Source organism: Vipera ursinii (genome assembly GCF_947247035.1).
Source record: "Vipera ursinii genome assembly, chromosome: 3".
Classification (NCBI taxonomy): Eukaryota; Metazoa; Chordata; class Lepidosauria; order Squamata; family Viperidae; genus Vipera; species Vipera ursinii.
Window position 1 is genome coordinate 12,126,433 of NC_139516.1, and position 72,089 is coordinate 12,198,521.

Below are 72,089 nucleotides of genomic sequence, written 5' to 3' on the forward strand. Positions count from 1 at the left end.
TTAACTACCAAATATCATGTATTATTATATACATGCTTCCACCTCATTTATTTTAGCAGCATTTGGAGAGCCCCAGGCAGGGGAAAGAAAAGCTTGTAAACAACAATGTAAACCTTCGTAAGGTAGGACTTTAACTCAAGAGTCCTCCTCAGAAGGAAAGGGAGCCAGACACAGAAGACACTGCACTGGCAGCAGTGGTAAAATAGTAATTGGGACTAAATTTCCAGGGTCTAGGCCAGGGGTAGGCAACCTCAGCTCTTTTATGACTCATGGACGTCAACTCCCAGAATTCCTGAGCCAGCCATGCTGGCTCAGGAATTCTGGGAGTTGACGTCCATGAGTCATAAAAAAGCTGAGGTTGCCTACCCCTGGTCTAGGCATTTCAGCCCTGAACTGGAGGGTCCTCACCCAACCTACCGTAGGAAACACTGTCAGCCGAGGATCACAGAGCCAGGAGGCAAAGGTCAGCTCAGCTACACAAAGGGTCACTCACCCTACAAGAGTAGAAATCAGCATCAATCAATCAATCAATCAGTCAATCAAACAATTCTGCTCAGAGAGAAGCTGAGAGTTTGCTATATTTATGGTCCCATCTGAATGCCATTTAAAATTGGAACATCTCCCTAAGACAGCCCATCTTTCTGTATCTGAAACCCTGCTTTAAACCATGTTCTAGCTAAACCTTGTTCTCTTTGCTTGTTCAGCCATCTTCTACTCTAGTTTGGTCTGAACAAAGAATACAGTAGATAGGGGGTGGAGCCAGAATAGAAAAGAATTTTGACTTAATTACATTTAATTAAAATTGAATATTAGCGTGATTACCCTGCAGTCAGAGATTTAATAATTTTCTCTTTGTAAGCATTGAAAATTAAAAAAAAAGTTTGCAAGGAGTTTTAGAGGTCACATTGCTTTCAGAGGAAATAGGAATCACGTGCCTATTAAGGTTTCTTATACTTCTTTTAAAGGATTTGCCTGTCTACCCATCTCTAACTCTGTCTGTCTACAATATCTGTCTGTCTGTCCATTTGTCCGTCTGTCTATCACTACAATATGTATCTCTATCTATCTATCTATCTATCTATCTATCTATCTATCTATCTATCTATCTATCTATCTATCTATCTATCTATCATTAAATCTATCTATCTATCCATGACACATTTATGGATGAAAAATAGAAAATGTGTGAAACAGAGAAGGGCTGATATACTTTTAGAAAAGTATATGCAGCAAGTATTTAATGTCAATCCCTTGTAGTATTTTTGTCAGAGGTCCTTGCTTCATCCCTGCACCTCCAATAAGAAACAAGCCGTTGAGTTCACAGGTGGTGGGTTTATTTACGGTATGTTCTGCCATGCAAACAGCAAACAAAGTCAGCGCTGGGAGCAATCACCTCCCAGTGCTCTAAATAGACATCTCCCGGCCGGCCCCACCCCTCACCCATCTGGTATGACAGCAAGGCAAGGAGGCCAGGCAGGATTTCAGCTCCCCGCCATTTCTCTGTGCCGATCAGCTGCTCGGTGGGATGGCCTCACAGCTGCGTTTTTTGGGTCCCCACAGGTACAAGGAAGGGAAAGGCAGTCACTACCATCTCTGCTGCTGGTCCCTTCCACTGCCTCTGGATGCCTCCATCCGAGATCTTGTCCCCCCCCCTCGCCTCTCTCATTAATGGCAAGCCCAGAGGGGCTTGACAATTTTTAAATGATAGCATCCCAACGCCATAGCACACAGATCATCCAGTTTAGGAGGTACCACAAGGCACCGGCGTTCATTTTATTTTAAGTATTATTACTTCCTGTCTTCAAATAACTGGAAGATATTTTCATGCTAAATGATCTGGGATGATGCTATCGTTGATGATATATAAATCCATTTACAGCTGTAATCCGGGTAACAGAATGAGCACTCCATCACTGTACTATGAATAGTAAATTAACCCAGATAAAAGTGGTGAACATCCAATCAAAATAATTAGGAAGAGAAAGACTTAGAATGGTGGGGATTTGTCATTGGCAATTATAACTAATGAATGCATTAGCTTTAAGAGGTCCTGTACATGGTTAGCACTCTACTGTAAGAAAATAAAAATGAAAAAGAAGTGGGGAGACTATGTGGCACCATCTTCAAATAAATGAGAAATCCATTAATATGATTATTTTGCAAAATTTCCTTTCGAGGGTCTTCGATGAGGCATGAATAGAGTTGAAACTGCTTTTTCAGATAGGTGTACCACTGAATCAAGATTTGTTTAGCTTAACTATAGTTTGCCTATGCAAATTCACTCAGCCTATTAATAGGGTTTCTTTTGACCAATAAATCACAATCTGAAACTATACCAAAGTTCATGTATACATTGCGTCATGCACAAATCGATTTGTCATGATGCCTAAATCCATTCTGTTCTCATTTAATTAGACCAATCTGGTTACAAAAGCTAATTTGTTTTAAAACAACTAATTATTAAATAATGAGTCAAATCTAGCTGGATTTGTGATGACCTTAGTGATGACCTATTCGAAACTGGGCTGCACAAATGATGGGCCAGCACGCAAACATGTGCACACAGCTCAACTTGCATGAGCAGTGGGCCAGCGCACAACACATAGCCACCAACTTGCCATGGGACAACTTGCCACAGGACATCTCACTGCGAGATAACTTTAATATTATTACTAATAATATTAATAACTTTACTAATAATATAAAGAAAGGAATGGATCTAGAGTACTATTTCATATGTTAAGTTGTCCCACAGTGAGTTGGATATGCAAGTTGTCCTATGGCAAGTTGGTGGGAGTGAGCTGGCCATGGTGAGTGGTCCTAAACCCCTCTGTGTGTGCCACAAATTAGGATTACATTGCCAATATTGAAAAAAATGTGTTCAAGACATAGGTTCTCCTGCTTGAGCAGGGGGCTGGACTAGAAGACCTCCAAGGTCCCTTCCAGCTCTATTCTAGTTCCCAAGATTTAGTGACTCTGCTGAACTGGGATTATAAAAGCACAGATTTCATTTTCACAGTCTGCCCCAACTTTTACATGGATATCTGTCCCTTCATATATAAAGTTTGATGTTTTATGTGGGAGAACTTTTTGTCACTTAAAATACTCCCTAGCTGCTTCCACCAGTCTAAATAAGATCCCTAGGTAGAATTCCTTTGATGTGAGTGGCCAGGAGTCCATGTGCTACTGGAGAAATGACTGTACAGGTCAGTGATGGCAAACCGTTTAGAGACCAAGTGCCTAAACTGCAACCCCAAACCCACTTATTTATGGCAAAGTGCCAACATGGCAATTTAATCTGAATACTGAGGTTTTGCTTTAGAAAAAACAACTCATACATTAACATCTTTTGTCTTAAAAGAAAAACACAATAACAAAGCTTTCAATAATACAAACAACTTTTTACTGAAAGTTAAAAGTTTGCATTTGCCATGCTTTTGAACAATTCATGTGATTTTTGCTGTTGTATGCTTGCTGGTAATTTGTCTAACCTTGGCATATACTTCGTAAGTTTGAGAGCAACACATGCAGCACTCAGGTCTTCTGTTAGTCTGTTTCTGGTGTCAGATTTGATGTAATTATCTTATCTTATCTCGCAGCGATGAGGGTGGCGAGGTGCAATTACTTCTCCACCCTCATCGCGTCCGCAGATAATCGCCCGGCCGCCTTGTTTAGGGTGACTCGCTCACTTCTTAATCAGGAGGTGAGGGAGGATCCCTTGCAGGGTCGTGCCGAGGAATTTAGTCAACATCTGTCGGATAAAATCGCTCGGATTCGGACCGGTTTGGACTCCAGCTGGGCAGAGTCAGGCGATCAGGACACGGGCGGTCTTGTCAATGTTATCTGGGAAGAGTTTGATTCTGTGACCCCTGATGAAGTGGACAGGATTATGGGGAGGCTGAGCTCCTCCACATGTTTGTTGGACCCGTGCCCTTCCTGGCTGGTTTATGCAGCTAGGGAGAGGACACGAGGCTGGCTCCAGGCGGTTATATCTGCTTCTTTGAGTGAGGGTTATTTCCCCACCGTCTTGAAGGAGGTGGTGGTGAGACCTCTCCTCAAGAAGCCTGCCTTGGACCCAGCTGTTTTGAACAACTTTCATCCAGTCTCCAACCTTCGCTTTCTTGCGAAGGTTGTCGAGAGTGTGGTGGCGCATCAGTATGCCGATGATACCCAACTTTTCTTTTCGACCCCAAACCACCCCAGTGATGCCCTCGCTGTGATGTCCCGTTGCCTGGAGGCGGTTCGGGTCTGGATGGGGAGGAACAGACTTCAACTCAACCCTGACAAGACTGAGTGGCTGTACATTCCGGCATCCCGGGACATTCAAAATGTTCCATCTCTTTCTATGGGGGGTGAGCTCTTACCCCCCGTGGATAGGGCTCGCAACTTGGGAGTCCTCCTAGATTCACGGCTTACCCTGGAAGATCATATAGTGGCCGTGACTAGGGGGGCTTTCGCCCAGGTTCACCTGGTGCGCCAGTTGCGGCCCTATCTGAACCGGGATGCCCTGTGTACGGTCACTCATGCGCTCGTGACCTCTCGCCTTGACTACTGTAATGCTCTCTACATGGGGCTTCCCTTGAAGACCACTCGGAGGCTCCAACTGGTACAGAATGCGGCCGCGAGAGTTGTCTTGGGAGTTTCCCGGTACTCCCATGTTACACCTTTGCTCCACGAGCTGCATTGGTTACCAGTTGTCTTTCGGGTGAGGTTCAAGGTTTTGGTAACGATCTTTAAGTCCTTACATGGCATGGGTCCGGGATACCTCAGGGACCACCTGCTGCCGGCGTCAACTCCCCTCCGCCCTGTGCGTTCCCACAGAGAGGGCCTCCTCAGGGTGCCGCCAGTCAGGGAATGCCGACTGGTGGCCCCCAGGGGGAGGGCCTTCTCTGTGGGTGCTCCGGCATTATGGAACCAACTGCCGGTGGAGCTCCGGATGGCACCAGACCTCCGAACTTTCCGTCGTGACCTGAAGACCCACCTATTTGAAATAGCTGGTCTGGCCTGACGGGGATGGGTTTTAATAGTTGTTTTAGATTTGTTCACTGTTTTTAACTGGGCATGGGTTTAATCTTTTTTTAATTTTTGTATTGTCTTTTTTGTATATGCCCTGTGAACCGCCCTGAGTCCCCACCAAGGAGAAGGGCGGTATATAAATTAAATAAAACTATAAACTATAAACTATAATTCAAAGCTGAAAACAGTGCGCTCACTCTGGAGGCTTGATTTGGCTATGAAGGGGCTTGAGAAATGGCTTTTTCCTATGAAAACATAGCCAAAGAGTGAGGCATGTGTGCCCACAGAGAGGGCTCCAAGTGCTCCCTCTGGCACACGTGCCAGAGGTTGGCCACCACTGGTATAGGTGATCCTCAACTTACAATCATTCATTTAGTGGCTATTCGAAGTTACAATGGCACTGAAAAAAAATTACTTAGTCCTGGTCCTCAGACTTAAACTGTCCCACCAGCCTAACAATCATGGGATCAAAACTTAGGTGCTTGGAAACCACCATGTATTTATAACCATTACAGCATCTGATTGCCATCTGCAACCTTCCCAGCTAGCTTCCAATGAGCAAAATCAATCGGGGAAGCTGGATTTTCTAAATGACCACATGATTCACTTAAGAACTGCAGACATTAATTTAACAACCATGGCAAGAAAGGTCATAAAATCAGATGTTACTCACTTAACAACCAGCTTGTTTAGCAATTGAAATTCTGATTCCCAAATGTGGTTGTAAGTCAAGGGCTACTTTTATACCAAACTCCTTAGGAACACTCTAATGAAGGTAAATCTAAAATCCTGTTCTCCACTTATGAGAATTTCTCCATTTTTTACTGTTCTCTGAGAGGGGGAAAAAATCCCCCTTAGCAATTTATTTTCTGTCAGTCTGACCGAGAATGGCAGAAAGAACGTAAAGGAATAATTCTGACACAACAGACATAAAGATTGCTTCCTTGCCACTCAGATGACAATACTTGAGATGTTATTCAATCTTCCCTCCATTGGGCACTCTTTCCAACATTATTTTGTGGTTTTGCTACTTTCTATGTAAGGTTCATGCATATCATTTCACCTCCTCTGAGAAAAGAAAACAACGAAGATGCTTCAAACCTTCTATGGAGCTCAGACTTAGAGACATTGCAGGTGATATTCTCTCTGCATCTCTAGTTTTGATTTTCTTCCCAGAAAATAAACTAATCTTTTGGGCTCCTTGTTCGATGCACAGCTAGAGGTTCAGATGGAAGATTCCTAGTTTGGAAATAATTATTGGAGTCTGCAATACTTTGATTCAGTCACCAGAATAAGTTTTAGTTCATTTCCTCATTAGAGTTGGACTAGATCAGGGTTCTCCAAACTTGGCAACTTTAAGACTTGTGGACTTTAACTGATCGAATTCCCCAGCCAGTATGGCCAGCTGGGGAATTCTGGGAACTGAAATCCATAATTTTTAAAGTTGCCAAGTTTGGAGACTCCTGGACTAGATTAATAATAGACCAAGAATCAAACAGTAAATAATACCCCAATCATGGAACTACCAATTCAGACAGTCTACATTTCTCCAGCTCAGAAACCTATTCAGTGGATGACCACTTTGAAATAACTACAAGGTGATGGCCTTCAAATCAGGATTGAGGGACTTTCTAAAATCCTGGGGGGGAGGAAGAAGAGAAGTGTAGAGAATGAAAAATATAATGAAGATAGCAGAGAGGGTACACAGTAGAAACAAGGGTGATTTGCAAGGCTAAAAAGATATGGAAAAGTATAATGAATGGTGTGATCTAAATGAAGGTCAGCTATATCAGGGCTTTTCAGATAGGGGTATGTGTACGACCAGTGGTACTTTAGCACCTGGCAGGTGGTATGCGACCACTAGCCAAGTGTAGTGGGGGAGGGAACCAGCTAAATTGGTGCCGCACAGACCTGGAGGATATCAGCTGGAGCTGCAGGGATCTGCATGTGTGACTTCATGCTGATTGGAGCTTCTGGCACACCCAGAAGAGAAAAGGAGGAAGAGGAGGCAGAGAGAGGAGAAGCTATAAAAAGAACAAGTTTTGGCAGAAGAGAGGGGAAAAAACACGGAGAAAGAGAGAGGAGAGGAGAGGAGAGGAGAGGAGAGAAGAGAAGAGAAGAGAAGAGAAGAGAAGAGAAGAGAAGAGAAGAGAAGAGAAGAGAAGAGAAGAGAAGAGAAGAGAAGAGAAGAGAAGAGAAGAGGCTTTTGTTAGCGAAGTCGTGAGTAGCGAGTGAGCCACCTTTGCAAGTGAGTAAAAGAGCGAGCAAGGGGCTTGTGCGAGCAACAAGTGTGTGAATGAGAGCAAGAGAGAAGCTTTTGCAAGCAACGTGTGAGTGAATGGAGCAAGAGAGAAACTTGTGCAAGCAATGTGTGTGTGAATGAGAGCAAGAGAGAAGCTTTTGTGAGCAACGTGTGCATGAATGAGAGCAAGAGAGAGGCTTTTGCTAGCAAAGGGTGAGGGGGGTTGAAAGTGAAGGGAAAAGTGAGAGGGAGAAGGGAAAAATAAAAGAAAAGGCATTGACTTCCGAATTCCACTGTTGCAGTAGGAAGGAAGCATTAACATTGAACCTCAACTTTTTACTTTTCCATAATATTATAAACTAGCCATTTCTATAACAACAAATGAATCTAACCAGTAAAGCCCAAAATCCCCCCTTTTTTTCAGTCATCAAGTTTTTGACACTGTACTAACCACTGGCGGTACTCAAATATTGTCAGGTCCTAAAAGTGATACAATCTGTGAAAAGGTTGAAAAGTCCTGACCTATATTTCCTTTTCTTCTCAGGCCTTTTGTACTTTGACTTACTGATGCCTACTCCCTTGCTGCACTTTGCCTAATTTTGCTTGCCCCACAGTGGAATAGAGTGATGGCTTTGTATGCTACCCTCCTTCACCACTAGCTGTTTCCCATGGTCCATTAGTACCAGGACAAAGCCTTTATAAACTGAAAGTGCTTCACTTCTTAAACCTGACTGCTTCCATTGGTCACTTTGTTCCTAAATTAGTGCAAGTTTCAGCTAACACTGAACTATAAAGAAATCAATTTGGCTGGGTTCACGGACCCCACTAGGACTTGCTCTCCATCTACCCACAAAGTGTTGGAAAACAAGCTTTCCTAGAACTCTGTTGCTACATCTTTTACTGACCTCACTAAAGATCTTGTGAAAATGCATTTTCTCTCCAAATTCTATTGTGCTTCCAATAAGCAATTTTACCCCGATCTGTTCACTGAATTTTCCTTTTCTTTGCCACTCAACTCTTCATTATTGTTCTGCATATTACAGGTCGGTATAAACATTTGGGCAAATCAATGAGAATTGTAACATGAGTGAAAAATCAGAATGGGCCAGAGGTACCTTCCCAGAAATCAACACCCGGATGAGCAAGGATTAATACCAGACCAAACAATCAAGCAGTAAACAATACCCCAATCAAGGAACCACAAGTTCAAACTATCAAACAGTAAACAACAGCCTAATTAAGGAATTACCAAAAACAATCCCAACAACATTGAAAAGACAAATCACTTGTATATAAACAGAACTCAAATCCCATTTCCTTCTAGCACGGAAGTTGTCACCTGGTTAAGTAATGAAATGTCTGCAAGAAGACAACCAAGCTAAGAGAGCATCAAGGACCCCACAGTTCAACACTACAAATATTCGCTTCTATTGATACATCCCCATCTTCTACTTTCTCCATCTTTCTTTCTTTCTTTCTTTCTTTCTTTCTTTCTTTCTTTCTTTCTTTCTTTCTTTCTTTCTTTCTTCTCAACTACTCATTACCTTGTTGTCTGTGCATTCTACCTAGACTATAAAAAAAAGAGTTGTCTCCACCATAACCCTAATATTAATCCTTGTCTGAATGGACATGCAGCTCTCCATGAGACCTATGACCCTGATAAAGCAGAATCCAAAATCATGCAAAGACCTGGAGTCACATTTAAGCAAACTTCTTTGACTGCCATTCAGCTCTCCGTAGTCTTAAGGCCTTAAGAAAGCAGAACCCTATATCACACAAAGGCGTTCAAGGGAATGTCAGTAAAACTCCTTCATCCTCCTGATTGAATATGTGAACATCTCATCTTCCTCCCAATATGAAGTCTTCAAAATGAATGTTTAAAGAAAGCAACTATCAGAATCCTACTCTGAGTCATCTCCATTCTGGCTGAGGAATTCTGGGAGTTGAAGTCCACAAGTCATAAAAGGGCCAGGTTTGAAGACCCCTGTTGTAGATTATTAGAAAGATGGGTTTTTCCGTAATAGCTTCATTGTGGTCCAGGACAAGAAGCATTTGTGTATGTAACTCCTTGAATGAAAAATTGAAAGAACTTTCTTTTTTCAGCCTTTTCCTCTTATCAGAAACGCATCAATCTTTATCTCACTGAATATATATACAGTGATCTCCGCAACTCGTTAAAATAATAGAAAAGAAAGTGACTTTCCTATACAGCAGTTCCAACTTCTTCTATTTTGATTCCTTAACTAGATCACGCTGTCAGGGATTACTTTTACTATTGTGTTACTGTAAAAGGGACGCAGTGGCTCAGTGGGTTAGGACGCTGAGCTTGTTGATCAGATGGTCGGCAGTTTGGTGGGTCAAATCCCGAGTGCCGCGTAACAGAGTGAGCACCCGTTACTCGTCCCAGCTTCTGCCAACCTAGCAGTTTGAAAGCACATAAAAATGCAAGTAGAAAAATAAGGACCACTACGGTGGGAAGGTAACAGCGTTCCATGCACCTTTGGTGTCTAGTCATGCCGGCCACATGACCACGGAGACATCCTCGGACAAACTCTGGCTCTTCGGCTTTGAAACAGAGATGAGCACCGGCCTCTAGAGTTGGAAACGACTAGCACACATGTGCGGGGGAACCTTTACCTTTACCTACTGTAAAAGAAGAAACTATATTTTGGAGCAACAACCATTAAAAAAAATCTGATTTCAGTTGCTCAAACTGGACTCTGCTAAATTTAATATGTCAACAATTCCAGCTATTATTTATTCCTTGGAACAGATCATTAAGCATATGGGATAGTTTTATATTTCCTCTTTGATTCAATGCTGTGAGGCAGGCAGGGAGGGAGGGAGGGAGGAAGGGAGGGAGGGAGTAAAATAAAATATTCTAAAAACTCCCTGGGGAAAGAAATGTCACTGAGAAAGTGGGAAGTTGGTACTACTGGAAATTGAAAATAGGAAATTGGTTATTTATCCATCTAAGAAAACATCTTGCTTTCTTTATGATTCAGTCATATCTCATTTCCCCAAGGGATTGATTGAGATACAATACTGAAAGGTTAATCCTATTATGATACCTATGTCCACTAGCACTGAAAGAGCATCGGGATTAACAAGAGATTATACAGCTCTTTTAGAGCAGTCTGTAAAGGAAACTGAAAATCTCCACATTCTGATACAATTTGGTATGTCAGACCTACCATCTTTGGCTGGCTTGGTGCCTCACTGGTGTCCTACCTTCAAAAAACTAGGGTGGAATAATGGAAGGAGTGACAAATGGGTAATAAACCTATATGCATGTTGTGTGGGAATTCAGGAGAGGTGCAATGACAACTGAAGAAAAGCAGATCAACATGGAACCGATTTGTGTCAGGCATCTTCAAGGCCATTTACCATGAGTGTGGAAATCTATCTGCCCAAATACCTCAGTGTTCCCAAAACAATGGGATTGGTTGGATTTCAACTGGTCATGGGTGGAGGGATGGAAATAAAGGCAATAGTTTTGTATTAATGAGCGAGAAACTCAGATTCCTCCTGACTTAACTGCAACTGGCGGGCTCGGGACAGGGGTTGCTCCTCTGTCCTAGTTCTATTAGATCTCTCAGCGGCTTTTGATACCATCGACCATGGTATCCTATTGCAGGGGTTGGGAGTGGGAGGCACTGTCTTGCAGTGGTTCTCCTCCTATCTCCTGGGCCGCTCGCAATCGGTGTTGACGGGAGGGCAGAGGTCTGCCCCGAGGCCTCTCGTTGTGGAGTTCCTCAGGGGTCGGTTCTCTCTCCCCTCCTGTTCAACATCTATATGAAGTCACAAGGCGAGATCATTCGTGCCTTCGGGGTGGGGTATCATCAGTACGCTGATGATACCCAACTTTTTTTCTCCACCCCGAACCAACCCAGTGATGCTCTCACCGTGATGTCTCATTGCCTGGAGGCGGTCCAGATCTGGATGGAGAGAAACAGGCTTCGTCTCAATCCAGCCAAGACTGAGTGGCTGTGCATACCGGCATCTCGGACTAACCAGTCCATTCCATCTTTAATGATGGGGGGTGAGGTGTTACCCCCCGTTGATAGGGCTCGCAACTTGGGCGTCCTCCTGGATTCGCGGCTCAGTTTTGAAGACCATATAGGAGCCGTGACCAGGGGGGCCTTTGCCCAGGTTTGCCTGGTGCACCAGTTGCGTCCCTATCTGGACCGAGACGCCCTACGCAGATGCCCTTCTCTGTGGGTGCACCGGCCCTTTGGAACCAGCTACCTGTAGAGCTTAGGACTTCCCCTGACCTTCGCTCATTCCGCCGGGACCTGAAGACCTGGATCTTTGAGCTTTCTGGCCTGGACTGAGAATATTAACTGGGGTTTTAATTGTATTTTAATTGTTATTGGGGTTTTTAGTTTCAAGGTTAGTTTAATCATTTTAATTGTTTTTAATCTATGTAATCTGTTGGACTGTTTTAAAAACCTTGTGAACCGCCCAGAGTCCTACGGGAGAAAGGCGGTATATAAGTTTAATAAAAATAAAAAAAATAAATAAAACATTACTTAGTAAAAGTACCTTTCACTTCAACCAAATGGAGTCGAGGGTTTTTCTTCCCTAAAGGATCAGACTGGGGCAGGTTTGACAGTATATTCAAAAAGTCTTGTCAAGAAAAAAGATGAGAGACTCATTTGATAATGAAAAGAAGAACTAGGGGTGACATAATAGCAGTATTCCAGTATCTAAGGAGCTGCCACAAAGAAGAGGGGTCAAACTATTTTCCAAAGCACCAGAAGGCAAGACAAGAAACAATGGATGGAAACTAATCAAGGAGAGAAACACCTTAGAACTGAGGAGAAATTTCCTGTCAGTGAGAACAATTAAAGAGTGGAATGGCTTGCCTCCAAAAGTTGTGGGTGCTCCATCACTGGAGGTTTTTCAGAAGAGATTGGACAGTCATTTGTCGGAAATGGTAGGGTTTCCTGTTTGAGCAGGGGGTTGGACTAAAAGACCTCCAAGGGTCCTTCCAACTCTGTTATTCTTTTTTTTTCTGATATAATTTCATGAAATAGTTCCTGGTGCTCTGAGATTGCTCTCACTGCCATTATCCTTGAAACATTATGAATTGTTCAAGAGATGAATAGCATATCCTACATCCGACTAAAAAAGAACAAGGAAACTTTTTATCAATCCATGCCCTGTCCTCAAATTTCTTCTCTCAACTTCATGCTATGTTTGTTTTCACCATAATTAAAAATAACATGCTTGGTCATTCTGTGTGGAGGAGCAAAACCATCCAAAACATTTTTTTTAAAGTAAGGTAAAGGTAAAGGTTCCCCCGCACATGCGTGCTAGTCGTTTCCAACTCTAGGGGCCGGTGCTCATCTCCGTTTCAAAGCCAAAGAGCCAGTGCTTGTCCGAGGACGTCTCCATGGTCGTGTGGCCAGCATGACTAGACGCCAAAGGCGCACGGAACGCTGTTACCTTCCCACCGTAGTGGTCCCTATTTTTCTACTTGCATTTTTACGTGCTTTCGAACTGCTAGGTTGGCAGACGCTGGGACGAGTAACAGGCGCTCACTCTGTTACGCGGCACTCAGGATTTGACCCGCCAAACTGCCGACCTTCTGATCGACAAGCTCAGCGTCCTAACCCACTGAGCCACCACATAAATTAAATTACCATGACTTTAATCCCACCAAGGAAGAATTGACAAAGCATATGGTTTTAACAATAGGAAACCAGTAACCTCCAAATTAAAGCACTTGGCTACAATTCTGTCCTCCTGTTGACTTGAAATTTTGTTTGGTCCTGTTATTTGGTCGTCAGTGGCAACAACCTTTGTGGAGCAAAACTATTTATTGCAGGAGAAGCAAGGGTTATGCACACTCAAAAATGATCTAGTGAGTGTGGCACCTGTCTGATAGTCTCATGGTCCAATTCAGTGGTCCAACATTTTCAGGCTTCTACTACATACAACCTCAGTCCAAAGCACTTGGCCCACATCATTTTTCAATGATGTACAACCCTAATTAGGGATATCCTCAGGTAGTGTTTCAAAAAAAATCAGTTGGCAGTCACCATGATGTGTGCAAAGCTTTGTCTGTTTTTATGTGTAATATAAACATGTTGTGGCCCAGAGCCTAAGGGAAAAGCCAGGTCCTCAGTGCCTTCAGATGCCATAACTAAAGATGTAGCAGGCAATAAGAAGAAAGGGCAAAAATGCCAGGATTCTTTCTAAAACATCCCTTCAGGCAGATAATTAAGAAGGAAACAAGTTATTAGGGAAACAAAGGGGAAAAAATATCAATCGAACCAGACAAAAGAAGTTGGGTCTGAGCTCAAGAAAAATGCACCAATTCTAGCTGTCAACAAAGCATGGATTTTTAGGGATAAAAATGAATCCTGAAGCTCACTCTCTTCTTTGAATCCAGTCCTGGCAGCTTCCTTAGCTCTAGCTAGTGCGTGGCAGCCTACCTGAGAAAGACATGAGTAAGTGCAGTGGTGGTATTCAGATACCTGAACAACCAGTTTTGTGGGTGGATGCTTCTTCCAGTAGTCCATTCTGGGCCTGGGCAACAAAAAAATTAGCTACCGGTTCTGCCGAACTGGTGAAAATTGGCTGAATCGCACCACTGGGTAAGTGTGTTTGTGTGTGTGTGTGTGAGAGAGAGAGACAGAGAGACAGAGAGAGAGACAGAGGGAGATGGAAGGAGGGAGATTGGAGGGGAGAGAGAGACACTCAGACACACAGACAGACAGACACACAGACACACACACACACACACACACACACACACACAAACACACACACACACACACACAGAATATACATTGAAACCAGTAAAGTTTTTCTGTTACTTTAAATTCACCAGGCCTCCATTTACTTCAAAGAACTGGTTGTATCTTGTTGTTCAATTGAAAATGATTTGTGCCTGTCCCTAATTATTTCCTGGCTGTTGAGCAGGGTTGTGTGCCTTGTCTTCTCTAGCCACCCCTATCTGGAAAACCCAAGTAGATAGCAAGGGGGGAGGCTTGCAAGATCTATGTGCCTCAACAGGCTGTAAGTGTGTAAGTGAATGACCATAAGCTGCATCTGGGAGCGTGTGTAACACTTTCCAAAAGTGAAATATAGCATATGACTCAGGAAGCCAATAAGTGGCAGAACCAAGTTCAGCGTAATGCGATCGTTTGTACTTTCAGCTCATTCACCTGGATTGAAATTACTTTACTCCCACAGGGCAACGCTTCATTTTAAGTGCCCATTAACTGATCTTAAACAGCAGCAGGAAAAATCAAGGGAAGCGTTTGTGTCATCTCCATGAAAACCACAAAAACCATGTCAATGGCCGCTGAATACCAATTGAACACCATGATAAAAAAGACAGGTTGGTGGGTGGGGGGGAGGGAGGGAGGGAGGGAGGGAGGGAAGGATGGCAGGGAGAGAATTGTTGAAATAAATAGCTATTCATAAAGAATCAGTATTCTCTGGTGAAGAAAGCTTTTGATGCCAAGTCAAAAATTGCTCTATTTAAAAACCAGGCCTGCATTGCCATTTGAGCCCCTGTTCCCTATCCTCTTTTCCATCACTTTGTACAAATGAGAGTTCTTTTTGTATCCCTTCCTGCCCAGACGGGAAGATTGGCGTGCTTCATCAGATAGCTACTTTACTAAGACCAACTGGAGCCTACCTGTCTTCTCTGACCTGGCACCGACACTGTTAGTCTCCCACACGGAGAGCTTCAAGCTTGCTGATCTTCTAGAAGACAAAAAAAACTTGATTTCCCTCTCAGATATTAGAGAAAGGCTGCCTCTGGAACCCAACAGGCATATTTCTGAGAGAGAAGTTGCTTGTGAGATGCCTTAACTCTTGCCTTCTATTGTTACAGTCTTTATTTTCTATTCTGGGACCCAGTTTGGTGGAGTAATTAAGGCATCAGGCTGGAGACCAGGAGTTTTAGTCCTGCCTTAGAATAATGCTAACTGGATGACCTTGGGCCAATCATTCTTTCTCTCTCTCAAACCTAGGAAGAAGGCAATCAAATCACTTCTGAAATTTTGCTACGAAAACTACAGGGACTTGTCCAGGCAGTCACCAGGAGTCAAAAAGTGACTTGAAGACATTAAAACAAAAAACAAAAAAACCCAATGATTTTTACATGAGGTTTTGGGAGTTGCCACCCCCCCACACACACACACCTTGAGTTATTTAAATTGGGTGGCCATGTAGAATATTATAATAAATAAATGTGAATAAATAAAGCCAGGAGCTTTATTTATTTAATGCCAAGACCCCATTCAACAGACCATTGGATTTATGAGAGATTGGGAAATATCTAGGAAAAGAAGGGGGAAAAATCACATTGAGCTGCTCAGATGACAATAACACTTCTGTACCACTTCACAGTGCTTTACAGCCCTCTCTTTGTGGTTTACAGAGTCAGCCTATGACCCCCAGCAATCCGGGCCCTCATTTTACTGACCTCTGAAGGATGGAAGGCTGAATCAATCTTGAGCCAGCCAGGATTGAACTGCTGGCAGCTGGCAGTCAGCAGAAGTATCCTGCAGTACTGCATTCTAAACACTGCACCACCATTGCTCATAATGATAATCCTAGAGAGGAAAGATCTGGAAAAAAGCATTTCATAATATTCCAATCTACCTCAATTAGTTCATAGTAAATGAGGTTGGGAAGTTCTTGTTTCCTTGTGGGGTTTGACAGACTTTACTCCAACAATGACTATAGAGCTCTGAGACAATTGCCTAAGTAGGATAAGCAATGCGGCATATAAATATATATTTTTCCCCAACTGAGAAGAACAGAACTGAGATGAAATACTTGTGGGATCAAAAGATTAGGTGGTCCCCCTTATTGGTCCTTTGGCCAAAGAGTTTACCATTTTCATTGCTGGTCCTGAATGTGGGACCAGGCCAACATTTAGAATGTATTGCTTTGCTGTGCCCCTTGGGATCATTTAATTTCTTGGCCTATGCACTCACCATTCTCTTTTTGAATCTTCTCTTCTATCTTTTGTTTGGTGATCACCAGTTCTAATTTCTGTTCTCCCTTACTCTAGAGGTTAACCCTTTTCTAGCTAGTTCTCAACTACTTCCTTGTCTGCACGACTAGTAATGACGTGATCTTTCACAAGATAGCCACCAATTCCAATTTAAGAACTCTATTTTTTTTTTATCCTATGACAGAAGGCAAAATTATGAAATCCATTGGCATGATCTTACTAAGTGGTTGCTTTTTGATCATACCAAGTTTAATTATTTCTAATTTTAACTTAGTTCTAATCTTAACTTTTTCTGGAGTCTACCTATTTTTAAGATCTTTGTTCTATTATGCCTGATACAAGATCAGAGGTAACTTCAAGAAGAGACGTTCTTCAAATCTCACCTAGATCTCTCTCTCTCTCTCTCTCTCTCTCTCTCTCTCTCTCTCTCTCTCTCTCTCTCTCTCTCTCTCCCTCCCTCCCTCCCTCCCTCCCTTCTCTCTCTCTGCATTCATTCTCTAAGAAACTACAGATTTCACTGAGTAATCATGAAAAGAGGCATTGTTAGATCCATGCTCCATTTTTTTCTCAATTGCTTTAAAATAGTGACTAAACTCCATCACATACAGTGAGCATTCAAAGGGGTGCTTTGCACAAGGGGAGGACTTCGCTTCCAAGAATGAAAGCAACCTTGTCCTCTCAGCATGATTGCTTCAAAAGCTTTTGTTGGCCTCTCAGTTTCTTGATGCAACACTTCTGGTAGGACTCATAGAAATTCTATTGGGAGGAATATCACAGCTTTACTAAATATTTTGACAGTGTTGTAGGAATTATTTGTTAAGTAGTATGAGTTGTTAAGTAGTTTGTCCTTATGTCTAGTCATTCTGGTGTGCAATGCCCTAGAAAGAGAACTGTTATATATAAAAAAAAAGTTGCCCGTGTGATCAACAAACAAAGCCTGGTGTTTACTTGAAGCTTTGGGAGCTGAAATGAAGAACTAGAATGAAATGAAAAGATGCTTAACTTCCTCTCAATTATCTTTTCATTCCAAATCACATGCTGTGCCTCTAAACACAAACTTAACCCATTTTTGCATCTCATGGAGCTGCAATTGGGGGTCGGAAGGAAATTTTGCAAAGTTCAAACTTTGGTGAAAATATCTGTACTTTTTGAATCAATACATGGACCAGGGTGAATCTATTTTTTATTATTTGACTTATTTTTTTTTAAAAAAAGTTGCAGCTCTGTTTTCTGAAGAAATAAAGCAAAGGTGCAAAGAGAGGTGGAAGGGATTTTTGCACCATACTTTGTTGAGAACATGCATACTTCCTGAATCAATACATGAACCAGAGGGTATATGTTGTTTTATTATTTGACTTTCTAAAAAAAAGGAAAAGTTGCAGCTCAATTTTCTGAAGAAAGCAGACAAAATGCTTATATACTGCAAAATACAGAAAGATATACCTTTGGCCTTTCCTTCCTTCCTTCCTTCCTTCCTTCCTTCCTTCCTTCCTTCCTTCCTTCCTTCCTTCCTTCCTTCCTCCCTTCCTTCCTCTTTCTTTCTTTCTTTCTTTCTTTCTTTCTTTCTTTCTTTCTTTCTTTCTTTCTTTTTCTTTCTTTCTTTCTTTCTTTCTCTCTTTCTTCTTTCTTTCCTTTCTTTCTTTCTTAATTTTTATCTATTATTACTTTATAAGTAACTCAAGTGGAGAGCATACATAACACTCATTCCCATTTCCCTATTTTCCCCACAACAATAACCCTGTGGGGTGGGGTGGGCTGAAAGAGAGAGAGAGAGAGAGAGAGAGAGAGAGAGAGAGACAGAGAGACAGAGAGACAGAGAGACAGAGAGACAGACAGAGACAGAGAGACAGAGACAGAGACAGAGACAGAGACAGAGACAGAGACAGAGACTGGCCCAAAGTCACTCAGCCAACTTTCCTAAGGTGAGAATAAAGCTCACAGACTCTTCAGGGTTGGCCCAAAGTCACCCAGGTGGCTTTCATGCCTAAAGTGAGATTAGAACTCACAATCTCCTGATGATTGGCCCAAAGTCACCCAGTCGGCTTTCATGCCTAAGGCAGGATTGGAATTAACAGTTTCCTGGTTTTTAGACCAGCACCTTAACCACAACATTAAACTGGCTCTCCCACCCTGCTGGGAAAAGATTGTTTGTTCTTGCTTTATGCAAGGCATTGGGCTTTCAGCAAATATTGGGCCTTGTACAAAGCTTGTAAAGAAAGCCCTTCTTATGTTGCAAAGCTTGGGCTAATACTTGCTGACAAATTTAACAAGATTTTCTTTATACCATCTGGTATTCTCATATCCAGTGTAGGTGAAATCCATAAAGTAATCTTCCTTCCTTTTATTTTTTGTTTCTCCAGAATATTTTCCAATATAATGCAATTGTATCAAAGAAACAAGCACATGTCACAGCATGTTCAGATGGCTTTTCTTCACCTCTGGGGTACCAAGAAACACTTTTGCTAACTTCAGATTTTGTTAAGGTGGTACATATAGATAAGATAAGGAATTAATGGGGGATTTAGTGGAAAAAATGGAATACCTCTGATCATAGTAAAACAGAACAGTGATAAGCGCAAGGGGGAAATAATTAGAATTATGACAGCATTAGAGCAAAAGCTTAAATGAGATTCACTAAGACTCTAACATTTAAAAGGAAAATAACCAAGGGCCTTGGTGATCTCAGAGGTATTAAGAATGTTTTGCTCTTTTTAATTATTTCCAAGTATCTTTGGGCTCCGATTCCAGTTTTGCAGCTTTCCTCTTTAAATGCTTGGCATCTGATAATAATCCCCTTGTTCACATGACATCACCGGAATTGTCTTCCAAGTCATGAAGAATAGTCCTTGATAGGCTTTCTGACAATACTCCTCATGTGCCCATCAAGAAATCCACTAGAATCACAGCTGGCTCCATTTCTTTAGATGCAGAGATGGAATGCTTACTTTGAACCAAATAATATTCTATTAGCTAAAGAATGTTATCAGTTCATTTGTTGCTTTCTCGTATTTTCATCCCAATTGACATTTAGGAAATTTTGAGTTTGGATTGCTTTGTCAAATTTCCACCTATTGGCTTGTCTCTTAACTTTGTGCACTATAGAAAATAAATCCACACCATTTCCCCTATGGTAGGCCTTCATGTATTGGAGAACTAACTGTGAATGCTATTAAGCAGTAGAATATTGTCTCCTAGAATTGTGGATGTTGCAGAATGAGTTAATGGGCAAATATGAAGGATTGAAAATTTGAAAAGCTGCTCTCACTGGAAAACAAATCTGGAGTGTGAAAATAATGATTGTGCAAAAGTGTAACCAGAACAAGATCTTCCCAGCCAACACATGAAGGATAGTGAATGTTCAAATATTAATATTAATTAATAATACTGCGTACCATTTGCAATAGTGGCGAATATCTGTAGCTCGGTTATAGGATGAGGGTGAAGGTCCGTTCTCCAAGCTTGTGGGTTGGTTTCCAAACATTTTGTTACCAGGCTAGGTAACTTCTTAGGGGATGTCGGTGTCAATGTTCTTCTGTTTTATAAGGGCTTCAGGTGTGGGTGTGTCAAGTGAGGGTCTTGTGATGGGTCTTGTGATGGGTCAGGTGTGAGTTATCAGTGACTCTTGTGATGGGTCTTGTGATGGGGGAGTCTACATCAGGTCAGGGTCACTGGGAGATAAACTGCTGGTGGGAGGGAAGGTGGCGTGCATGGGTTGGTTGAGGGTCTGTGCTGTCCCTGGTTGGCTGTGTGATTGATTTGGATCCTGAGGGGTTCATAGGCTGAATGTAGGTCGATATGTCTGTGGATGGAATTGCTTGTGGAGTGCCAGATATCAATGAACTCATGAGCATGGTGGGTGGTAGCATGGCTGATTATTTCAGTGTTGCCCCAGTCCAGGGGTAGGCAACCTTGGCTCTTTTATGACTCGTGGACTTCAGCCCCCAGAATTCTGGGAGTTGAAATCCATGAGTCATAAAAGAAACAAGGTTGCCTACCCCTGCCCCAGTTGAACTGGTGCTGTTTGGTGTCCATGTGGGTAGAGATTAAGGATTTGGGATTGTGGTGTTTGACTGCTAGCCAGTATTCATGGATCCTGGTTTTTAATTGACATGATGTTGGTCCCATGTAGAATTGGTTGCAATTGTTACAGTTGATTTTGTAGAATACTTTGTTTCTTTCATCCTTCTCTGTCTTGTCTTTGGTTCTGGATAATTCCTGGTGGATGTGGCTATGGGTTTGTGGGCTATTGCTGTTTCTAGGGGTTGGAGAAATGACAACCAGAATTCTCTTCACCTGGGTGCTTCTGACTCAAGTGCAGAAAAAAATAATAATTATACATTATAATATTATTCTCCTCTTCCTGAAAAAGACTATGAATACTGAAAATATATAAGCAGTGCCTTCCCTTTCTCAGGGATATTTAATAGACATAAGGAGAAGGACTTTTTTTGGCATTTTTTTTAAACTTATCAATATACTGCCCCCAAGGATTTGTATATGATCTCCATTCTATCACTTTTATAAAGTGAACCAAGATGCATCTTTTTTCCCCAAACTTTTCATAGTTAATCATTTTAATATTGGTTTTAATCATTGTTTTTTTAAAAAAAAATAAAACAAAGGAGGAGGAGGAGGAGGAGGAGGAGGAGGGGGAAAAGGAGAAGGAGGAGGAGGAGAGTATATCATCTACAGTACAATGCTATTCTGTTCAATCAAACAGGAAGGGAGGAAGGAAGGAAGGAAGGAAGGAAGGAAGGAAGGAAGGAAGGAAGGAAGGAAGGAAGGAAGGAAGGAAGGAAGAGGGTTGGGGAGGGGGAGAGAAGGAGGGTCTGAGGGACTGAAATCAAGTATGAGAAATGGTTAAGGCCTTAAAAACATGGTTCTGCCTATGGTTATGAGGACCTGGGAGTATGATAGAGCCAATGCAGTGGCTATATTGATTATAACATATGGAGGTGATTACCCCAGCTATGAATTTAGTTGTATGTTATTACCTAGTTTTATATCACCTTTTAAACTGTTTTATTTATTGCACTGGTTTCTTGTTTTTACACTGTTTTATTTATTGTATTAGTTTGCAGTCTTTGCACTTTTTTATTTATTGTATTGGTTTGCTGTTTTTACACTATTTTTTTAACTGTTAGCAAACTGCCATGCAATAGCTTTGCATGAAGATGGGCAGCTATAAAATGTGATAAATATGTAGAGTATTTTTAGTCTACAGAATACTGAGGGAGAAATGGTAGCATCTTCAGACATCTAAAAATTATCTGAACTAGACTTGCTCTCCTCCTCAGAGGAGGGGACTTGTTCCCTGTTAGCCCAGAAGGCAGGTTAAGTACTGATGGACTGAGACCTCAAAGATATAGGTTCAAGTTAGACATCAGAGCAATTTTCTGATGATAAGAGCTGTCAACTACTGAAATAAGTTACTTTATGAAGTGGAATCTTCTCTTCACTAAAAATGTAAAGGTAAAGGTTCCCCCGCACATGCATGCTAGTCGTTTCCAACTCCGTTTCAAAGCCGAAGAGCCAGCGCTTGTCCGAGGACGTCTCTGTGGTCATGTGGCCAGCATGACTAGACACCAAAGGCGCACGGAACGCTGTTACCTTCCCACCGTAGTGGTCCCTATTTTTCTACTTGCATTTTTACGTGCTTTCGAACTGCTAGGTTGGCAGAAGCTGGGACGAGTAACAGGCTCTCACTCTGTTACGCGGCACTTGGAATTCGACCCACCAAACTGCCGACCATCTGATCGACAAGCTCAGCGTCCTAACCCACTGAGCCACCGCATCCCTTATTTATTTATATCCCACCTTTATTATTTTTTAAATAACTCAAGGCAGTGAAGATATCCAATGTTCCTTCCTGCTCCCATTTTCCTCACAAGAACAATTTGGAGATGTTCACATGTAAAATTGTTTAAAAACTTTTTTTGATTATATGATGCTGATGCTTAGTAAGCACATATATACCCTGTCAAGCATGTCCCAGTTTGCTCTCTCAGGAAAGTAGGACTCGTGACTCCATTTAATTGATTCATTGGTTGCAGCAAAGTCAGGCACAATCTGGTGTTCCCGTGCAAAATACAAAGCTATTCTTTCTAACTGCCAATCTCTCCCCCCATGACCAGTCCCCAGGCCAGCCACTGTGATGTTTTGAGAAACTCTGAGGTGCAAAACTGGTAATATTCCATTCTCAGGGCAAACAGCCTTGAAGATCCTGATACAAGCTGGTTTGATGATCTGGTCTTCTTCTATTATCACTTCCCCCTCCCCATTATCCCCACCACCACCTCCCTATTCCCCACCATTTGATAAACAGGTGTGGATTGCCCCAAACGCCTCCCCCCTCCATTTCCCTTTGATGGCAGGAACCCAGCAAGGCACCAGGTGGACAATGGAGATCCTGACATACCCCTTTTTTGGGATCAACTGTCTCTGACCTGTCCTGAAGTCTTCAATGGTGCACCTGCTATTGCTGTTGTCAAGTCCACTCAGCTTGGTCATTCTTCTTCCTTCCCTTTTCCCCAGAATGGTAGAGTTCTCAAGAGAGCTTAGTCTTTTCATAATTTGGCCAAAATACGATAATCTGTACCTATTTTTGAGGGGCCTCAGATGAGAATGTGGGTTGATTTGCTTGATGATCCATTAATTTGTCTTCTTGACTATTTATGGCATTTTGGGAGCTTTCTTTCCAACTCCAAAGAATCCATATTCTTTCTTTCTTGCTTCTTCAAAGCTCAGTTTTCACTTCCAAAGAGTGCCACAGGGAATACACGCTATTGCTATCTTCGTAGGTATAGACACAAAATGCATCTGAATAGCTTCTCCAAGGATATATACATATACATATACATATACATATACATATACATATACATATACATATACATATACATATACATATACATATACATATACATATACATATACATATACATATACATATACATATACATATACATATACATATACATATACATACATACATATACATACATCGGACAGACCAACAGAAGAATAAGTGCATGCATTGAAGAGCACAGGAACTCACTCAGAAAGGGAGAACAAACTTCATCCCTGGTCCAACACTTTGAAGCCACGGGACATGAAATTGATTTTAAAAAACCAGAACTATCGCCAAAATTGAACATTTTAACAACAGACTAATCAGAGATGCCATCGAGATAGAAAAATGCCCCCACAGCATGAACAAACGAGATGATACCTCTCGCCTACCAGCCATTTGGAAACCCGCCTTAATTGACAGACAAGTCCCAATCACCAAGAATGATACCAGACCCAAACTCATGATAACATCACATGACATCATCACCACACAACCATTCAAAAAGCAAATCCGAACCCACAACGATAATGACACACAACCACAAAACAGAAACCTAACTACAGCTGCAACATCAGCCACTTTAAACCCCTCCAAACCACACAATAAGCAAACTGACACCCACTATAAAAACATGGCACCACCACAAACACGGAGCCGAACAAAGGCAGCACAACTCACCAGTTCAGGTCTAAGGTTGGCAGCTGAGACCAGCCCATCCACTCAAAACACATCCCGACCCAATCAGAACACAGCTAAGCCCCCACCCAATCAGAGCACACCTCCACCCACAGAACACACCCCCTCTGGCAGTTTAAAAAGGAGGAAAAAACAGCCACTACCACACACTTCTCCCAGAACAACGAAGCTGAAGCCAGAGGATGACGGATGAGATTTTGTCGAAACGTTGCCCTGATACCTCCAATTCTACGTGGGTAAAACCCCGAATGACCAAAGATCTACTTACAAGCACCCACGAAAACCTCAGAAAACACATATATATCTCACATATGTGACATGATGGAGGGAATTGAACAAGCAAGCAATATATATATACATATACATATATTCTTTAGCAGCTGGAAAAAAAATCTGAAATTTTGAGAGGTCCTTTCAGGCGTTAAGATCCTATACTGTACTTTGCTTAGCTTATGCCCAAATCCAACTCTGAGATCAATCTTTCTACTTCAGATTATTATCAATAGCAGAATGTTTAGAAACTGTGCACCTGGCAAAAGAGTGTACTTAACTGTTCTTATCAGCTGGATAGAGATGATAATAAATTGTTGGAGGGCAAGTAAGAGGAGCAAACAAGAGACAGAAAATAGGATTACATGAATCTTAAAGGACAAAAAGGAATAAAGGCAGAAAGGATTAGGGACTGGGCAGGCACTGAATTGTCCAAAGAAAGAATAAAGCACAGAAAAGTGCTGGAGGCTCAGGTATTCAAACCATAGTTTGATCCTTTCCATAAGTTAATTACAGTAGGGTTGAAATGGGTTCTTTTTGTATTGTGTGGTCAATATCTAGTACAGTGATTCTCAACCTTTTCTTCACTGCAGACCCCCTTTAAATACATTTTGTGGCCACAGATCATGGACGTGGACTTCCAAGACCTAATTCAACATTTAAATCATAACTTTTATTCAAGGCTTCATGGCCCCCAGGGGTCCCTGGACCACAAGTTGAGAACCACTGGTCTAGTATATTCTAAGTCAAAAACATCTAATTTGTGACCTGCTAGCTATAAATTTTCAGAAGCAAAATATGACACCTCCAGCAGACTTAAAACACTTATTTTAATTATCTCTGCAAACTCCTAAAAATCCCCTCAGAATTGGCTTAAATTGTTGGTCCTCATTCCTATTAGGAAACCAGCTCTTCCCATTCAGAATAAGAAGAGGGAATTAATAACCGTTCTGTCAGAATGCTTTGAGAATTCTCAAAGTAAGGATAAAATTAATGAATTAGTTAATTTTGGGCAAGCCATAGGAGCTGGGCAATAAGATAAACTAGTTGGAAGTATGCCTTATATGTAATCCAGGATTTTGGATGCACCATAGAATCATAGAGTTGGAAATGACTTATCTGTGGTGTAGTTCAATCCTCTGTTCAGTGCAAAATCCATGAAAGTATTTTAGATTGATGGTTATTTACTATATGTTTGAGGACTTCTAGTGAAGGGACACGGTGGCTCAGTGGATTAAGACGCTGAGCTTGTCGATCAGATGGTCGGCAGTTTGGCGGGTCGAATTCCAAATGCCGTGTAACAGAGTGAGAGCCTGTTACTCGTCCCAGCTTCTGCTAACCTAGCAGTTTGAAAGCACATAAAAATGCAAGTAGAAAAATAGGGACCACTACGGTGGGAAGGTAACAGCGTTCCGTGCGCCTTTGGTGTCTAGTCATGCTGGCCACATGACCACGGAGACATACGCAGGCAAGCACTGGCTCTTCGGCTTTGAAACGGAGTTGGAAACGACTAGCACACATGTGCGGGGGAACCTTTACCTTTACCATTTTAGTGAAGAGAAGATTCCACTTCATAAAGTAACTTATTTCAGTAGTTGACAGCTCTTATCATCAGAAAATTGCTCTGATGTCTAACTTGAACCTATATCTTTGAGGTCTCAGTCCATCGGTACTTAACCTGCCTTCTGGGCTAACAGGGAACAAGTCCCCTCCTCTGAGGAGGAGATCAAGTCCAGTTCAGATAATTTTTAGATGTCTGAAAAAGTTTTTAAACAATTTTACATGTGAACATCTCCAAATTGTTCTTGTGAGGAAAATGGGAGCAGGAAGGAACATTGGATATCTTCACTGCCTTGAGTTATTTATAAAAATAATAAAGGTGGGATATAAATAAATAAGGGACGCGGTGGCTCAGTGGGTTAGGACGCTGAGCTTGTCGATCAGATGGTCGGCAGTTTGGCGGGTCAAATCCCGAGTGCCGCGTAACAGAGTGAGTGCCTGTTACTCGTCCCAGCTTCTGCCAACCTAGCAGTTCGAAAGCACGTAAAAATGCAAGTAGAAAATTAGGGACCACTATGGTGGGAAGGTAACAGCATTCCATGCACCTTTGGTGTCTAGTCATGCCGGCCACATGACCACGGAGACATCCTTGGACAAGCGCTGGCTCTTCGGATTTGAAACGGAGATGAGCACCGGCCCCTAGAGTCAGAAACGACTAGCACGCATGTGCGGGGGAACCTTTACCTTTACCTTATAAATAAATACTAAAATAAAAAATACATGCAGCCCTGCTGTATGGCTCACAAACCCCTTATTAATTGAATAAGATATGCTTTGTTTCTGCATGCTTTAACCTCTTCATTCAAACCCCATCACATCTTGGTGGTATTCTTGCTACATTCAGTTTTTACATAGCTTTATCCTCTGTTAGAACTTGCCAAACAGATTTAGTCAAACTATCTGGGTGTGCATGGAAATTGCAGCTTGACAAACATCACTAGGTCAGATCAGCTTGAAAAAAAGTGGGCATTCTGTAATTTAATCATAGAACACAGCTTCATTCATTTTTCCTTGTTCTAAATGAGGTGTGGTGGCTAATACCATTATAACAAACTTTTTCAGAACTACTTTATGCCACTCATATAGAACCAGCAATTCTGTGCAAACACACTAGCAAGACAATTTATTATTGACTTAATTCATTAATGCTGCTTTTATGAACAGTAGCTGAGATTTCAGCCTTGGTAAATTCCCTTAAGCAAATTCTGAACTTCTGCACTTTGTTGGACAAGTATATAGATCACAATCTAATTTCATACTTCACATGAGGGATTGGAATGCAAACACTGCAATGGGTTTCAATGATTTGGAACTAAATTCAGATTCTTTGGGAAATAAACATTTCAATCAACATTAAAATTGTGCTCAGCTACGCATCTTGAAACCATTTTATTTTTCTCAGTTCAAAATTTAATGTGGAATTGAAATTATGGCTAAAATTCATAAACATATATTTCATCATGTTCTATATCCAGCCAAACTTTTGCAATTACTTGTGTTTTTATATTTTCCAGAAATTATTTTGTCGGGATGGGGATGGGGTGGGGATGGGGATGGGGATGGGGAAGGAGAGGAGGAAAGGGGAGGGAAAGGGATGGGGATGCAGAAGGGAGGGGAGATGAGGGAGGGGAGGGGAAGGGAAGGAAAGGAAAGGAAAGGAAGGGGTGTGGAGGGGAGGGGAGAGGAGGGGAGGGGAGAGAAGAGAAGAGAAAAGAAGGGAAGGGAGGGGAAGGGAAGGGAGAGGAGAGAAGAGAAGAGAAGAGAAGAGAAGAGAAGAGAAGAGAAGAGAAGAGGAGGGGAGGGGAGGGGAGGGGAGGGGAGGGAAGAGAAGAGAAGAGAAGAGAAGAGAAGAGAAGAGAAGAGAAGAGAAGAGAAGAGAAGAGAAGAGAAGAGAAGAGAAGAGAAGAGAAGAGAAGATTGACTCAGTTATTGCCTAGGTCAGATTGAGCAATGATTGAGTGAAACCCATCTTTGCAATAGATAAACTTGCAAAGTTGTAGAAAATTAGCTGTTGTCACATCAGATACTGGAGTGGATACTCTTATCTAAGAATTATAGACCTATAGCTGAAAACAGGTGAATATTTTTAGTTATATGTCATTTGGGGAACAGAGCTAAAAACGCTGCATTATAGAAGCAAAATGGGCTCGTGATATATATATATTAAAAATAGACATATGATAACTGAGAAGGACTAGATCAGAGGTCTCAGATTAAGGAAGATTAGTCCATAGACACAATGCTAAAGTCTTCTCATACAAAAACTGTAAAGAATAAAAAAAGATTTTAAAAGGCTTCATAGTATGCTGCTTTTTTTGCAAAAAAAAAACCCTATTTCACTGGGACAACTTAGCAGGAAGCATTTTCATTAACTGAAACATGAAAACTTAGTTTATATTATTGGGTTGATATGTCACACTTTTCATATGATTTTCATGTCATATAAATTGAGAAAACTCATCCAATTAAGAGATGCTTGTTTTCTTTCTTCCTGCCTACTTTTCTTCACCTAACCAGTTCTTGCATCTTGCTCCACTTTCCACTCCATTTCTGGCAGAGAGATCTTTCTGGTGGGACAGATGGGCAGGGCTGCCTCCTAAGCATAGAGCAGAAGACCAGCAGAAGACTTCCAGAAGAGCAGAGTTTCTCTACATAAGATACCTTAGATGACAACTGTTGTGGTTCCGACAGACAGAGACAAATAAAACAGATCTCCAAGGCTTGGAAATTCCTCAAATAATATTTTATTAGTTACAAAGTATCGGCATGGTCAAAAGTGAAACCAAGTCTGAATTTCCCACTAACAACTTCCCAGTTACAAAGTATAATGTCCCACCTGCAAAACTATGACATCACTATGTTCTCCAATATATTCATTTGGCGGACTTTCTTATACAATGTCTAGTCCCTAATTGTAGGAGCAGTAGATGACCTTGTTTCCCATGGGACAGAAGATTGTTTTGACTAGTGAAGCACCTGGGCAAGCCCCCCCCGTCCATTCTATATGGAAACCTAGAATGAAGAGAAAGATGGCTGTAGCTCATTGTAGAGTTGACAACAACTATGTGGCCTGACCACTATGCCTACTGATGATGGGTCATCTCTGGATATGGCCAAGCACAGACCTCCTTCCTGATGTATTTCTCATGGTCCAGCCTGAGCATCTGTACCATGCTGGCCACCTTGGATGTGTTGGGCAGCATTCTCTCTTTTTTTAAAAAAATTTTTATTGAATAAACATTTAAAACAGGTTGAACACAGTGTGACTTTTCTGGGTGTTATTTTACCATACATACTATACCATATACCATATATCTCCCTAGTCATTGATCTTTTATACCATTTACATATTGCATTTTATACTATTTACATATTTATATATTTACATACATATTTATGTCTATTTACAACATAACTTCCATTTCCATTCTTATTTCATATTCTTTCTGATCTCTATCTTATGCTCACTTTGGGGTTGAAAGTCTGCACTTTCTCTCTACTGAACGAGCTTTCTTTGTTCTGACTTTTTCTCCTCAAGTCTAACCAATAATACATCTTATCTGAAACTTTGTAAAACTCTGCTTCATCCTTGTCTTTAATTTCTAATGTTTGTCTATCCATCTCTGTACATATCAAAAACAATTTTTAATTAATTCACTCTCCAACAGGGTATTTCTATTTTTCCAGTTCTGGGCATACACCAACCTTGCTGCTGTTACGATATGCAACACTAGATATGTCTCTCCTTTGTTAAACTTCCCATCTATCATTCCCAGTAAAACAATTCTCGTCTGAGATCTATCTTCAGTTCCAACATTTCCTCCAACCAAGTCTTTATTAACCACTAAAATTCTTTTGCTTTGGAACATGTCCACCACATATGATAATAAGTCCCTAACACTTTCTTGCACTTCCAACCTTGTGGTGATGTATCTTTTCTCATCTTTGCCAGTCTTGTTGGGGAGAAGTGCCACCTGTAAAACATTTTGTACAGATTCTCTTTATATGAGGTAGCCAAAGGTTAGCTTTCTATTTCTTTCCCATAGTGTTTGCCATTTGTCTAAATCAATATTATATCCGAAATTTTGGACCAATGTTATCATCACTTCTTTTACCTGCTCTTCTTCCATTATATATTCCAATAAATATTTATATGTTCTTTTGATTGCTTTCTCTTCCGTTCCTAATAGTATTTTATCTAGTGTTGTCAAATCTCTCCATATACCCCATTCCTTTTAGTCTTTCTTATAACGTGACTGGATTTGCAGGTACAGCCACCATTCCAATTGTACCCCATTTTTTTTATTCTTGTCTAGATTTAAGCTTCCCTTGTTCATTTAAAATATCTCTGTACGTAATTACTTTTCCCAAGTTCATGAAATTTGGATGCACTAGCACTTCCAATGTTGAGAGCCATAATGGTGTTTCTATATAGTTCTGTTGTTTAACTTTAATCCACACATTAAGTAATGCTGCTCTGATATAATGCCTCTGGAAGTATTGGTGAACGTTGTATCTCTCATCCCACAAAAATGTGTGCCATCCAGATTGTAAATCATTACCCTGGAGAGTTAATAGCCTTCTATCTGTTAAATTTATCCAGTCCCACACCCTGGTTAGTACTGCAGCTTGGTAGTACAGCTCCCAGTGAGGTAGTCCGAATCCCCCTCTCTCTTTGGCTTCTTGTACCAGTTTTAATTCAATTCTAGGTTTCTTCCCCTGCCAAATAAATTTCAATATTGTTTTATTCAAATTTACAAAATATTTTTTTCTCTAATTTTATGGGGACATTCTGAAATAAAAAGAGTAATTTAGGTAAAATGTTCATCTTTACTCCTGCAATTCTCCCCATGAAGGAGAATTGAAATTTTTTCCATCTTTCTAAATCTTTCTCTATCTAATTGTTTAAATTAATATTTGTTGTTAGCTGCGAAGTTGTGTCTGACCCATCGCAACCCCATGGACAATGTTCCTCCAGGCCTTCCTGTCCTCTTCCATCTTCTGGAGTCCATTTAAGCTCACGCCTACTGCTTCAGTGACTCCATCCAGCCACCTCATTCTCTGTCATCCCTTTCTTCTCTTGCCCTCAACCTTTCCCAGCATTAGGCTCTTCTCAGTGAGTCCTTCCTCCTCATTAGGTGGCCAAAGTATTTGAGTTTTAGCTTCAGGATCTGGCCTTCTAAAGAGCAGTCGGGGTTGATCTCCTCTAGGACTGACTGGTTTGATCACCTTGCAGTCCAAGGGACTCGCAGGAGTCTTCTCCAGCACCATAGTTCAAAGGCCACAATTCTTTGGTGCTCAGCCTTTCTTATGGTCCAACTTTCACTGCCATACACTGCAACTGGGAAGACCATAGCCTTGACTATACGCACTTTTGTTGACAGGGTGATGTCTCTGCTTTTTAGTGTGCTGTCTAGAGTTGCCATGGCCTTCCTCCCCAGGAACAAGTGTCTTTTAATTTCTTGGCTGCAGTCCCCATCTGCAGTGATCTTAGAGCCCAGGAAAATAAAATCTGTCACTACCTCTATTTTTCCCCATCTATTTGCCAGGAATTGAGAGGGCCGGATGCCATGATCTTGGTTTTCTTAATGTTAAGTTTCAACCCAAATTTTGCACTCTCCTTCTTCACCTGCAACAAGAGGCTCTTTAGTTCTTCTTCACTTTCTGCCATTAGAGTGGTATCATCTGCATATGTTAGGTTGTTGATATTTCTCCAAGCAATCTTAGTTCCAAGTTTTGATTCATCTAGCCCTGCCTTTCTCATGATGTTCTCTGCATATAAGTTAAATAGGCAGGGCGACAGTATACAGTATACAGTATACAGTATACAGCCATTCCCAATTTTGAACCAATCAGTGGTTCCGTGTCCACTTCCCACTGCTGCTTCTTGATTGGCATAAAGGTTTCTCAAGAGACAAATAAGATGGTCTGGTACTCACATCTCTAAGAACTTGTCACAGTTTGTTGTGATCCACACAATCAAAGGCTTTAGCATAGTCAATGAAGCAGAAGTAGATGTTTTTCTGGAACTCCCTAGCTTTTTCCATGATCCAGCGTATGTTGGCAATTTGATCTCTAGTTCCTCTGCCTCTTCAAAATCCTGCCTGTACTTCTGATAGTTCTTGATCCACATATTGCTGGAGTGTAGCTTGTAGGATTTTTTTGGTGTTAGTTCTATAAGGTGCTGCAGGGCTTCATAGAACTGGTCAATTTCATCCTCATCAGCACTGGTGGTTGGGGCATAGACTGGGACTACTGTGATATTGAATGGTTTGCCTTGGATTCGAACTGAGATGATTCTGTCATTTTGGGGATTGTATCCCAGTATTGCTTTTCCTACTCTTTTATTGACTATGAAGGCTACTCCATTTCTTCTGAGGGATTCTTGTCCACACTAGTATACGTGATGGTCATCTGAATTAAATTCACCCATTCCTGTCAATTTTAGTTCGCTGATACCTAAGATGTTGATGTTCAGTCTTGTCATCTCTTGTTTGACTACATCCAGCTTTCCTTGATTCATGGATCTTACATTCCAGGTTCCTATGGAGAAAAAATCTTTACAGCATCGGACTTTCCTTTCACCACCAGACATATCCACAGCTGAGCATCCTTTCGGCTTTGGCCCAGTCACTTCATTCTTTCTGGCGCTACTAGTACTAGCCCTTTGCTCTTCCCCAGTAGCATATTGGATGCCTTCCGACCTGAGGGGCTCATTTTCCAGTGTCATATCATTTTGCCTTTTGGTACTGTCCGTAGGGTTTTCATGGCAAAGATACTGGAGTGGGTTGCCATTTCCTTCTCTCATTTTGTCAGAACAATCTGCTATTTAAGATTGTTTAAGATGGCGGACGTGCTTGTTCGAGCTCCGTGAGCTCCGTGAGTTCCAGTTACGAGGCGTCCCTTTGGAGCCCCTCAGGAGCCTTTGGGCTGTCTGGGATGTCGATTGGGGGACGGGCAGCTAATGGCTGACGAGAACGGGCGGAGAACAGCCGGTAGCCTGCGAGCCCTTCCATCTGTTCGCCTTTGTTGCCTTCTGCCTTCTGCCTTCTGCCTTCTGCCGCTTGCCGCTTGCCGCTTGCCGCTTGCCTTTTTCGGGCCGCCCTCAGCTGTTCGTGGCCGCCTGCTCCGGACCGCCCTCAGCTGTTCGTGGCTGCCTCTGGCGTTCCCTATTGTTTCCTGCTATCAGCTGTTCGTGGCTGCCTCCGGCGTTCCCTATTGTTTCCTGCTGTTCCGGACCGGTTGGACTGCTTGGTGCTTTCGGGCTGTTCCTGGTCGGCGAGGAGGACGAGAAGGACGCCTGCGGGTTCGTTTGGGTGGCGGTGATGGCGGCAGCGGCGTGGGCGGCGGCCTCGGCGCTGGCGGCAGTTTCTCGGGCCGCGCTCGGTGGCGGCGTTTTTTGCTTCCCCGGGCCGTTTCGGGCCGCCTTTAACATCTTTGGGCTGCCTCTGGTTGCTGAGAGAGACGCCTGTGGGTCCGACTTGGCGGCGGCGATAGCGGCGGCAGTTTCTCGGGCCGCACTCGGTGGCGGCGTTTCTTGCTTCCCCGGGCCGTTTCGGGCCGCCTTTAACATCTTTGGGCTGCCTCTGGTTGCTGAGAGAGACGCCTGTAGGTCCGACTTGGCGGCGGCGATGGCGGTGGCGATGGCGGCGAAGGCGTGGGCGTTGGCGTTGCCGCTGGTAGCGGCGTCCCATGGGGCCGCATTCGACGGCGGAGATGGCCTGCATCCGGCGATGACGACGACGGCAGCAGTTGGCTCTGGCCATTCTCAACGACCAGCACTAAGCGGTGGCATTCCTGGGGCCTCCAGGCCCAAGTGGCAACATTTGACCTGCTTTTGGACCACTTCGGCGGCATCAGCGTTTTCTGGCCTATTTGGGCCGCTTGTGGAGGCCAGTGATTGGCTGCGATGTTTTTCGGGCTCTTGGCCCCTCTCGCTGGCGGTGGTGTTTCCATCTTACCCCAGACTGCATCAGGCTGCTTTTAGTGACGCTATCGTCCTCGGGCCATTTTGGCGGCGGAGAGGGCGACTGAGAGTTATCCTAGCGGCGATGATGTTTCCTGTGCTGCCTCGGACCGCTTGTGTAGGCAACGGCGTCTTTGGACCGCTTCAATGGAGCAACAGGCGGTCTTTACACCGCTTTTTGACCGTTTTAATGGCGGTGACGCTTTTAGACCATTTCGCCCATTTTGGCCCGTTTACTCTTCTGCCTGAATATATAACTTTGTCTGCCTCCCCCTCTCCCCTTTGGATTCGGTCGGTCCTGGGTACCAGCCATGGTGGGAGAGTGGCTGACTTTTACATCTGCAGCCCCATAGAGGTGGGAGCTCTATGGGGCATGCCTACCCAGAGTATATCTTTGACCATCCCCAGGTACAGAGTTACTACCTGCCGTGAGAGGGCGGGGGGGACCTGTTTACTGGGGCACCCAGCTAAGTGGCAGTGTAGCTGCGTGTGGATCCAGATATTTTCTTTTCTGGCCTTCGACCCTCCTATGGACATGATCATCTCTGGGACTACCTATTCTGGACTTGCTGGACTAATATGCGACAATATTCTAGCACGGACTTGCTCGCCCTCAGGGGTGCCCCCCTCTCCTGGGTGCGACCCGCCTCTTTAAATTCTAACCTCGATGAAGGGCCCGAGTTTTGGGTCTCTGAGAGATGGCTGGACAGGGGCAGGGGCCGTCAACATAAATGTAATAAGAGGCCCCTGATTATGTTTTTATCAAAAAAATTTACGGGGTTGGGGAGAGGGGTGGGAGATAGGGGTTGTTTGGCTTTGGGGGGCGGCCAATCAACCATAGTTCAGGCCAGACTTGGGTCTGACCGCGTGGGGGGAGAACGAGGGGTCATTGTTTCCGGGGCTCATGAGCGGGTCGTGGGATTACCAATTCCCACGACGGGGAATGGCAGCAGGCGGATAGACAGGGGGCCATATCGTTACCGGGAGCGCCGTCTCCGCTATTTGCAAGCGGTGGGGCGCTCCGACCCTCTGTTTCTTTCCCGAGGTTCCGGGAGCGAGGATGTGCAGCCTCCTGAGCTCAGGCTGGTGTACCTGAATGCCAGGTCCGTGGTTAACAAAGCTCCCCTTGTTAGGGATTTAGTTGAGGGTGAGCATGCGGACCTGGCTTGCATCACAGAGACTTGGTTGGGCCCAGAGGGTGGGGTCCCTTTGGTTGACCTGTGCCCACCAGGCTTCCGGGTGCTACACCAGCCTCGAGCTCAGGGTAGGGGTGGGGGTGTGGCGGTGATTGTTAGGGAGACCTTATGTCCGCGGGAGACCACCGTTCCTCAGATAGTCGGGTGTGAGTCTCTCTTTATGAGATTTGGCTCTGGGGCGCAGTTGGGCTTGCTGCTCGTGTACATTTCGCCTAGTCGCGTAGCGGCAGCCCTGCCCGAGCTGCTCGATATCCTCTCGGGGTTGGTGGTTGAGTTCTCCAAACTTATAGTTTTAGGAGATGTCAACCTACCATCCCTGGGAGGTTCATCTGAGCTTCCCGTTCATGGCTTCCATGACGGCCATGGACCTGACGCAGGTAATTTCTGAGCCAACTCATGAGGGAGGCCACACCCTTGACCTGATTTTCTTATCTGGACGGTGGTTAGATGATCTTGGTGGGGGCTTTCCATTTATTACGCCCCTGTCATGGACCGATCATCACCTCCTGCGGCTGGTCTTCCATTTTGCCACCCCCTGCCATGGGGGTACGGAGCCAACTAGATGGTACCGCCCCAGACGCCTAATGGATCCTGATAGATTCCAAGCGGCGCTGGGGTCCCCACCTGCCTCCATTGCTCACAGCTCGGCGGATGCCTTAGTGGAAGCCTGGGAAAGGGCAGCCACTGAGGCACTCGACCAGGTTGTACCCTTGCGGCCCCTGACCCGGCGCAGATCCCAGCGAGCTCCATAGTTCTCCGCAGAGCTCCGGGAGATGAAGCGTCGGAAACGGGGCCTAGAGAGCTGCTGGAGGTCCAGCCGATCTGAACCCGACCGATTGCGGTTAAGAACCTATATCAGGTCTTATCTCGCTGCGATGAGGGAGGCGAGGTGTAATTACTTCTCCACCCTCATCGCGTCCGCAGATAATCGCCCGGCCGCCTTGTTTAGGGTGACTCGCTCCCTTCTTAATCAGGAGGTGAGGGAGGATCCCTTGCAGGGTCATGCCGAGGAGTTTAGTCAACATCTGTCGGATAAAATCGCTCGGATTCGGACCGGTTTGGACTCCAGCTGGGCAGAGTCTGGCGATCAGGACGCGGGCGGTCTTGTCAATGTTATCTGGGAGGAGTTTGATTCTGTGACCCCTGATGAAGTGGACAGGATTATGGGGAAGCTGAGTTCCACCACATGTTTATTGGACCCGTGCCCTTCTTGGCTGGTTTATGCAGCTAGGGAGAGGACACGAGGCTGGCTCCAGGCGGTTATATCTGCTTCTTTGAGCGAGGGTTATTTCCCCACCATCTTGAAGGAGGCGGTGGTGAGACCTCTCCTCAAGAAGCCTGCCTTGGACCCAGCTGTATTGAACAACTTTCGTCCAGTCTCCAACCTTCGCTTCCTTGCGAAGGTTGTTGAGAGTGTGGTGGCGCATCAGCTCCTCCTGGTCCTGGATGAAGCGGATTATCTGGAACCTTACCAATCGGGTTTCAGGCCCGGGCACAGCACGGAGACGGCATTGGTCGCTCTGGTGAATGATCTCTGGAGGGCTCGGGATAGGGGATATTCCTCTGTCCTAGTCCTATTAGACCTCTCGGCGGCTTTCGATACCATCGACCATGGTATCCTGCTGCGGCGTCTCAGGGGATTGGGACTGGGAGGCACGGTTTTCCAGTGGTTCTCCTCCTATCTCCTGGGACGCTCGCAGTCGGTGTTGGCAGGGGGGCAGAGGTCGACCCCTAGGACTCTCACTTGTGGAGTTCCTCAGCGGTCGGTCCTCTCGCCTCTCCTGTTCAACATCTATATGAAACCGCTGGGTGAGATCATTCGTGGTTTTGGAGTTGGGTATCATCAATATGCTGATGATACCCAACTTTTTATTTCGACCCCAAACCACCCCAGTGATGCCCTCGCTGTGATGTCCCATTGCCTGGAGGCGGTTCGGGTCTGGATGGGGAGGAACAGACTTCAACTCAACCCTGACAAGACTGAGTGGCTGTACATTCCGGCTTCCCGGGACACCTGGGATGTTCCACCTCTTTCTATGGGGGGTGAGCTTTTACCCCCTGTGGATAGGGCTCGCAACTTGGGAGTCCTCCTAGATTCACGACTCACTCTGGAGGATCACATAGTGGCCGTGACTAGGGGGGCTTTCGCCCAGGTTCGCCTGGTGCGCCAGTTGCGACCCTATCTGGACCGGGAGGCCTTATGTACGGTCACTCATGCGCTCGTGACCTCTCGCCTAGACTACTGTAACGCTCTCTACATGGGACTTCCCTTGAAGACTACTCGGAGGCTCCAACTGGTACAGAATGCGGCCACGAGAGTTGTCTTGGGAGTTTCCCGGTACTCCCATGTTACACCTTTGCTCCGTGAGCTGCATTGGTTGCCAGTTGTCTTCCGGGTAAGGTTCAAGGTTTTGGTTACGATCTTTAAGTCCCTACATGGCATGGGTCCGCGATACCTCGAGGACCACCTGCTGCCGGCGTCGACTCCCCTCCGCCCTGTGCGCGCCCACAGAGAGGGCCTCCTCAGGGTGCCTCCTGTCAAGGAATGTCGACTGGTGGCCCCCAGGGGGAGGGCCTTCTCTGTGGGTGCTCCGGCGTTATGGAACCAACTGTGTGGAATCAGATCGATGGCATCAGACCTCCGATCCTTCCGTCGCGGGTTGAAGACCCATTTATTTGAACTAGCGGGTCTGGCCTGATGGGGGTACATGGGTTTTTTATATAGGCTTGTTTTATTATTGGTTTTAACTTGGGCATTGATTTAATTGTTTTTTAATGTTTGTATTGTTATTTATATTTATGCCCTGTGAACCGCCCTGAGTCCCCTTGGGAGAAGGGCGGTATAAAAATCTCAATTAATTAAATTAAATTAAATTAAATTATGACTTGTCCGTCTTGGGTAGCCCTGCACGGCATAGCTCATAGCTTCACTGAATTATGCAAGCCCCTTCACCACGACAAGGCAGTAATCCATGAAGGGGTAATTAATATAGTTATCTTCTTTAATTGTAATACACCTTGCTGTTAGCTATAGTCCCAGGGTATTTAACTTTCTTCACTATTTGGATATTTATTTTCTCCACCAGATCATTTTTCTGTGTACTAGTCATATTTTTAACTATCATTTTTGTTTTGTCTTTGTTGATTTTCAATCCAGCTACCTCTCTGTATTCTTCTAATATTTCCATAAGTCTTGTACCTGAACATAGCGGTTCTCACTGCTTGCAAAGTCATAGAAAATGACCTGGATGGTTATACGGTATATGTCTCATTTGCTGTAACTTTGAGATCTCTAGGCTTGCTTGCTTGTTTTATTTAAAAAATGCATATGGCCAGCCTTCTTAAATAAATGCCTCTAGGCAGTTATAAACCAATCTGCAAAAAATGAATATTTTAATATATACAGAGAGAGAGAGAGACTGGAGCATACACTTCACCCTTGTGCCTCATTTTCTCCCTAAATGACCTCTAAGGGCAGGGTTATTATTTTTTTTACCTGCTTCAGAGTCATTTGGGGTATCTTTTGGGGGATTCAAACTAAGGACTGCATAAAAACATCCAAGCTGTTTTATTTATTGCACTGGTTTCTTGTTTTTACACTGTTTTATTTATTGTATTAGTTTGCAGTCTTTACACTTTTTTATTTATTGTATTGGTTTGCTGTTTTTACACTTTTTTTAATTGTTAGCGAACTGCCATGCAATAGCTTTGCATGAAGATGGGCAGCTATAAAAATGTGATAAATATGTAGAGATTTTTAGTCTACAGAATATTGTGGGAGAAATGGTAGCATCGTCAGACATCTAAAAATTATCTGAACTGGACTTGTTCTCCTCCTCAGAGGAGGGGATTTTTTCCCTGTTAGCCCAGGGGGCAGGATAAGAACCAATGAACTGAGACCTCAGAGATATACGTTCAAGTTAGATTTTTTATGGCTATGGAAGTAGCTGACGAGGGCGCGAAGACCTTGATCCATGCCTGGGTGAGAGATTTAAGTTGCTCAATAGATATTGAGAGGTGGAGCAAAATTTGGGTTAAGAATATTAAGTTAACACGGTCAATAGCATATAAAGAAAATATATAAAAAATGGCGTATCGTTGGCATTTATCACCGGCTAGGCTCGCCTAATGCTGGGAAAGATTGAGGGCAATAGAAGAAGGGGACGACAGAGAATGAGGTGGCTGGATGGAGTCATTGAAGCAGTAGGCGTGAGCTTAGATGGACTCCAGAAGATGGTAGAGGACAGGAAGGCCTGGAGGAACATTGTCCATAGGGTCGCGATGGGTCGGACATGACTTCGCAACTAACAACAACAACAAGGCTCGCCAAAATGTTTCTGGGAACATCCCCAATCTGTTGGAAATGTGGTGTCAAAGAAGGCACATATTTCCACCAATGGTGGACCTGTTGAGAGGCTATGAATTTCTGGAAGAATATTCAGAAATGGCTAAGTGAGATGTTGGGATACCATATACAATTGTGTCCCAAGGTATTTTTATTGGGGATAAGACCACAAAATATAAACAGAACTGTGTGGTACTTGTTGTTACATATAACCACTGCTGCAAGATTGGCATGGGCCCAATATTGGAAGATGGATGTTAGCCCACCCGACCAAATAGTAATTCAGAACTGTGTGGAATCAGATCGATCGGCTTACTATGATTTTAAGGGGATGAGGGGACACAGATTACTATTTGTCTTGGAGTCAATGTTACAATTGGATGTCAAAAAGAGTTATTAATTGAATCTTATTACTTGTTATATGCAATGATTTTTCCTTTCTTTATGGTTGCTTTCTTATATGTAACGGGTCAACCTTATTTCCTCCTCGTAATGTGATGTAAACCGCTATTGACTTAATGTTTGCTTGATACATAAATAAACAAAATTGGGGAAAAAAGTTAGACATCAGAGCAATTTTCTGATGATAAGAGTTGTCAACTACTGAAACAAGTTGCTTTCTGAAGTGGCATCTTCTCTTCACTAGAAGTCCTCAAAGATATAGTAAATAACCATCTATCTAAAATACTTTCGTGGATTTTGCACTGAACAGAGGATTGAACTAGACCACAGATAAGTCATTTCCAACTCTCTCATTCTGTGATTCTAGGTTGCATCCAAAATCCTGGACTACATGTAAGTCATAGTTCCAAATAGTTTTATCTTATTGCCCAGCTCCTATTGCCTGCCCAAAATTAACTTCTGCCTCCCAACCATTATAAGGTTTCTAAATCTGCCATAAGAGAATGCTTATATTTATTCTTTTTAATGCAGGCTTGTCTTCATTTGGTATTGAAACTTAAAGGATTCCTTGGATTCTCAAACTAGCTGTTTCTTTACTCCATACTTAAATCCCCATCGTTATTTTTTTAAAAAGTCAAAAAGTCATCTATTGCGAATCCCAAAAGTGCTTTTTTCAAAAGGCAACTGGACTTTCTTTGTTTTTCCTTGAAGAAATTTCATTTCTCATGCAAGAAGCTTCTTCAATTCTGACTGAATGGTGGAGAATGGAAGGAGTTATACTCCTTCCAGGCATCTGAATATAAATCCTTCCATTCTCCATCAAACAAATGACTGTTTTTCACTTCCTTCCTATATATATATATATATATATATATATATATATATATATATATATATATATATATATATATATGTGTGTGTGTGTGTGTGTGTGTGTGTGTGTGTGTGTGTGTGTGTGTGTGTGTGTGTGTGTTAAGTATTGTCAAGTCTTCTCCCTAAATTATATATATAATTTCCCCCCTCTTTCCCTTCCCTTCCCTTCCCTTTATTTCACTTCTTTTCCATTCCTTCCTTCTTCCCTCACATCCCTCCCTTTCCCTCCCTCCTTCCCTTCCCTCCCTCTCTCTTCCCTTCTCTTCCCCTCTTTGCCTTCTTTCCCCTTCTTCCCTCCCTCCTTCCCTTCTCTCCCTCTCTCTTCCCTTATCTTCCCTTCCCTTCCCTTTATTTCACTTCTTTTCCATTCCTTCCTTCTTCCCTCACGTCTCTCCCTTTCCCTCCCTCCTTCCCTTCCCTCCCTCTCTCTTCCCTTCTCTTCCCCCCTCTTTCCCTTCCCTTCCCTTCCCTTCCCTTCCCTTCTTTTCCATTCCTTCCTTCTTCTCTCACATCCCTCCCTTTCCCTCCCTCCTTCCCTTCCCTCCCTCTCTCTTCCCTTCTCTTCCCTTCCCTTCCCTCTTCCCCCAAAAAAATATTTCTAGAGTACAATAATTGATGAGGAACAGTTCAAAACAACTGTCGATGTTCTCTGTAGATTTTACACCAGTTTTAAACAGAAGCACCGTAGTGGGCATCAATGAATTTGGAAGAGGATCTTAAAGTTTTACAAAGCAGATGCTTTCTGAACTGAGAACTTCAGTTATGCTTAAAGTATTTCAGAAGCAATATTCCCGAAGCAGCAGGCAGTGTTCAAAGCACCAATGTCTTGAAAGGCAGAGGAGGAATAGTTGAATATGAAGGTGTTGGAGAGAAAAAAAACATGACTTCAAGCTTCAACATTGCAAAAACTGAGAAGTTAATCACTATTTTGGAATTCTGTAGCTGACAGCAGTCCCAGATAGCAGAACTCTATGAAGAAAATGTCTGGGTTATATAAGTCCTGATTTGGGTAATCTTTACTGGCAGGTTGCAAATACTTTGTGCAAGCACATGATGTAGGATCTCACTTTAGAAAAATTGGCTGTTAGCCATAGAATGACATTCAAATATAACCTGGAGACCAACTATACTATAGAATGGGCATTATTTTTCAGCCAAGATGCCTCTCTTAATTTTTGCTATTATTTTGGCTTCTGAGGACTGCAAGATATCCAATGATGTATTGAGAGTGAACTAAAATAATTCAATTTTTGTTATTCTGTGAGTGATTATAGGATTTTTCCAAGGTATGCAACAACTGAATTAAAATTTACATAGACCAAATGCATGTATTTTGCATATTTTAAAGAAGCAGAGGAGGAGGGGGGAAGGAAAAATATGAAATCACTTTGCTATAAACTACCATTTTTGTTGCCATAAAAATTACGCAGCCTTATTATCAAATTTCTGCTGTGAGGTCTGGGCCTTTCTCACTGATTTGTAATTATTTATTTGGCAATAAATAGCTGCCCATTCATCAATGGAATTCTGAAATTCTTTGGGAACTTCCCATTAGAAATCTATCGGAAGCATGAGATTTGGAGTTTCCAAAATTTGAGTTCATTCCCGAATTGAATCAAGTGATCCCTGTTTCAGTCCAGGTTAAATAGGGATCTTTTCCCAATTTGACCTGGACTGGATCTTTTCCATCCAATTCTGAATGGAATATACTTGAAGAAAACAACATAAAGGAAGATCTTTGAATGATCTTTGAAAAAGAGGCTTCTGCCTCAGTCCAACTAGGTCCATATTTCTAGATCCTTTTATGTGGATTATATGCAAATGAAAGCAGAATGTATACCATTAATTCTCCAGCATGGTTTATCAACCCAATACATAAAGTTAAAATTGTGTTGATCAGTTGTCTTGAAAGGGATGAGTAATAGATTGAGTTGTCCCATGTCTCCTCCTTCTTGAATTGTCATTATCTTTTATTGGCCTCCATACAGATTGTAAAATAGAGCCAGCGAATTCATAACATACAGAAAGTCAAAATAATTCAGTGGAGATTAGCATGAGCACACAATGAGATAACGTCCTCCACAATTCCTCAACTGCAAAGCTCTTGAAGCTAATGGAATAGCATTTCCATTGACAGTTAACTCTTGTATGCTGTTTTTAACCTTCTATAGCTGAGAAGAAAAATAACATTACTTACTGTACATTATGAATTGTACTGACACTTCAGTATATCACAGCTCAGTGCATTGCAACACCAGGATTGAGGGTTAGCAGTTGTTTTAGAATTCTAAATGTAAGTGTGATGTTGGGTTGCACAGCAGCCTTTCGATATGAACTGGTTGGTAAGAACCATCTATGAGTACAATGAGTCTTAGCTTGGATAGCTTCAACATCCAACCTAAAGAGGCAAGGTTTTTACTTTACATCTCCTTAGATAAGGGGGGGTATGTATTTCCTTTGATAGTTTATGTAATAGAATGTAATTCTTGAACCAAACTTGATATGGAAGTTCTACAGCAGAGTAGAGAACTTGGTGCCCTTCACATATTTGGACTACAGCTCCAACCACTGAGCCGGGGTAACTGGCTGTATTAAAGTTGTAGCTCCAAACTTCTTCAAGAGCACTATATTGCTCATCCTTGTTCTATAGATTCACAGCAGAAAGGAATGACTGCAGGGTCCTTGGTGATCTCTGAGCTCGGTTGTTTTCTTGCAAATGTTTCGTTAGGAAAGGAAAGAAATTGAAGTTCATTCTTGCATTCTTAGAGTACACGAGGATTACTCAAGAAGTCCTTTCCAGTTAAGAGATCACTCTTTTTTTTCTCTTTCAGCTCTGATTTACTGTAGTCCTACTTCATGAAAGAGTATTCTCTCACAGTGCATAAATAACCTGTGTGAGGTGTAGCGATGGTCAGTAATCTGGGTGACTTTCAAAATTGCTTAGATAAATTCCTGTAGAATGTGTCAAGAAAGGAGAATTCATCTTAATTTTGGAGGCAGTATGTCTCCTTATACCAGCTGCACAAAAATAAAGGAAAAGGGATATGTTTTCATCTCTTGCTTGTGAGCACCTGGATAGCCACTTTGAGAAACAAAATGAAAATGATTAAGATGGCCCTTGGCCTGACACAGTAGAACTGTCCAAAGGGGCTCTAGGACAACCCATCTTGGCCAACTCACTGCAGGGCAATTCAGTACTGTATTAATTGCTTCATTCAGTTACTTTTATTATTGGTGACCATCAAGATTATTGTAAGTCTTGTAGTTCTGGATTGACTTTATTTTATTATTATTGGCCATGGTTCTGTTGAAATTAATTTAACTTATGTACTTGTTGAATTGTCCTAAGGCAAGTTGTCCCATGGCAAATTTGGCCATAGCAAATTGGCTGCAGAGAGTTGGCCATGGCAAGTTGTCCCATTCTGGTCCCAAGATACCCAGTTTGAGGGTGAAGGTTCATCCTCTGAGCTTGTGGATTGGTTTCTGAATGTTTCAATACCAGGCTAGGTAACATCTGCAGCAGAGTTTAGGGGGGATGTCAGTGTCAGTGTTCTTCTGTTTATAAGGGTTTCAGGTGTGGGTGTGCTAAATGAGGGGCTTGTGCAAAGGCCTTGTGATGGGTGAGGTGTGAGTCATCAGTGAGAGGCTTGTGATGGCTCTTGTGATGGGGAGGTTACATCAGGTCAGGGTCACTGGGAGATAAACTGCTGGTGGGAGGGAAGGTGGCGTGCATGGGTTGGTTGAGGGTCTGTGCTGTCCCTGGTTGGCTGTGTGATTGATTTGGATCCTGAGGGGTTCATAGGCTGAATGTAGGTCGATATGTCTGTGGATGGAATTGCTTGTGGAGTGCCAGATATCAATGAACTCATGAGCATGGTGGGTGGTAGCATGGCTGATTATTTCAGTGTTGCCCCAGTCCAGGGGTAGGCAACCTTGGCTCTTTTATGACTCGTGGACTTCAGCTCCCAGAATTCTGGGAGTTGAAATCCATGAGTCATAAAAGAAACAAGGTTGCCTACCCCTGCCCCAGTTGAACTGGTGCTGTTTGGTGTCCATGTGGGTAGAGATTAAGGATGGGGAGGTTACATCAGGTCAGGGTCATTGGTAGGTGAGCTGCTGGTGGGGGGGTGGCTTGCGTGGGTTGGTTGAGGGTTGGTGCTGCCGCTGGTTCATGGTGTGGTTGATTTGGATTCTGAGGAGTTCATAGGCTGCTTGTAGGTCAACAGAAAAACATTGACACTGACATCCCCTAAACTCTGCTGAAGATGTTATCTAGCCTGATAATGAAATGTTCAGAAACCAACCCACAAACTCATCGTACACCAAAGCTATAGATATTCACCACTATTGCATACCCAATTTGGTGTCCACACTGGAATCAAAGGTATTGTATATGGAAGTCATCTGGTGTTTTTTTTTTAATTCTTATTTATATGATTTGTCTCTGCTTCGATCTGGAGGGACTCTAAATAGGTTACAGGTAATAAAATCATAAAACAATGATGAACATTACTATTACAATTTAATAGTTACAACATATTGGGACATTAATTGATATGGGCAGTAATAGCTCCCACAGACCCTTTGTTCTTTGTTGCTAGTTCTCCTCTTTTGATCTTTTTAAAAAATAATATTAAAGGACATTGGAGATGGAATGGGCATGGGAAGACTTGTATATAAATCTCTGAACTAAAAATGGTTCGTAAGTTGTCAGTGTGAACTCATTTGACATTATTCAACATTCTAAACACAGTAGTTAGGGTTAATTAGATTTTTGACCCCTGAAACGTGTAAGTGCCTTTGAGGAAGTACTAGCAGCTGATATATTTTAGGTCTGCGTAATCGCATAATAAACAGATCATGAATGAATGAAATCTTCATCTTTGTCCCTACAGCAAATATGTACTTGACATTTAATTAAATATCCAAATGTCCACCAAATCTGTAATAAACTGCTTTTCAAGACCTCTGAATGTCAAAGGAAAAACTCATTTTATATTAAATGTGTTGGTTTTATTCCCTGCTACTTCTCTTTTTATTCTTTTTCCCTGCAAATATTCAAGCTGTGAAAAAAGAGAAATCTTTTTTAAAAAAGATTTGACAGGAATAGACATGACTCATGTTTTCAGTTCAGAAAGTCTATTTTGTGAAGGATAAGGGTGAAGCTAATGGTTGACAATATAAAGGATAGTTTATGTTTTTCATTTGTCTTAAGGGAGTTAAAAGCATTTTCTTTTAGTCATTCCTAATTAGATAATTCATGCATTGTAAGGTAGAATGACCTATACAAACTGCAAATATCATTGTTTCTCATTAAATGGTTGAAATGCGATTTATAGTTCTTTCTTCTAAAACTGATGAGGTCAGATCATATGAGTCTTTTGATGGTATTATTGTCAATTTAATTAATAATGTAAAAGTCCTAATCTTTGGTGTCAGGTTGGTCACTGGTAATTTCTTTTTTAATATATTTATTACTTTTTTACAATAACAATCTTTAGTGCTTAGTGAACAATGTGTTGTCTGGGTTCATATATTTAAAAAAAACAATCAATAATAATGATTTTCTATAGCTGATCAATATGTTAGTTGATAATATATTTCCTTGATCCTCTCTTCTTCCAGCAATATTCTCCTTTTGTCTACATTAAAGAAATATAATTCTTAATACTTTCAATACACGTAGTTGGGTATAAACATTTTTCTAGTATTTATACATATAACAATAACATCAACATATAACATCTTTTCTAATCAGCTTATGTTGCAATTGAATATCCAAACTTTTCATTCAAATACACCGTCTCAATATTTTTTACATTTCATACATTATAAAAATTTTATACTACTTATATATCTTATCCCTATAGGGCTCCTTCAAGCTTTGTCTATTCTTCTGACCATGTTCAAACAAGTATTTAATTATATAATAAGCCATCTAGCAATCTTACTATAGGGCTTCTTTATATTCAAACTTTATATTTTTAACCGTATTCAAACAGGTCATATAGTATTCCATTTGGTAAGTTGAATCACATCTCTTAAATCTAGTTCTAATCTTCTTCTTTTGCCAGGTCACTTTCCAAATCAGTGTGTTTAGCTTGCCAGGTTGTATTTTTGTAAATATTGTTGGGGATAAAAAAAGACAAATTAAGTAGAATATTCATTTTTTGTCTCCCACATTTTAATGATTCTCCTGACAGCTCTTTAATCCATTTTATGAAATCTTTTTTGTCCTGAAGTTTGTTTTGAAGTCCTGGAAGATAAAATATCTTTTTTTATTTCCTTTGTTGTAGCAAAAATTTGTGAATTTTCTTTTGTTTGTATTAAGTTGTAGTTCTCTTCATTTTTAGCTTTCATATTAAGTCATTTTCCTCTGATTTATATTCTATTGTCTGATTTATTTGTTCATTCTTTATCATCATTTTTGGGCATTGTTTAATTCTGAGTTTAGGTTAAAATATGTTCATTTATGTCAGTGGTGTCAAACTTCCAGCCTGTGGGCCGGATGCATCACGAAGAAATCACGCCCACCCCATTGCTGGCAATGTGGAAAAATTTCCAATACGTTGCATGACATCACGTGATGTTGCGAGTTTGACATGTCTGATTTATGTCATCAAAATTGTTTTTAATCTCATCATGATTTAAGACAATTGTCATTTTAATCTGTTGCAGCATTGCATATATTTTCTCCTGGAATGTATTTGCTTTGTCTTGAGTCATTATTCCTGCAGATCTCTGATGTTCCACACTAGGGTCTTCAGGAGGAGGTGTTAGGCATATTTTTGTCACTTTTAGATAAATATACAACATCCATTTTGCCTCCTTCCTCTAAGTAGTCTTTCATCAGTGCCATAGTCTCTTTAATTAGCTTTAACAAACTAGCCCATCTTAAAATCTGAACAACCAAATCTTGTGTAGTTCTTATCTTTATATATGTTTTTTGTAACCCAATACATTTCCAATTATCAAAGTGCAACTGAAAACAATGTTTTGTAACAGTTCTTCTTTTCAGGGGGTCATTATTATATATATTATATATTTTTGTTCCCCATAAGAGTTTAATTCACCACTTCCATCTAAGGAAGAGTGGGGGTGTAGTTCCTTCTCTTCTCACTTTGGAAGGATTTTTGCTTCTTGGAGATCTTTTTCAGGAAATCAGATAAAAAATAGGAGAGAGAAGACCAAATTCCTCACCCAGTTTCAGCCACACTGTTCACCATTGTTCTGGTTGGTGCCTTTGGACTGCAAGTAGCTTGGGCTTGTCACTGAGGTGTGGCCAGCCTTTCTCCTGTTGGGTTAGACGGCTTCCCCTGGATCGAGCTGGATGGCCACCATCGTTCCACAATCATCGGAGTGCCTCTCTTTGTTGCCTCTCTGGAGTGACTTTAGACCCATTTAGGGTACCCTGGCAGGGCGAAACTAGCCATGGGGTGTGGAGCTCCGCAATCCTTGGCCATGTGCTATAGCGTAAAATTGGAAGTCCTGGTCACTGGTACTTTCTGTTATGCAGGATTTATTCCTAGATGTGACTGCTGATATTCAGGTATAATGAAAACTTGGATCACAGAAGTGGGACTAGTCCATTTCTTCCCGAAATAGCCACATCACCTGCTCAGGTTAAGTTGAGAGGAATAAGAAGGTGGAAGGAATTTCATCTTGTTGTAGAGATGCTGAACCACCACACTTTGCCAATAATCTTGGTATGCTTTAAAATTTATGTCAGATTGCTTTTTGTGGGGTTATTGTTGGAGGTTACTAAGAATTGTTACGCCCACTCTTTCAATCAATCATTCAATCATTTGGAATTTTCCTCAGGAGCCACATTTCCTGACCTGAAGAAACTTCATGATATGGGAAGCCAGGGAAACTAGACAGCAGTGAAGATATTATTCTACAGTCAAAGAAAAAACATGTACAGACATTTTGTAACTAAAAATAGATAAAGGTTTCCCTTGTCCAGTAGTGTCCAACTTTAAGGGTTGGTGCTCATCTCTGTTTCCTATCCAAGGGAGTCAGCTTTGTCCAAAGATGCTTCCAAGGTCATGTGACCAGCATGACCATATGCTGAAAATGTATAGAACACTTTAACTTCCCACCAAAATGGTACCTATTTATCTACGTGCTTGTGCATGCTTTCAAACTGCTAGGTTGGCAGGAGCTGAGACAAGAACAGGAGCTTACCCCTTCATGTAGTACTTGAGTCTCAAACTGCCAATCTTCCGGTCAGTCTTAACCACTAGGCCACCAAGTGCAAGAACTCTAGACACCATCCATTCACAGTGATGTCAATGATGCTACATGAATCTTGACCCCATTACCCAATCTTTACATGATCGGGTAATAACAACATGGCATTTGATATAAGTAGGAAAGTCACATGATTTGGTTGATGACAGTGTGATGTGTGTGTCAGCATTTGCCCTGTTCCTATTGTCTATGAGTCCACTCATGAGAACTTTTCCAAAATTCTCCTTTCTTTGAAAGAATCCAAAACAAATTCTCTTTCATCAAACTAAATGAGAATTGGTAGGAAAAAATAGAACAGAATTTCCTTGTTCAGCACTATAGCAGCAGTACTTTAATTAGGTGACATTTATCATTTCCTTGATGACCTTGGGAAGCTGATGATCTTTCTAAACATATGGTTTCTCTAGGTCAAGAACCCATTATTCCTTCCTTCCTTGCTAACTTCATTCATTAAAACCTCTCAGAAAACTAAAAATGTTCCTTCTAAACACTTGCACGAAGAGGATAGTAATTGGATAATACATAGATACAATTAATTATCTGGTCTAACATTTGTTCATAAAAATATGAGTTGGAAGGAATCCCAGAGGTTATCTAATCCTATTACTTCATGTTCAACTAGAGATCTATTGAAGCACCTCAATCCTTTTTGCATGTACTACTGGATAATATGATCTCTCTCTCCAAGATTCCAGTCACCTTCCCTACTTCAACCAATTCTTCTAGTTCATAACAATTTGGTTCAGAATAGCAAGTCTCATTACTTCTTTCTTCTATCTTTCAACAAATAAAATGATCACCAAGAAAGCACCAGAATTTGTGGGAATCTGACTCCTAATAATAGATTTCCATCAGATGTCTACAAAAATGCCAGTGTTGTTCAAACCTTCCAATGTCACTATTTCATTAAAAAAAGGTAAAGATTTCCCCTGCCCAATCATGTCTGACTCTAGGGGACAGTACTCATTTCTGTTTCCTAGGCAAGGGAGCCATCTTTGTCAGAAGATGCTTCCATGGTCATGTGGCTGGCATGTCTATATGCAGAAGTACATGGAACACACTGAACACTATTACTTTCCCATTGAAGTGGTACCTATTTATCTGCTTGCATTTGCATGCTTTTGAATGGCTAAGTTGGTATGAGCTGGGGCAGGAATGGGAGCTCACACAGTACTTGGTTCTCAAACTACCATTCTTTCTGTCTACAAACCTAGCATTTTAACCACTAGGCTAACACGCCCCTTTTATTGCCTATCTCATTCAGAATGTGAGTATCCAAAAATCTTCATTCATACCTTCTGCCTATCCACGTGATTAAACCTGGCAGTTTCATGGCTGTATCCATGCAGCTTTCTTGAAAGCAGTATGAAACCTATTTCTCATTATCCTCTTTGAGGAGTATTTTTTAACTTCCCAAATTAATTTATAGTACCAGGATTCCCTGAGGGAAGTTATAATCAAGGCCAGCTAGCAGCCTCCAAGTCCAAACAGATGCTGCCACCTTCTGAGACAATAGCTTCAAAGTCAAAACATTTAGAAATTGCAATGTTTTTTTTAATATATATCGGTGCAATTCATGGATCTCCAGTGAAGTTGTATAAGTTACAACATTATGCAAACTGACATGATGAGATATCTATGACATTGTATCTCCTTGGTTGGAGTCAAATTTCCCACAAGAATGGTTCTGCGAATGCCTTTCAAGCATTCACACTGCAATAAATATCTGAATGCATTCATGTTTCCACCATGTATTAGCTGCTGTTTGCATGGGGAATGTAAACATAATAATACTTTAAAAAGAACTTTTGCAGACCTTCTGAAGAAGAAATTACAGACAGTGAAACAATCAGCTATAACACCAATTGGGATTTTCCATTTGACCTTTTAAACCGATGGGAATCCAATCCTAGACATGATTCCTCGGATGTTTCAATGAAATTTACTCCTTCCTCCATATGTAGGTGTGTGTCGGTGTATTGTAGTGAAATAATATTTAAATTATTTTAATCAATCCACAGGCGTTGTGCTATATCAGTAGAGTAGAAAAACAGAGAGGAAGTTAAAATAAACCGTAAAATAGACAAATGTGATAAATCTGAGAAATGTCAAAAAATAAATTATGATTTCGAAAGCAAATAGAAACCATTTAACTTTTGAAAACAAAGTAGAGATTGTCAAAATATATAAAACATTTTATTCCTTTGTGAATTATATTAATTGAACTTTTACTGGAATAAAATGTAATGATATTGACATTCAGTATTATTAATGTACATGCTGAAAGGCAATAGTAATAGTAATGATATTTTTGAATCCATGTGCAGGAGAAGGAGCAGCAGAACCTTGGAATGGAGTCAAAAGAGGAATCAGCCTAGAGCCTCTATGTGGCCACAAATGTACTATGTCCAGTCCCTCTTGAATTCCATGGGCTCTTATCTAGAGCCAAAATAGTGGTAAGCATTAGTTGAATAGAGTCCTGTGCATAGGTACGAGAACTAATAAATCAGTTTAATTGGAGCTTCACAGTTGGTTCCGATCTTGTGCACCTGGTACTGTTACAGTATCTCCCATTGTACAGTACATTTTACCACAAAACCAAAATTAGTTGCTTTTTCTCCTCTCTTCTTCCTCCTTATTTTATATGCTTCTATAATTTTACTAATATGCTGCATGAAGAAACCGATGGTTATTTTTCCTTTCAAAAAATATTAAAGTCCTTCAAGATTTGCTTCCAATTATTATTAAGGCTCTCAAAAATGAATAAGGTTAATTGGAGTTTTTTGACCTGAAGAATCTTTTCAAAAATAATGTTTGTGGTGACTCACTAATTGCCGTTTCATATCTAGAATTGTCTGGGAAGGTAATTATTGAACACAAGGAACTTTGAAAGAAACAAAGCAAATTATGGGGGAAACATTGGTCTGCAATGATTCCATTCTGTTCCAACCTTGTTCTGTGTTTGTGCATGTGTGTCTGTGTCTGCTGTGTGTGTCTGTGTGTGTCTGTGTGTGTGTGTGTGTGTGTGTGTGTGTGAGAGAGAGAGAGAGAGAGAGAGAGAGAGAGAGAGAGAGAGAGACTGAATAGTGTACAGTATATCAGAGTTGGTAACCCTTTGAGAGCTGTATGGAACAAAATTTCATTTTAATGTAATGCCGATTAGTGTACATTCAAAGTGACAATAAAGTTATTATTCTATTCTATTATTCTAATATGAAAGAGGGAAAGAGAAAATGAGAAAGAGAACAAGAGAGATAGAATGAGTAAGAGAGAGAATGGGTGTGAGAGAGAGTGAGAAGGAGGGAGAAAGAGAGATATATTGTTCTTATCAGTAAATTATAAAACATGGATGTGGAAGGATGAACTGCCCTAAAACATTTAGGACTTCACCCAAGTACATCTGTTACTTCAAGAGTTTTATTAATTACACTTAAAATAACTGTCTTTTTTCAGATTCTTGTAGATGTCTTTAAAAAGATGTTTGGTTGAAGGCAGAGAAGTATCGCCCAATATATGTCTTACTTATTTTCAAAGTATGCACACACTTGGTATGTAAATCTAGAGCATATACTTTATTTGGCTCTACCTCTGTGCCTCTTCTTCTGTAATCCACACAGTGCCACAGTCCAGATTTTTTTATATATATACTCCTTGGTGTAAAGATGTTACACAATTTTTGAATTGGATCCTTATGTGGGAAATATTTTTTTAATATCTCTCTCTCTCCTTCTACAGTGCCTTTTGCATTCCAAAAATATATTACATAATACTGCGAACTCCTCAGGAATAGAAACAGAAGCTTGGAGATGAGGGTGAAAGTGAGAGTGAGGGTGAGGGTGAGGGAAGGGAAGGGAAGGAAGGAGCAGAAGGAAGGGAATGGAGGGAGGGAAGAAGGAAGGAAGGAAGGAAGGAAGGAAGGAAGGAAGGAAGGAAGGAAGGAAGGAAGGAAGGAAGGAAGGAAAGAGAAGGGAAGGGAAGGGAAGGGAAGGGAAGGGAAGGGAAGGGAAGGGAAGGAAAGGAAAGGAAAGGAAAGGAAAGGAAAGGAAAGGAAAGGAAAGGAAAGGAAAGGAAAGGAAAGGAAAGGAAAGGAAAGGAAAGGAAAGGAAAGGGGAAAGGGGAAAGGGGAAAGGGAAAGAAAAGAACAACAAAATTGTACTTTGTTTCCCTGATTTCTCCAGCTGCTGGATCTTAGTGCCATCTGCAAATAAAACAAAGCTCTCTATTCATGCAAAAGAAAACCTAGGTCTATTTCTAAACAACAATACAGTATGTGCAAAACTATTGTAGAAGCTAGAAAACATAAGGGGATGTAGTCTTTGTATTTGTATATATCATATATGTTAAGAACTTAACACTTATAGCAAGCTGCGAACCGGCATTGGCCTGTGACCTGCCAGGAACTGGGCCACACTAATGAGTGAAGCCCAATCCATGCACACACAGGATCCAGGCAGCATGCAAAATCATGACAACCCCAACCCCAGGTCAGCAGAAAACATGCCTTCCATGGAACTGGTCCCTGGTGCCCGAAAGGTTGGGAGCTACTGACCTGTAAAACCTAAGTCTAGTAGAATTCACAGCTGGGAAATTCAATCAATTGCTAAAATGCAATTAATTGATTTGAGGGATACTGGATATTCATTCCAGATATTCATTGTCATAAAACGTGGCTATATACTATACGATATACTATATACAATACATTGAAATCTGAAATTATGGCACCAAATTTTCCATGAGGAAATGGAGTCTATTTGTGTGCTGAAATTATGAAAATAATGGCAAACATAAGCAAGATTGTTCCAAGCAAACTCTAACATATGATGAAGTATCTCTTAAGCAATGTGTTTTATTTATAGAGATACATGGATAAATCCCAAGTGTAAACACAACTATGCCTTCTGACTTTTATTTATGAGAACTAACTCAACTTTTGTCATTAAGGTATCTCTATGATGAATTAACTTTCTTATCATGTAAAATTCAGTGCATCTATGAAGTGCTGGGTTCCATACTCAATTCATTACAGCGTTATTCTTCATTTCTTTAAACTGTTGGACTTTAGCTCAAAAACATTTTCCTCATTCAGATTTTAAGCACTTTCTTCAAATATCCATGTTGTGTAAGACATACATTATGTATTTGTGTCATTATATTATATTAATAATACTATATAATTAATAGATTCCAAAATATTGTACATGTTGTTGTTAGCTGCGAAGACGTGTCTGACCCATTGCGACCCTATGGACAACGTTCTTCCAGGCCTTCCTGTCCTCTTCCATCTTCTGGAGTCCATTTAAGCTCACGCCTACTGCTTCAGTGACTCCATCCAGCCACTTCATTCTCTGTCGTCCCTTTCTTCTATTGCCCTCGATCTTCCCCAGCCTTAGGCTCTTCTCCAGTGAGTCCTTCCTTCTCATTAGGTGGCCAAAGTATTTGAGTTTCAACTTCAGGATCTGGCCTTCTAAAGAGCAGTCAGGGTTGATCTCCTCTAGGACTGACCGGTTTGATCGCCTTGCAGTCCAAGGGACTCGCAGGAGTCTTCTCCAGCACCAGAGTTCAAAGGCCTCAATTCTTTGGCGCTCAGCCTTTCTTATGGTCCAACTTTCACTGCCATACATTGCAACTGGGAAGACCATAGCCTTGACTATACACACTTTTGTTGACAGGGTGATGTCTCTGCTTTTTAGTGTGCTGTCTAGATTTGCCATGGCTTTCCTCCCGAGGAACAAGCGTTTTTAATTTCTTGGCTACCGTCCCCATCTGCAGCGATCTTGGAGCCCAGGAAAACAAAATCTGTCACTACCTCCATTTCTTCCCCATCTATTTGCCAATAATTGAGAGGGCCGGATGCCATGATTTTGGTTATCTTAATGTTAAGTTTCAACCCAAGTTTTGCACTCTCCTTCTTCACCCACAACAAGAGGCTCTTTAGTTCTTCTTCACTTTCTGCCATTAGAGTGGTATCATCTGCGTATCTTAGGTTGTTGATATTTCTCCCAGCAATCTTAATTCCAACTTTTGATTCATCTAGCCCTGCCTTTCTTATGATGTGCTCTGCATATAAGTTAAATAGGCAGGGCGACAGTATACAGCCTTGCCAGACTCCTTTCCCAATATTGAACCAATCAGTGGTTCCGTGTCCAGTTCTCACTGTTGCTTCTTGGCCCACAAATAAGTTTCTCAAGAGACAAATAAGATGGTCTGGTACGCCCATCTCTTTAAGAACTTGCCACAGTTTGTTATGATCCACACAATCAAAGGCTTTAGCATAGTCAATGAAGCAGAACTAGATGTTTTTTCTGGAACTCCCTAGCTTTCTCCATGATCCAGCGTATGTTGCCAATTTCATCTCTAGTTCCTCTGCCTCTTTGAAATCCTGCCTGCACTTCTGGTAGTTCTCGATTCACACACTGCTGAAGTCTAGCTTGTAGGATTTTAAGCATGACTTTACTAGCATGAAAAATGAGTGCAATGGTGTGATAGTTTGAACATTCTTTGGCACTGCCTTTCTTTGGAATTGGAATGTAAACTGATCTTTTCCAATCCTGTGGCCACTGTTGAGTTTTCCAAATTTGCTGGCAAATTGAGTGTAGCACTTTTACTGCATTGTCTTTTAATATTTTGAATAGCTCAGGTGAAATACTGTCACCTCCACTAGCTTTGTTGTTGCTCAGCTTTTCTAAGGCCCACTTCACTTCACATTCTAGGATGTCTGGCTCGAGGTCAGTGACCACCTCACTGTGATTATCAGGGACATTAAGCTCATTCTTGTATAGTTCCTCTGTGTAATTTTGCCACCTCTTCTTAATCTCTTCTGCCTCTGTTAGGTCCCTGCCATTTTGGTCCTTTATCATGCCCATTTTTGCATTAAACGTTCCCTTCATCTCTCCAATTTTCTTGAAAAGGTCTCTGGTCCTCCCTATTCTATTGTTTTCTTCTATTTCTTTGCACTGTTCATTTAAAAGGCATTCTTATGTCTTCTAGTTATTCTCTGGAATTCTGCATTCAATAGGGCGTATCTTTCTTTTTCTCCCTTACCTTTCGCTTCCCTCCTTTCCTCAGCTATTTGCAAAGCTTCCTCAGACAGCCATTTTGCTTTCTTGCATTTCTTTTTCTTTGGGATGGTTTTGGATGCCTCCTGTTGTACAATGTTGCGAACCTCTGTCCATAGTTCTTCAGGCACTCTGTCTATCAAATCTAATTCCTTGTATCTATTTGTCACCTCTACTGTATATTCAACAGGGATATGATTTAATCCATACCTGAGTGGCCTAGTGCTTTTCCCTACTTTTTTCAGTTTAAACCTAAATTTTCCAATGAGAAGCTCATGTTCTTGTTTTTACTGACAGTCATCTCCTGGTCTTGTTTTTACTGACTGTATAGAGCTTCTCCATATTTGGCTGCAGAGCATATAGTCAATCTGATTTCTGTGTTGACCATCTGGTGATGTCCATGTGTAGAGCCGTCTCTTGGGTTGTTGGAAAAGAGTGTTTACTATGACCATCGTATTCTCTTGACAGAATTCTATCAGCCTGTGCCCTGCTTCATTTTGCACTCCAAGGCCAAACGTGCCTGTTATTCCGGTTATCTTTTGGCTTCCTACTTTAGTATTCCAATCCCTCATGATGATAAGAACATCATTTTTTGGTGTTAGTTCTATAAGGTGCTGTAGGGCTTCATAGAACTGGTCAATTTCATCCTCTTCAGCACTGGTGGTTGGGGAATAGACTTGGACTACTGTGATATTGAATGGTTTGCCTTGGATTCGAACTGAGATCATTCTGTCATTTTGGAGATTGTATCCCAGTATTGATTTTGCTACTCTTTTATTGACTATGAAGGCTACTCCATTTCTTCTGAGGGATTCTTGCCCGCAGTAGTATACCTGATGGTCATCTGAATTAAATTCACCCATTCCTGTCCATTTTAGTTCACTGATTCCTAAGATGCTGATGTTCAGTTTTGTCATCTCTTGTTTGACCATGTCCAGCTTTATTTGATTCATGGATCTTACATTCCAGGTTCCTATGGAGAAAAAATCTTTACAGCATCGGACTTTCCTTTCACCACCAGACACATCCACAGCTGAGCATCCTTTCGGTTTTGGCCCAGTCGCTTCATTCTTTCTGGCGCTACTAGTACTAGCCCTCTGCTCTTCCCCAGTAGCATATTGGATGCCTTCCGACCTGAAGGGCTCATGTTCCAGCGTCATATCGTTTTGCATTTTGGTGCTGTCCATAGGGTTTTCATGGCAAAGATACTGGAGTGGGTTGCCATTTCCTTCTCCAGTGGATCACGTTTTGTCAGAACTCTCTGCTATGACCTTTCCGTCTTGGGTGGCCCTGCACGGCATAGCTCATAGCTTCATTGAATTATGCAAGCCCCTTTGCCACGACAAGGCAGTAATCCATGAAGGGGATTGTATATATTGTTGCATTATTTATGGCTATTTAGAATAAAGTTTCTATATAACTTTTCTCTTCAATGTTCTGGTTCTCTATTTTATACCTACCAAATCTTGGCAGCTAGAGTGATGTTGATTGAAGTTGATTGATGTTCTTCATGGTACTCTAGATCTTTGGAGTTGTGTGATATATCAATGTGTCATTAGTCTGTCCTTTTCCCAAGAAACTCAAAACATTTCATAGCATATATTCTTTAAGATTTAGGGTGAGTATTGGGATATGTTACAGATACTGAGATGTTCCCTTGTAAATTCCATCCTACTCCATCATCTCCCAAGCCACAAAATTCAAGATGATATTGAGCACTCCTGATCCAACACTAGAAATTTGCAGCATTATTATTAACACCAGCTGCCTGCAATTAGTGCAGGTTCTCATCCCACCAGGCATCCCACCAGGCTCAAGGTTGACTCAACCTTCCATCCTTCTGAGGTAGGTAAAATGAGGACCCATTTTCCGCTGGGGGGGGGCAAAAGCCCTAATAAGCAGGCATATACATAGAATGAAGGCTATTGCTAAGCACATTGATTTGTGCTTAGATTGTAAGCCGCCCTGAGTCTTCGGAGAAGGGCGGGATATAAATGGGATTTTTTTTTAAAAAAAGGGAGCTTGGAGGTCATCTAGTCCAATCCCCTGCTCAGGCAGGAAACCCTATACCATTTCAGGCAAATGGCTGTCCAGTCTCTTCTTAAAAAACTTCCAGTGTTGGAGCATTCACCGTTTCTGGAGGCAGGTTGTTCCACTGGTTAATTGTTCTAAATGTCAGGAAGTTTCTCCTTAGTTCTAGGTTGCTTCTCTCCTTGACTAGTTTCCATCCATTGCTTCTTCTCCTGCCTTCAGGTGCTTTGGAGAATAGCTTGACTCCCTCTTCTTTGTGGCAGCCCCTGAGATATTGGAACACTGCTATCATGTCACCCCTCACCCTTCTCTTCATTAAACTTCCCTATATGTTTTAGCCTCCAGTCCCCCAATCATCTTTGTTGCTCTTCTCAGTACTCTTTCTAGAGTCTCAACATCTTTTTTACATCGTGGTGACCAAAACTGGATGCAGTATTCCATGTGTGGCCTTACCAACTTTCCCCCTTTATGATGAAAGGTGAAAGAACAATCCTTATTGTGGTCTCTTTTCCAAGCATAAAATCCTCTCTGGGATCCTAGTTTATCAAGGATTCTTCCAAAGTCAGGAACTCTGAGAAGCAACAAGATTAGAGTGAAACTGGCATAGGATGAGATGGTAGCAATGTTCTTGATATTGACAGATTTGGCCTTCAAAGACTTGAGAATTGGGCCCTATCTAACGATGCAATTCAGCAGTGAGAAAAGTACAATCCTGCATTTAGGCAAGAAAGGCCAAATGCATAAATATGAAATAGGTGGTACCTGGCTCAACAGTACTAACTGTGAGAGAGATCTGGGTGTCCTAGTGGACTACCACTTAATTATGAGCCAACATTGTGCTGCAGCTGCCAAAAAAAGCCAATGGATTCCTAGACTGCATCAAAAGAGGGACACTATCAAGATGACCAAGAAATGATAATACCACTTTACATTGCACCAGTGAGGCCACACTTGGAATGCTGCATCTAATTCTGATCACCACAATACATTACAAAGATTCTGAAACCCTAGAAAGAGTGTAGAGAAGAGCGACAGAGATGATAAAGGGTCTGTAGGCTAAATCCTATGATGAACGGTTGAGAGAGCTAGGTATGTCAAGCCTATCAAAGAGAAGGATTGGGGGGACATGATAACTATCTTATAGTACACAGAGAAGAGCATAGATGGCATGACAAGAAGTAATGAGTGCAACCTTGTTAAAATGAGATCCAACCTAGAAGTAAGGAGAAATTATCTGACAGTAAGCACAGTTAATCAATGGAATACCTTGCCTCCTGGAGTTGTGGGTGCTCCACCACTGGAGGTTTTCAAAATTAGACTGGAAAACTATTTGACTGAGATAGTATAAAGTCTTCTGCCTTGAGCAGGGGGTTGTACTAGAAAAGCTCCAAAGTCCATTCCAGCCCTATGACTCTAAGTTCTATGGAACTCATACCTCCCACAAGTGCCCTATAAACACTTGATATTCTTTCATCTTCTCTATACATAATAATGGTTATATTCTATTAAGTTCAGTTTAAGATACATCTCTGTGTTAACTTGCTTCAGGCCACATTGCATGTTGGATAACCTAAACAAAAGGCACTGCCAACACTCCAAGGCAACCTATCACCCAGAAAGATTATTACAAGTGTATTCTTCCTTACCTTTGTCTATTGCCTGGATCTGAGCTTCTGCATTTACTCCTAAGTGATATTTCTATGTCACAGCTATGATTGACCCAGGTAAAGGAGCTTGTGTCTGTTGGCTGACAGTATAAGAATGCTGAAATTCAGCTCAGGAAAGTAGGAGAACCTAGATGTATTAGTCTTGGAGAAAACGGATGATTACTAAATCAGTAATATGTAAGCCATTTTGAATATTCATCACCTTCTCAGCAAAAATCCAGCATCTTCCCAAAGTGGGAAACCTCAAGGTAAAAAGAGAAGCTCTGTCTCCTCTCACATTTTCTGACATAGCCTATTAAGCTACAGCCTGTTGCACAGCATCGTTCAGAAGCTGCAAAGTAATGTGACTTGACAATCTATGTTACCCTTGTGTTTAAAACCATTACACATGCAAAGGAAGGAGCCGTTGCTCCTATTAATTAAACATTTGTTTAAGGCAAATGGGGGACTCAGGAGTTTATTCTACGTCTACTGATTTCCCTGATCTGAACTGAAATTGGCTTAGGATGGTAAGAATTACATCAGGTGAGATGTTTTCTGGTGAACTGACAAGAACCAAAGGCAGAAGTGGTAAAAAGCAATGAGATGTGCCAGGGGAAATTGTGACAGAGGAGAGCATTGTAATGGGGAAAATATTATTTTCCTAGAGGCAATTTGTCTCCAGAGAACTGTTTATGGAAAATTGAGGTAGAAAAAAGTGAAGCAAATTTTTAGCTGGAAAATATCTCAAATCACAATTTGGGTTAATATGCTATGGTGACTTTTCCTTCAAAAGTTTTAAACTGTATTTATTATAATATTGATATATGGTTTTATGGTTTTATATCTACAGCGGTACCTCAGTACTTGACTGCTTCAAAACTCATCAAATTTGATACCTGATGCATTTTGATGTGAAAATGATGTCCTGGTACTCATTGTTTGTTCAATACTCAATGTGCTGTGATAAGAAAAGGGGGATGGCTGCAGAGAATAGACAGGAAGTCGTCCATGCTAGGAAGGTCACTGCCATAGAAAAGGGAGAGACAGGAAGTCCTTCCTGGATGAAACAAAGGGTCACATGGTAAGTCACATGGTTTGTTTGGCACTCATCATTTTTAGTACTCATCATGCCTCCTGGAACCAATTAACCACAAGTACTAGATACCACTGTATTTGTACACTCTGTGAGGGAAATGGACAGTCTCTGAATATGATAATTAAAACAAAAAATAAAATAAGAGGGGTTATCCTACCCAATGAACTTTGACCTATTCTGCTAAAGAGGATCTGTTCAAGAATGCAACACATATAAAATAGAGATGGTCCTTCAGCTGAGGTTCCCATCTGTTGGAAGTTTTTTTAGCTGCTTTCATCATTTTCCAGATGCCCTGTTACCCGAGGCATTCCAAAGGGTGTTGTTGTGGAAGGAAATACACACAAATGTTTCCAGTCTAAATGGAAAGGGCTTCTACAGATTTAAATATAAGGGGTTGGCAGTTATTGATTGTATTATGTGGCTGTGTTTTAAAAGAGGCAAAGGTTGGTCCTTTCACCAAAAGAAATGGTCCCGAAAGGTCCCTTTTTCTTCCCGACATCATTTGTTGTAATATTGTAGCCAGCAGCCAAAATAATCCTATTCTGAAAATAAAAAGCAACTCTGAAAAAAAATCTGTATTTATCTAATCCTGAACTAACCCTTAACTCAAACCAATGGATTTCAATGTAGACATTACCCCAAAGGCCTGCAAATCTCTTTGTAGAGTTCTTTAAACTACAAAGGTGCTTTTCTTTTGTGTGTATCTTTTCTTTAACTTACATTTTATGTCCTGTTCAGAAGAGACATTTATAATTCTGTTCCTTTTCAGCTAGAATAGAGTTTGTAGTAACAATAGATAAATCTACATAAAACAGTTCTTTTTTTTCTGAAGCGCCTTATAAGATAGTATGGGTCTGCTTCGGTTTTATGAGGTGAGGTTCTCTGTTGTTGACCATAACTCTATAACTGTCAGAGTTTTCCTTATCCTCAAATATTAGAACTAATCTGTTTTATTAAGACTATATATTGATTTATCTAAGGAGACTATATATGGAGTTTGGTAGCCCAGACCTAGCAGTCCTAGACTATATTACCTTCAAGACTCATGGTGCTCATATAAAAGTCATAAGATAGGCTTTCTACTTCCTTTGCAGTGGCTGAGCAATCTAGAAGATGCATTAAATTATTTCTGGGGAAATGGTTACAGTTCTAAATATTTAGCACAGTATGGAATTATTCTTTTCATTGGTGGTTGGCTGTATGAATAGCTGACTGGTTGCTTGGTTTTAATTCTAAATTATAACTTGAGGAAACCCACTTTGAAATTGGGGTTCAGCACAAAGGTCATCTAACCATCCCTTTTTTTTCTAAAGAGAAGAAATTTAGGACAACTGTCAGGCTCCAAAAACCAAGAAAGACATGCTGAGTTACTGTTTCTTAGCCACAGTACAGACAGAAGTTTTGCCAAGCTAAAGCAAACCGCTTGAATCCTTAAAGATATACTCTGAGAATGTTTGTCTTGATCCTCTCTATCCCAACCAAACTATCTGAACTTTGCCATCTGGAATGCAGTCCCTTCCTCCTGGGAATCCAGACTACATTTCACCACAATAACCCTGACTTTCAAAACTAGTCCCATTTGTATTTGAAAACACTCCCATTGAGAAGTAGTACCAGGTTATCGTATTTAGGAGCATATTTATTATATACTACACACACGTCAGAGCATTCCGATAACAACAAAAAGCTATTGTAGATTTCCCATGCAGAAAAGATTGTCTGAAAGCCCTATAGATGTTATCCCAAGTTTCATAGAACAGTAGGATACAACGGCAAGAAATAAAGGTTTGTTTTTTTCCAATGCTCTAGGCCTCCGATCTACATCTGGGCTCTGAGATGTACCCATAATGAACATAGAGTTTGCGCTTATAGGATGCCATTTTACGGCTGTTCCGAAAAGTTCTCCAGGTAATCAGTTAATTGAGATCTCAGCTTACACTTATTAAAGAAGGGAAAATATTAGCTCAGAAATTTGATACGCTGTCAAAGAGACATGTTAATTTAACTGAATGTTACATCAACTTAATGTAGTTTTCAAGTTTGGGTGATTATAATTTCAATTCTCAAGGCCCGAAGCTGTAAAATTTGAAATGCTAGGAAAACCTTAGGCCTCTTTTGACTTATATAAAAATATAAAGAAATACTCTATTTGCCTCTTGTATTTTCTGCTCTAAGCCACATGATATATGTGTATGTAGCCTATGCCTTTTTATGACATCAATATAGTATTACAATTAGTTCTATCTGTTTTGAGAAACAGTTTAAAAAAAAAACTTAGTGGCAAATCTCCCAACTATCTCAGTTAGATGAATTAGAGCTGATCTGAACATAACTGATGACCTCTCAATAGATAAATATTTGATGTTTCTTCTTCTATCTAGCTTCTGACACAGTCCATGCTACTTGCATTGGTCTGTTGAGTCCCACAGTCTTTCCTTGTTTGATGAGTTGTCATCTGGACCCCACTCTTGAACATTCTGTGGACTTCAGCTTGCTCAGAAACAGACAAATGTGCAGCAGTGCAAAATTGCCATCTATTTTAGGATCACTTGCTCCTCTAGGTCTTAATCCAAAGAAATCCATCCTAAAATAGTTTATCTATATTCATTCTAGTCACTGTAGCACTTTTATCACCTTTCCATCACTTCCACAACTAAGTTTCTTTTCCCTAGAGTTCTATCTGATGTAAAAATGCTACCCATTAGAGTCCTTAGCTTACAACCGTTTAGTGATTGTTCAAAGTTACAACGGCTCTGAAAAAAAGTGACTTATGACAGTTTTTCACACTTATGACTGTGGCAGCATCTTCATGGTCATGTGATCAAAATTCAGATGCTTAGCAACTGGTTCATATTTATGACGGTTGCAGTGTCCCAGGGTCATGTGTCCACCTTTTGCAGCCTTCTGACAAACAGAGTCAATGGGGAAGTCAGATACAGTTTACAATCACAGCTGCAGTGATTCATTTTCACTATGGCAAAAAAGTCATAAAATGGGGAATTTAACAACTGTCTCACTTAACAACAGAGATTTGGATCTCAGTTGTGGTTGTAAATCGAGGACTACTATATATTGACCCTATATTTTGTTCTGAGCACCACAATAGAGAAATAGTATAAGCTGAAATTATCTTCTATCTCCAATTCCTTAATATATGTAGAGGTAGGTCAGAGCTTGTCTGAATGCCCAGAAGAATGCAGGGATATGTGAAATTCCAGTGAGAGCTTATTATGGAGAGACACCATGTGACAAAACAGTCTTGATATGACTGTGTTAACTTGGTGGCTTTCAAGGCGTGTTTTGTAAATCCTGAAGTCTCTTGGAAGCTTATCAGAAGCTTTCATGAAATTATCAGGGAAAATGTGCAGGCTGGCTTGAAAGAAAACATGATCACTCCCATTAATCTTCCTCTGAAACTTGAAGTTTAATCTCCCAAACTGTAACACTGTCAGAAAGGAACATCATGGTAAGGGATGGTGACAAGTCATATTCTGTAATAAGAAACGTTCTGCAGTCTATAATGGCCTGATACAAAGCCAAACCATTCGGAATGAGAAATGCTGCAACATCTGGCAACACAGAACCAAGGAAATAAAAAAAATCATTTGGGGGCTGCTTAGTGCCTTTAAGAGGTTAAGAAGATAATAGAATTTTGTCATTAAAATTATGCAAACATAGCTGGCTTAGTAGGGTTATACGTCTGTGGCTTGCCTAACATTTGTTTTTTCCAGTGTGTACAACCACTATGTGTTGGGAAATGAATAGAAGCACTTTATCTGCAGGGCTACAGTGCACAACGGGCATTGAACATGAATATTTTGGTAACCTGCTTAATGAGCATTAGCTGTAAGCTTCTATTGAGAGCTGTCAGATTACCACTAACCATTGTCTTGTTCCAATTCATTGGTGAAGAAACTGTTGACCAAGAATGCACTGCGTGAAAATAGGTTAGTTTGTGTGCCTGTTTGTGTCTAACTGCATTTTACCTATGTAGGACAGGTCCACAACTGAACCTAGAATTTTGGACATAAATCATTCTGGTCATGAAGCAAAACACTTATGCGGCTGCCTTGCTCAGTGCCAACAATCCCACCTCTCTCCATTGCAGTCATTAAGAGATTACATTTCCATTAAGTAAAATCAAATCCAATTTCATTTTTAGTTTGGCATTTTCCCCTGTTTCACAGGTTGGCCCCTGAGATGTTCAATAGCAGCCTCAAATCTTCAACGCTGATTACTCCTGCAGTGCGTATCATTTTTGCTGAAATATAGACATGAATTGGGCTGGAAGAGATCTCAGAGGACTTCTAGTCCTGCTCAAAGTAGAAGACCTTATACTAGGAGGGTCCAACCTTGGCAACTTTAAGACTTATGGACTTACTTACTGGCTGGGGAATTTTGGGAATTGAAGTCCACAAGTCCTAAAGTTGCCAAGTGTCTATTGACATTCTCAGTCATCCAGGTCATAGTTGTCCTAAAGATTCTTTTTCACAAGGCAAGTGGACTTTCTTCTTTTCCTTTGAAGACATTTCACTTCTCATCCAAGAAGCTTCTTCAGCTCTGACTGAACTTCAACTCCTTCCATTCCCCACCATCCAACCATAGCTGAAGAAGCTTCTTGAATGAGAAGCAAAATGTCTTCAAAGAAAAACGAGAAAGTAAATTGCTTTGTGAAAAAGCACCTTTGGGATTAAGTTGCCAATGTTGTTGTTGTTATTATTATTATTATTATTATTATTATTATTATTATTATTATTATTATTATTATTATTTATTAAATTTATATACCGCCCTTCTCCCGAGGGACTCAGGGCGGTGAACAGGGCACATATAAATAACAAATACAAAAATTAAAAAGAGAATTAAATAATCGCCCAATAAAACAATACAGTATATAAGGTTGGTCACCCCTGCTTTGTACCATCCTGGTCAAATGGTTGTCTAGTCTGGACTTTATGGTGAAAGATTCACCTTAAAGCTCAGCTTGCTAGAGATTTTTGGTTCATAGGCTGCAGTTCTTCTTCTTCTTCTTCTTTTTTTTTTTTTTTGCAAACTGCACCGAGTTATGCTTAGCTAACTTGACGACTGCAGCAATCCTCTCAAAATAAAGTCAGCCACTCAAGAGATTTTGAGGGGAAAATTCTCTCCCCACATTTTCTCTGTTTCTTTTCCAGCTCAGGTCATATTTAGACCATCCCCTCCCTCCTTGAATTTTAGCTCTTCCAGCTATCATACAGTAGGCAGAAAATAGCTTTTTCAACAGTGGTCAGACCATTTGTGAGGGGTTGCCTTAGCATATCAACTTCGTAGCTCCTGGAGAAGATCAGTGCTAGTCCTTGACTTACAACCATTCACTTAGTGATCATTCAAAGTTACAACAACACTGAAAAAAATGTTACTTACCACAAGTTCTCAGACTTATAACCGTTGTAACAGTCCTGTGATCAAAATTTAGGCACTTGGCAACCGACATGTATTTGTGATGGTTGCAGCATCCCAGGGTCATGTGATCATCATTTGCAATCTTCCGAGCTGGTGTCCGATAATCAAAGTCAGTGGGGAACTCAGATTAGCTTAATATGATTCACTTAACATCCGCAGTGATTCACATAACAACTACGGCAGAAAAGGTCATAAAATAGTGTGGGAAGTCAGCACCCCCTCTCCTCTAGAGAACAAAATATTTTGGAGAATATTAAAAGAGGCAGGATAGAATATTTCCCCTGAAGGATAAATGGAGAAAAAAAATCTTAAAGCCCCAATCTTCTTCCTGCTATAGGAAAAAAGCCTCAAGCAAAAAGGCCAGTCATTAGGAGATTTTTTGGATGGATATTCAAAAAGACTGGAACACGCTATTCATAAGCAAAATGCCTTCAGCTCCCAACAGCTGATGGGATTTAGAATTTACATTCCTCCACCCAGCTCCAAGGACTGGACATGACTTCCCAGCCACAATGGGAGTCAGGCAACATTAATTAGAATACCAAAAGGGCACACCCAAGCACAGGTCAAGTACATTTCACAACAGGCATCTCAAAACCAAGGCCCCAAATTAGTGTTGAAAGTCAGCCCCGCCCCCCCCAGAGAAGGAAATATTAAAAGGGCAAAATATTATATTTCCTCAAAAGATCTTAAAGAGGCAGAAAAGCATGCCCAGATTTTCTTAATAGCCCCAAGTCTCCCCACTCCCAAGCAGAAACCAGCTCTGTAGAAATGCAGATGTGATAAACCATTCAGGAAGGTTGGAGTCATCCAGCTAGAAGCTTAGGAAGACAAAGACACCTAAAATCTACATACCAGACCCAAACTCTAAAACAGGACATACGTAATAGGATTAACCCACAGATGCCAAAGGGGCAAACTCAGACTCAGGTCAAAGTACATGACACAGGAAATGCAAAGCCTCAAATGGAACAGAAAACAACCTCAAGAGCGCCAGAGAGTATAAAAACCTGGTCCCTACATGTGCTCTCTCTCTTTTCTTCCAGAGCCATCTTTCTGTAGGGCTCTCTCTTCAATAAACTGCAACCTTCTTTCTAAAGCAGTCACCATGTTGTTTATTCCCTGCTTGGACTGGACCCTGATGAACATTTTTCATTCAACAGTAGGTATAAAAACTCTCAACTCCATTTTGTCAGCTGTCCCAGAACTGCATGCTGTTGCTGGTTCTGCTCATTATCAATAAACAAGAACTTTCTTTCCGAAGCAGCTAGCCTCCATTTTACTTCCAATGTCTAAGCCTCCATTTTATTTACTCCCAGATTGGGACACAGCCTACTGAACAAACTGCCTTGCTTAGAAATTATGGTCCCAACTGTAGTTATACATTACGGACTATCTGTATTTTAAATAAACAGATTTCAGAGATACCCCTGATGGGTTAATGATTGTCACCACCAACAAAAATAATAATAATTTAAACTAAACATTTAGGATGATTTTTTAAAACTCTTTTTTAATTAGAAGTTGTGGAAGCATACATTCAGTGCATTTCTCCAATAGGAAGTTAAAATTACCTGTGCATATATTACCACTTACGTAAGTAGAATTCTACTTTTAAACATAAGAAAAGGTTACAGATAAGGGCTCTTTTCAGCATATTTAAGTGCTACAGATATTTAAATTGCATGCATGCATTAGAGGTAAAAATGCAAAGCACACATACACACCTCTCTGCACTGCCAGCCAAATCAAGTGCTGTCAAAACACTGTGTTACTTCACAGAAGTATTACTCACAGTTGCTGAAACTTAATTTTTAGGTATTCATCCCATCGCATTACCCTCTCTGTACAACTTTTTTAAAAAAATAATAAAAATAAACTCATATAGCGTGGCATAGTAATTAAAGGTTTTGACCAGGGTTACAAGATCCAGGTTCAAGTTAAGCCTCAGCCATGAAAACTCCAGCCTCTTTCTTTCTGCCAACGTATTTCAGGTTTGTTGGAATAAACTTGAGGGAGGGAGGAACTATGGCCTCTTTATGACTTGCAGACTTCAACTCCCAGAATTCCTGAGCCAGCCATGTGATGACTCAGGAATTCTGGGAGTTGAAGTCCACAAGCTATAAAGGGGCCATAGTTCCCCACCCTTGTAAAGTAAGAAGAGATCTCCAAGTAAGCTCTTGAAGGAAAGCCAACATAGAAATTCTATAAATAAAGAAGAGAAACTGCCTTATCTGTCTTCAGAAATTATGAGTAAAGTAATCCTTATTTAACCACCTCAACTGGGACTGGCAGTTTAATCACTAATTGAAGCAGACACCAAGTGAAACCACAACTGTGTTTACAGTCTAAGTGTTTATTATCTTACTTCAGTTTTCCATTGCTTTACAGACCTGCAAAATTTGTAAGTGTGGGGAATGGTCATAAAGTTAACTTTTTCATCACTGTCACAACTAACTACAAATGGTTGCTATATGAGACGGTCATGAAACAATGACTAACCTGTATCTTTTGCCTTCTACACAGTGACCATAATGCTTTCCTTCCATCCTTGAGAGGCAGTTGTCATTACAAGAAAATAAAATAAAAAGTGCAGTGACCCCATAGCCTCCTTTTACTGTAGCTCAACAACAAGACTGGTAGTGTTGTTGTCCTCACAATAATAAAGAAGAGTATCAGGTCAGCTGGCAGTACAAAGTGGGGATCTCTGTGGCATTCTCTCATCCTACTGGCTAGGCTCAAGCTGAAAAGCTGCGGGGAAAGTACTTTCCTTTCCATCAACAATGGCAGGCAATCTGAGGGGGCTTCTGTGATCATAGCTCATGCTCAATGAGCAGGTGACTGCTGTGGCCAAGAGGGCCATTGCAGAACCTTATCTCGTGTGCCAACTGCAACCTTTCTGGATTGGGAGGCCTTTAGACAATTACCATGCCCTAGACACCTCAAAACTCAAATCCTGCAATGCCCTCCACCTGGGCCTGCCCATTAAGACCACTTAGAAGCTTCTATTGGTGAGAGTGCAATGACACAAATGCATGTCCATGTGAAAGTCCTGCTCTATCGGCTATCTTGGCTACCAGTATGATTAGGGCCTGGCTATTTCCCATGGTGTTTAGCTGGCTAATATGAGCCAAAGGGGTTGGCATGTTCTAGGTCCCTTAAATTAAACAGTGTCATTGTTTGGGATCCAGGAAGCATGACTCATCTGTGCCAGTTCCTCCCGTGTTAAATGAGGAAAGAGTGGCTGGCCCAAGATCACCCATTTGGCTTCATGCCTAAAGTGGGACTAGAACTCACAGTCTCTTGGTTCCTAGCCTGGTGCTTTAACCACTAGACCAAACTGGCTCTCTCAAGGTTTAGAGAAGTGCCATATTCATATTCCTGCATGCTCTGAGGTTCCGTAGTGTAGTGTAGTGTAGTGTAGTGTAGTGTAGTGTAGTGTAGTGTAGTGTAGAACAAGGGGTAGGGGACAATAGTGAGAGGTGTTTGATAACATCATTACACAAAATGTAGAATTTATTTTATTTATTTGTGAATCAAATTTATATAGCTTCCCAGTTCACCCAAAGCCATCCTGGGTGGCACACAATCAATTAAAATTAAAACATATAATATATAAAAACCCGTATTGATAAATGTCATAAAAGGAAAAGAGGAGGAGGGAGGACAATGGAACCATCTGTGTAAGTCTCTGGTTGCCCTTTAGTTCCAGGACTAACCAGATAGCCAGGTCTTGAGAACTTTTTGAAATACCAAAAAGTTATCCCAAAGATGCTTTTCTACAAGGCAACTGGACTTTCTTGTTTTTCTTTGAAGATGTTTTTCTTCTCATCCAAGAAGCTTCTTCAGCTCTGACTGGATGGTGGGGAATGGAATTTTATACTCCTCGCAGACTGCTGGTCATTTGTATTCTTTTAGAGGGTCTTTGAGGCCACCTGGAGGTTTATCTGTGTCCTCAGGGTCACCGGAGTAGTGCAAATGGGTGTGGAGTCTTCTTGAAACTGCTGAAAAGACCGTATTGTAGACTGAAGAGAGATGATGCTGTAAACCTCCAGGTGGCCTCAACAACTCTCTGAAAGAATGAAAATGACCAGCTGTCTGCAAGGAGTATAAATCCTTCCATTCCCCACCATCCAGTCAGAGCTGAAGAAGCTTCTTAGATGAGAAGTAAAACATCTTCAGAGGAAAATAAAAAAGTACAATTGTCTCGTGAAAAAGTACTTTTGGGACAACTATGACCTGGATGACTGAGAATCTCCATAGAACAAACAGTTATTTAAATGCTTATGAAGATATTAGGATGCAAGGACATAAGGTAAGCATTTATGGGTCATTGTAGTTTGCTGTGGCTGTTGCAGGAAGCACACTTGTGGAGATTAAATCACAGCACTAACAGCAACTATATTGATTGTACTTTAATAATTTAATGTGCATTTCAATTTCAATTCAATTAAAATCTGTTAGTTTTTTTTTGTTTTTTGGTGTTGTTGTTGTTGTTTTTTTTGGTCCTGGCTTGCTTCCTTTTTGGAGTATGGTTCTCTTCATGTAAAATATGTTCTTACTTTGCTGTGATAAAAAAAAGTGACTGCTGTTCTGAAAGAACTGAATGTATTTGCCACAGAAGCCTCAAAAATCATTAAATGGAACTTGAAAGGAAATTGATAGTTTCAGTTCAACCAGTAATGATGGATGTCAAAAAACCCGCACAGTTCCAATTTACATAATTGTATGGATAATCTGTACCAATGTGCAAATAGCGAGCTCGCTCTTCAGAAAGGATCAAGGAAGACTAGGGCTCTTGACATCCATCCTGAAAGTTTAACCTGATTTTAATGGATATTCTACGTCATGTCGATCCTCTCTGGTGTGTGGCAGAATGGAAGAGGGACATTAAGACATTTATCTACCAAAGTAAGTGCCTTGATCTGTCACTCCAACCCAGTCTAATGGAAGGCCTCTTTCATTTAATTGGCAGGTGGCTGCTTTTCCAGCAATCTAACAAGTCTTATTTTTAGAATCCAAAACTTGGCAGCTCACTCCGCCTTCTGCTCACCTGCTTACCCAACCCTTAGCAAGGTTAGATGTCGAATCAACAGTACCAAATTATGATGTTATTTCAAAGTGGTTTGGACAGCTAGTCTTAACTTCATTTTAATGGAGTCTTGCAGCATTAGGTAAACCTCTAAACTAGAGTGGGTGAATTCACATGGAGATTTTTTTTTCTCCAAAAGATAAAGATATCCCATAACTAAACTAGATTCCTGTGGCTTCATGGTCACATGGACATCCATGCATTGTTGTTAGCAACAACACGATATTTTGATATTGTTTCTTCAAAGATATATTTTCTCTTTCACAGTCTAGCCTTCAACCTGAGAGTTCCTTAGTGGCTTTCTAGCCAAGCATTAACCAGGCCCAAACGGGCTTAGCTTTCAAAGCTAGGCAAAGCTAGCCAGAGGCTGTCAAGTGGCAAGACAACGTGCCTCAAATTATAGTTACACTACAAAGTGTTCCGATTTTTAAGTTGTTTCCAAAACTACATGCTTATCACTACTATTCAGTGATTAGACAGATGAAATGTTAAGGGCACAATGGATGCAACAGCTATCATAGAATATGAACTGTGGGCTATTGGCTTCTCTGACATCCATGTAAAAGTCCTAATTGTGTTGGAATGTTGTCTATATTTCCATGAAGGAGAGGCTATGTTCCAGAGGAGCAAAAGACAGCACAATTTATTTGGGAGAAAGCAGGTGAAGACAGCTTGTCCCTACTTGTTCCTGGAGTATATGTTTTTATGGGACAAGATATTTGCTTTAGTTTAGCAAGATTTCTGCCTATAGGTGACGAACATAAGGGAAAATCCACTGAACAGGGGTCTCCAACTTTGGCAACTTTACAACTTGTGAACTTCAACTTCCATAATTCCTCGTCCAGAGGAATTCTGGGAGTTGAATTCCACAGGTCATAAAGTTGCCAAGGTTGGAGACCCTTGGCTCAGAAGAACCTCAACCTATCTCTCTTGTTTTTGAAACCTGACACTAACTCAATATTTGGGCAGGAAACAAGTGCTCTTGTTTGTGAATTGTTTCAGACAGCAGACAATAGATTATGGAGGTCCTTGCTCAGTGTTAGTAGGAAGAGAGTGGCCTTGG